The sequence below is a fragment of the Gossypium raimondii genome, chromosome 1, assembly GCF_025698545.1.
Source record: "Gossypium raimondii isolate GPD5lz chromosome 1, ASM2569854v1, whole genome shotgun sequence".
In the NCBI taxonomy this organism is placed as follows: domain Eukaryota; kingdom Viridiplantae; phylum Streptophyta; class Magnoliopsida; order Malvales; family Malvaceae; genus Gossypium; species Gossypium raimondii.
In genome coordinates, this window is record NC_068565.1 from 30,253,667 (window position 1) to 30,325,755 (window position 72,089).

Sequence of the window (72,089 nt, forward strand, 5' to 3'; positions counted from 1 at the left end):
CTAGTGACATGTCACTCGTATCTAACAACTTCTTACGGTCCAAATGGGACTCGGTAACTATTCAAATTCATCATTAAAGCATTCAATGATCAATAATTCAATTTCTCAAATCACATATATATAATCTATTCAATTAAATACATACATTTAAATACTCAATTTGCATACCTTCCCAAATCACATATATATAATCGATTTAATTAAATACATACATTTAAATACTCAATTCGCATACTTTCTCAAATCATATATATTATCAATTCAATTAAATACATACATTTAATTACTCAATTCGCATACTTTCTCAATCACATACATATAATCGATTTAATTAAATACATACATTTCAATACTCAATTCGCATACTTTCTCAAATCATATACATATAATCAATTAAATTAAATACATACATTTAATTACTCAATTCCCTACTTTCTCAAATCACATGCATATAATCAATTGAATTAAATACATACATTTAAATACTATTGCAATTTTTAATAGTTCGATTCTAGCTATATGGACTTACCTCGTATTTGCTCAGATACTTTCGTCTACCCGTCTAACTTTTGTTTCCCCCGATCAAGTTCTGATATTTGCTTATCTTGATCTAAATAATATCAATTCAATATTTTCAATAATTATTCAATTCAATTTAGCCCAATTCACAAATATTTGGAAAATTACATATTTGCCCCTATACTTTTAACTACTATGCAATTTAGTCCTTTTCACAAAAAATGGCAAATTTACAGAATTAAACCAAAACCCATTATAGCCAAATTTCACTTAACCTCATAGCAGCCCATATTTTCATTTTATTCACATTTCTAACCACCATATTTCTATCTTTTACAAATTAATCCCTTTTTTTACATTTTTGTCAAAAATCACTTTATAAAACTTGTATATCTATTAACAACCATCAATATTCTACCATTAAACACCCAAACAACCAAGAATTCAATAATGGCTTCAAAATCATCAATAATTTCAGAAATTAAAGCATGGGCTAGCTAGATTGAGCTGCAACGAGCTCAAAAACGTAGAAATCATTAAAATGGAATAAAAATCGTACCTTAATTGAGGATCTAAGCTTGGTCGAATGTAAAAGCCCTAACTTTGGCTTTCTAAGCTTCAAAATTGGTGGATTAAATATGAACACTCCAAATTTTGTTCCGTTTTTACTTTAATTCTAATATTAATAACCATTTTACCAAATTAACCTTTATTATAAACCATAAAAATAATTTCCACTAAGCCCATATTTGTCCACCCATGCAACTAATGGTATATTTACCATGCAAGGACTCAAATAATTAATTCCATAATCATTTAAGCCATTTTACTACTAATAGAACTCATCTTTTACGCGTTACTCGATTTAGTCCTTTTTACTGGATTAACCATTTAATCGGTAAAATTTCTTTACGAAATTTTCACACGATAATTCTTTCATGCTGTAAAACTTATTAAAATGATAAAGTAAATACTTTGACTCGGTTAAGTGGTCCCAAAACCACTGGTTCAATCAGACTCAAAAACGGGTTGTTACAATTTAATTAGTCAATTTCATAGTAATAACATAACCATTTTTTATCAATTTTAATCCCTATGGAGACGATACTTACTCATCACCTTATTACTTGATTTGACGTGTATACTTGCACATTCGCATTACACATTCACATGCGACAAGTTTTTGGCGCCATTGCCGGGGATCGACAATATTGGTGAAAATTTGGTGTGTTATTTTCTCTTTAATTTTGTTACCTTCACTTATTTAGTTGTTCTGATTTTCGTTTTTTAGGATTTTTTTTGGTGCATGAGTAGAGATATTTCTGCACTTGAAGAGTATTCTTTTGATCCAAAAATTGAGAAAACCTTGAGAAGGAGAAAAGAATTGCAATAAATGGAAAGAATTAGAAATGATCAGGTCAGAGAAGATTCATTACGTTAAAATGGAAGAGATGGTGATATTCCTCGAATAATAGATGATAGAGACAGACCCATTAGAGAACATGTAGTGTCGATCTTAGATAATGTGAATCCAGGAATTTTCAAGTCACATATTTAAGCTCAACACTTCGAGTTAAAGTCAATGATGTTTCAAATGTTACAAATGTAGGGCAGTTTAGTGGATTGCCTACTGAAGATCCACGATTGCACTTAATACTTTTTCTGGAAGTCTGCGATTCATTCAGGCAGGAGGGTGTTCATGAAGATGCCCTGAGACTGAATTTATTCCCCTATTCATTGTGAAATCATGCCAGAGAATGGTTAAAAGCATTACCACCAGGTACAGTGGCATCTTAGAATGAACTTTGTCAGAGGTTTCTATTAAGATATAATCCTCCAAACATGTATTCCAAATTAAGGAATAATATTACGTCCTTTCGGTAATCTAAGGATGAAACATTATATGAAGTATGGGCTCGATTCAAGGAGTTAATTAGAAAATGTCCAATGCATGGTTTTCAACTTTGGACGCAAATGGAAATATTTTGTAATGGATTTAATGTGCATACAAGGATGGTGGTTAACGAATCTGCCAATGGGAATTTGCTCGATAAATCATATAATGAGGCATATGAAATTCTAGAGAGGATAGCAAACAACGATTATTAATACCCCACTACAAGAGTAGGGACCAGTAGAAGAGTTACTGGAGCAATGGAACTTGATGTGATTCCTTCCCTAATAGCTCAGGTATCATCTTTAACGAATATAATTAAAATATTAAAAAGACCTGTAACACCCCAAACCCGGCCTAAGAGTTATGGCCGAATCTGGCGGTTTCACATTGAGGTGTTTAGCGAAAATTGAACTCGTTGGTAAAAATTCGTTTCTAGGTTTAAAAACCCCTTTATTATTATTTAACAAATCATCTAGTCAAAAATGTTTAGCTTGTTATCTGCTATTGTTATAAAAGGTTGATCTAAAATCTCGAAAGCTTTTGAAAAATCTGATGTTTAAATCTCGTGTCTTCGAAAACAGTAATTATTTTGAAAATTTGTCTTCTGCTAAACTAACAGTTTAAAATAAGTAAGCAAAAGCCCAATTAAAAATTTAAACAAACATAAATGGCCTTATTACAAAAAACAAAACCCAACATAAACTTTAAATTTATTTAAAAGTAATATAGATCAGCTGTAGTTGTGTGGCCACCTCCGAGTCCCTCGCAGCACCAAGCCGCCTATGGCTAAGGATTACTTGTACAGTACAAAGGAAAAGGTGAGTTTACGAAACTCGGAGTGTTATCCCCTACCAAACAGTCAGCATACAAAATGTAGTAACAGTCTGGGCCTAAGCCCTATTCAGTAACAGTACAGTGTGGGCCTTAGCCCAATACAGTACAATGTGGCCTTAGCCCAATACAGTAACAATGTGGGCCCAATGCAGTAATATGTGGGTCTTAGCCCAATACAGTAACAATGTGGGCCTTCGCCCAATACAATATCGGTACAGTGCAATAATGCAAACCATCTCAATCCAGCCAACACACCACTCCGTACCACCAACACACCATGTAGGGATAAAATTGACCCACCCAGCCAACACACCAATATCGCAGAAAAGCTGCCAATAATATTATCGCGGTGAAGTCGCTAATAATGATATCTCGGTAAGTCGCGATGACGATATCGCGACAAAGTCGCCATGAATAGTGTACTTCCCCCATAACAGTATCTCAACCCCATGCAGTATGTCATGTCATAAATCATACGTGTATGCAGAATGTCATACTCATTCATAGTCATACGTATCATAGAGCAAATCAGTTATACATAACATAAGGCCATATTAGTCATTTCATCTCCTAGAGGTATAACAGTCATATTACCCTATAGGGGGTATTTCGGTTATTTTACCCTATGGGAGTAATTCGGTCATTTTACCCTATGGGGGTATTGCGGTCATTTTACCTTATGGGTGTATTTCGATTATTTTACTCTACGGGGGTATTTCAGTCATTTTACCCTACGAGGGTATTTTGGTCATTTTACCCTAAACCCTACAAAGGTATTTCAGTCATTTTACCCTATAGGGGTATTTCAGTCATATTACCCTATAGGGGTATTTTGGTCATTTTACCCTATGGAGGTATTTCGGTTATTTTTTTCTACAGGGATTTTGGGGTCTCGGTGAAGATATCAACCTCTCAAAAGGTCCGCAGTCACTTCGAGCAACTCAAGTAACCTAAAAGGTCATAACAGTGAAAATGGGCCCAAAGCCCATTACTCGGCCCAAGTGGGCCCACACACTCGTGCGGCCCGTTCTACCCAATTTTCGCCACAGTTATGAGATCTACGCAACCCAGTCTAGAATTTGCCACTAATAATGGATTTCATCCGTGGGAGGCCTACAAGCCCATTGAGCCCACACAGCCCATTTTGGCCCAACGTGGCCCATTACGACCTAAGCCCATGAAAATGCTCATGCAGGCCTCTACAGTTTATCACCCGTGATTCACAGGCTTGGCTTTCCACACGAGCGATCGCACACTCGTGTGGTCTCAAAGCCGTGTTTCGGCTTTTCGGCTTTTGTCGTTCTATAGTTACAGTAAGGTGGTTACACACCTAATGCGATTTGCAAATTCCCTTTGTTCCGAACACTCTTATTAAAAAAATCAATGATCATCGCACCCTTGGTTCCCAGGCAATGTGTCAATCAACCTCGACCACCACCAGTTAGGAATGGAAGCAATGCAGGTTGGAGAAAGCGACGAAAACCTTGAAAACCTTGCCGATCTCCCATCGAGAACAAGGAACAAATGAGATGATATATAACTCTCCACAACAACAACCTCCCCAAATCCCAATATTCCCTCCTCGAATCTCTCCAAATATCTCTCCTCAATTCTCCAGTGTAAACTCCATTTAGCAGTATTTCAATCCAACTCTACCACCCACACAAATTAGGCAGCAAAATAAATACTCCCTTTTTGATGCGCCACCACTCGAACTTTAGACCCCATGTACCCTCCATACGACCCTTACCACTAGAGCAACAACTCCTTTCTATCATATTTTAACCACAATAATTTAAGAGCCTACTATCTAGATCCAAGGATTTTATTCACCTAAAATAAAAAAAAAATTCATAAGCCAAGGCTTGAACCCCTGACTTCTCAGACACTTCCAAACACTCCTAAATCACTTAACCACTGAAGTAGACATTCATTTATGTTACTTCCTTGCACAACTAAATATTTATGTCCAGTTTCCTAACTGTTCCCTTATTCAAAACCTATTTCTTCTAGGCCCAAAATTCGGGGTGTTACAAGACCAGTTGCAATGCAGGAAATGAAATGAGCTGAGTTAGCATGTGTTTATTGTGGAGATCATGTTTTTAATGAATGCCCATCGAACCCAGCCTCAATTTATTATAAGGGAAATTTTAATCGCAGCAATAACAACCCATATTCCAACACATATAATGTAACACCCATAACCCGTATCCGTTGTCAGAATAGGGTTACGGAGCATTACCAAAAAATTTTAACTTAAAACATTCAATTTCAACCATTTTATAAATCATGGCATAATTCAATCAAACTCATGCCTAACGTCCCATATTCAAGCCCTCGAGGCCCTAGAAACACTTTAGAAACGATTTGGGACAAAATCAGACACATTTAGAACTTCATGGAAATAGATAAAAATTTTCACACGGCTGTATGTCCAGGCCGTGCGGACATTCGAAGTAGGGACACACGGCCATGTCCCAGCCCGTGTCTGTGCCCGTGTAACTCTCTGACTTGGGTCACATGGCCAAGCCACACGCCCGTGTGTTAGCCCGTGTGCTAGGCCGTGTAACTGCCTAACTTGCAACCCTTTGAAACCTACAGTGGACACAGAGCCGTGTCGCATGGCCGTGTGTCACACACGGCTGAGACACACGCCCGTGTGGATAGGAAAATGCCTAAAATCAAGCCATTTCTTTCACCCTTCACAAGCACAACTTAGGCATTTTTGCATAGATGATAAAGACTTCTAAACATGCTCAAAAAAATGCATAAAAAGATCCATACAATAGGATAATAATCCATACAACCAATATGCCATATAAGCACCTCAAACACATAACATACCTAAATATGATCACACCTAACCATTCATCAACTAGTTTATCTTCATACCAAATTAACCACAAACCAAACATACCAAACTAGTCATTCAAAACATACTTTTACTTGGCCAACCAATCCACAAAGCATCAAACTGCCAAAAGCACAACAACCAATATACCATATTTATAAACCAAACATATCAACTTAATTCATCAATAAACCAAATCTATCCATAAGTGTTTACTTTCATAACATTCTATTTGTATCAAAAGATATTTGTTCACAAACTTAGACAAGTACTTAACAATCTAGTTTAGTAATTCAACATATTATATCAAAACAAACTATATAGCCATATATACATGCCATAACCCTAATGAGAACAAGAACTACCAACGTCGATAGATAGTGTGAGCCATAGATCCGATCTGTCCAAAAGTCAACGGTAATGATCTACAAAACAATACATAAAAACATATAAGCTTACAGAGCTTAGTAAGAGCGTAGTAAATATTTTAACTTATCATCAATTGAATGCAACTTTTATTTTACTCGATTGAAATTACCAAAGTATAAACTAGGGCACGTATGTGCAATCAAGAGTACCGAAGTACAAACAGGGGCACATATGTACAATCAGGGATACGAAAGTACAAACAAGGGCACATATGTGCAATCAGGGGTACCGAAGTACAAATAGAGGCACGTATGTGCAATTAAGGGTACCAAAGTACAAACAGGAGCACATATGTGCAATCAGGGGTACCGAAGTACAAACAGGGGCACGTATGTGCAATCAATATAATTAACATTAGTATTTTATTACATGGTTATAAAATGAAAATATATATGCATGGAAATTGAATTATACATTCTAAACACTATGAACTTACATTAACAACTAGCGCGTAGGAGTACGATCGAGCTAACCCGTACCTTTTGCCTTCCATCGGTTTATAATTGGCTAAGATATATCTTGATCTAAATAAATAATTATTTTCAATTAAATGTTTCAATAAAATCTCAATTATTCAATTTGATCCACAAAACATATTTTTACATAATTATAATTTTACCCCTAACATTTTAACTTCTTACAAATTACTCCTTCGTACAATGAAATTCATGCAATTTCATCACTACTCAAGATAGTTGAATTTCATATAGGTCTATATCAACTCATACAATTCATTATTTCATAATTTTCACCATATACTTTACACATTTTACAAATAAATCCCTATTTGACAATTTCAACAAAATTCACTTTACAAAAGTTGTTTATCTATCAACAAAGATTCATTTTCTTCCATCAGACATCAAAAACCACATGAATATATTCATGGAAAAACCCTAACCTATTAAAAGTTTTGCAAATTAGTCCATCGACTAGCTATATTAAGCTACAACGATTCTGAAAACATAAAAATCATTAAAAGCGGGACAAATTTCTCTTACATGCAAGCTAAAAAAGTGACCGAACCATGAAACCTTAGCTATGGCTTTTCTCCCTTCAAAATTTCGGTGGATGAACACTTAAGAAGATGATGCTTTTGTTTATTTTATTTTAAACTTAACTAATTTATTAATTTACTAACTTAACCTTCATTTAACATCAAATTTTCATTAATGCTTAGCCATATACATCCACTAACTTCATTAATGGTCTAATTACCATCTAAGGCCTTTCACATTAAAGTTTCATAGCCATTTGATACCTTTAACTACTAGAACTCTACTTTTGCACCTTTTTCAATTTAGTCTTTTTTACTTACCCAATGGCGTGACATTCTTCATTATTAGCAGCCCATTTCAAGGCATCAAATACATTGAAAGTAATTTGCTAATCATTTACCCTCATGGTCAGTTCGCCTTTCTGCACATCAATTAAAGTCCTGCCAGTAGCAAGAAAAGGTCTTCCAAGAATAATTGGCACATCCTAGTCAGCTTCACATTCTAAAATAAGGAAATCTACATGAAAAATAAATTTATCTACCCTTACTAGCACATTTTCAGTTTTACCTTCTTGATGTCCATAGGATCGATCAGCTAGCTGCAACGTAACAGTAGTAGGCCCTGCTTTTCCAATTCCTAGCTTTCTAAAAATAAACATGGCCATTAGATTTATACTTGCTCCTACATCACATAATGCCTTACCAACATAATGATTTCCAATTGAACATAGGATAGTGAAAATTTCTTGGTCCTTCAACTTTAGAGGTAATTTATTCATCAACATTGATGTGCACCCTTAAGTAAGAGCAACAGTCTCAATTTCTCCCAATATGTGCTTCTTTTACAGTATATCTTTCATAAACTTTACGTAATTGGGCATCTGCTCCAAAGCTTCTACTAGTGGTATGCTGATATCGAGTTGTTTCAAGACTTCCAAAAATATTTTGAACTGAACATCCTGTTTAGAATTATGGAATCATTGAGGTAAAGGTAGAAGTGGTCGTCCTTCAGTTTGTTGATATTGTTTTGTTGTGGCATTTTTATTGGCAACAGGATTTGATTCTGCTGCAACATTCTTCTGTTTACCCTTTTCGGGGGCAGTATGTTTTTAGTTGATTCTGAATTCTTTCCATGGTTGAGTTTGGAGTTGTCCTCTTCTACAGTGCTGCCTTGAACAACATCATCCAACTATGTCCCACTTCTGAGATTGATAGCCTTGCACCGTAACTTTCCTTGTGTTCTCAAATTCTTAGTATCACTTGGCAATTCTCCTGGTGGCCTTGATTCTCAAGAGCTTTGAGGAACGCAGCTTGACTTTGAATTACAACATCATTCTTGGTCATATGTTCCTTTAGCATGGCTTCAATAGAGGTAGAAGATGATGCTTGACCCTGTCGAACATTTTTCCTCGGCATAAGATGACTATAACTAGGTGGTGCACTATGAGCATTTTATCTCGCAACATTGTTTAAACCCCGCACCCTGATTACTCCAACTAAAGTTCGGATGTTGTTTCCACCCTGGATTGTAGGTGTTGGAATAGGGGTTATTATTTCGGTTAAAATTACCCACGTAGTCAAATGTTGGGTTTTATGGGCATTCATCAAACACATGGTCTTCACCGCAATAAACACACGATGTTCGACTGATTTCATCTCCTGGACTTCAGTGGCCTCTTCATTGTTTTGACCATATTAGCTAAAGAAGATACCTGAGCTGTCAACAAAGTGATTGCATCAAGCTCCATGGTACCAATAGCTTTCTTACCCGTCCAAACACTCGTGATAGGATATTAATAATCATTGTTGGCAATCTTTTCCAAAATCTCATACACTTCATTATACGATTTATTCAACAGAGTACCATTTGTAGAGGCATCAGCTGCCATCCTTTTTATGCGCATTCAACCCGTTATAAAATATCTATATCTGCGTCCAGTGCTGGAATCAATACATCAGACATTTCTGAAGTAATTCTTTAAATCGTTCCCAAGCTTCATATAGCGTTTCATCCTTTGCTTACCGAAAAGACATGATGTCATTTCTAAGCTTGGCATCCATATTAAGTGGATTATACCATAGCAAAAATCTCTGGCAAAGATCACTCCATGATGTCACTGTTCCCGACAGTAAAGCATTCAGTCATGCTCTTGCGTGACCTCTCAAAGAATATGGAAACAATTTAAGCCTTAAGGCATCTTCAAGAACACCCTGTTGTCTAAACGAGTCACAAACTTCTAGAAAAAGTCTTAAATGTAGTCTTGGATCTTCAGTGTTTAATCCACCAAACTGCCCTAGTGTTTGCAACATCTGAAACATTATCAGTTTCAACTCGAATTGTAGACCTTGTATGTGTGGTCTTACTATTCCTAGATTCAAGTCATCCAAAATTGGAGCTACATGCTCCCGAATTGGTCTATCTCGATCATCTATCACACAAGAAATAGGAGAATTAACAGCCTAAGCATTTGGATTATCGTTGAGACCATGATCATTCAGACCAGGATCATTCTGTTCTTTAGCCATAGTTTGCAGCTCTTTTTGCCTCCTCTACAAAGTTCTCTCAATCTCTAGGTCAAAAGGATACTCTTCGTTAGTAGGAATGCCTCTTCTTATACACTAATTGTAAACTTGTTGAAATTAAATACAACTAAGTTATCTACACTAAGAAAAGAAAAGAAAATAACAAAACCAAATTTCACCAATTGCCAATCCCTAGCAACGGTGCCAAAAACTTGTCACATGTGAAATGATATGCGAATTGTGCATGTATACACGTCAAACCATGTAATAAAGTGATAAATGAGATCGTCTCCACAAGGATTGGTTAGGTATAAAATGGTTGAGTTATTATAATAAAGTATGATTAATGATAAGAATGTAGCAGTAATTTGAAGGAATAATGATGTGTGTAAATTGATAAATAATAGAAAATGCTATAACAAAACAAGAATAAGAATGTAATGGCAAATTTGAGAATAATCACGTGAATAATATGGAAGCAAACAAGTAAACAACTAAAAATGCTATTGCAAAGATACTACGACAAAGGATAGAAGGTCTATGATGTTGACTTAGAAGGTCGAGATTACTAAGATTCTGTCCTTACTGATAGTAATGCCTCGGCAAAATCATACTCAATCTACTGCTCAGAAGAGTTCTAAGATGGTCAGTTTCTTTCGAAAACAAGACTTTAAGCTACCTTGCATTCAGCGATATATGTCTATAGACCTTTAGCACGGAACCTTGAACTATTTTGTTTTCTTTCTATATGAACGCTACTCTGTGTCTAAAGGTTGCTACATGTATTCAGTTGAACACTTACTCATATCATCCAATTTCAATCTTATTAACCTAACATTGTCAAAATTAGATTAATTTCATGAACATGTTGTACATCCATCTATGTCTAGAGTTTACAAACATGCAATTTTGTAAAGAACCATTGAATGAAACAATGTATTAAAGCAGATCTATGTTTCAACCATTAAAGAAAATAAAAGTTTCATCAAGTAATCTCAAACCTATGAGATTTAGCTCATGGGTTGGAAATTAAGATTCAAATCCAAAGTATCATTCAACATCGTTTTCATCAAATCAATTTACGATGAGTAATCAAGAAATAATGGAAGAACATTGGAAAGATAGCTTCCACTTATCCAACCTACACTCCAGCGATACAGTGTCTTGTGGTAGCTGAGAGGGATTGCCTTCGTCTTCCTCTACCCGTCTCTACTCAGTCGCTACCCTCTATTTTTTTGCCTAAGGATCTTTCCTTTTTTTCTTTTTGTTTTTTTTGTCGTCTTTAGGGTTTCCTCATTTGGCTTTCATAATTGTTTTCCCTAGGGTAAATCCAACAGTCCATGATTTTCTTCACTCTTTTACAGGTAGTTATATCTAGTACAAGTTCAATTGGGCCTAAGATCAGTTGGCTTTGAATGCTGACTGGACATCTTTCTAGCATTGCCATGGCATTCATGTTGACAAACTATCCTACCTTTTTCCCTAGCAAACCTTCACTCCTTTACTTCTTGTTCCTTATCCTGCACCTGCCAATCCATCACCACACGCAACCCTTCCACAAGCAATTAAAAATAACTAACATTTAAGTATAGTCCCAACTCCTAATGTAATATTAAAAAAAATACTAATGAAATGTCCTAAAATGCAAATAAATGTACTTAAGTATAGCCAATTAACTAAATCTAAAGGCATGAAATATAACTCTTTTCAAGAGTTATCAAATATCAAGGGGGTATCAATTTTAAAACCCAAAGATCAATACCTTTGCTCCAGGCAACAAAAACACATCATGTTAAGGCATTTAATCCATTCAAACTTGTATGAAATCAATATGCATCTATTACTTTATAAACATTCGTCAAAAAAAACTATAATGTCAGTCTAAAACATCGTAAATATGTTCGAAAAAGCTATCAATATACCAAGAACAATGTCCATAAATCCTAAGAGCAGTAAAGTCATGTAAACATCCAAAATATCATGGCAATAATCAGCTAAAAGTCTACCACATTGTCTTATTCCCATAGTTTAAAGAATAATAATAATATCACCTACACAAAAACTAAAATGTAATTTGGGTGACTTAGTATCCCCGCACCACTCACACCGTAAACGTTAAATATCTGCAATAGTTAGAAAGAGTGGGTGAGCTTAAACAAGTTTAGTGAATGCCGAAGTAACCACAAAGTATACACAACATCAAAGGTTAAATAAGAGCATACTACAACACGTTCACAAACATATTCTAACCAAGTCACAATAACATATTCACGCTTCATTAACTCATAAAACTAGCATATACTTTCACGTATAACTACATTCACTTATATACAAATAGATTGTTTTACAACAATTCATCAAGACAAGACAACTTATACATACTTTAATAACTCACAAGTTAAATAGAAACAACCCAAACCACGATTACATACATAATTTACTATGAGAACATAATAACATGTTCATGAAACTTAAATCGACTCATTTACCATATATTTACATGTTTATACATCCATCTCACATCGTATTATCACAATATATAAGATTACATTTCAACAATAATTTGGTACTTGAAGCTATGAAATATAAAAGTGGGCTCTATCACTACACATCGAATACACGAATCTCCAACACACCAAATGACTCGAAGAGTCGAACATATCCCAAAAAGCATAGCATTTAGCTAACACTCTCCAACACACTAACATATTCCAGTGAATGGAGCTTGGCTGACATTCCCTTATCTCTTCAAACTGTCTCGAGGCCTCAATGCCCAAATCACAAAACATAAGGGTGAGTACTCACAATCCTATAGTATGCCAACTATATCCAACAATTCAAGAGATTACAAGGACAAAATATCCACAATTACACAATTTTAATTCTTGATTTAATGCACACCATCACTATTCATATTCATCAATTTACATCACAAACTGTACACAATGCATGCTTATTGAATTCACACTTAATTGCATTTTAAGTGCCACAATAATACTCATTAAGCCATAACATATCGGATCACATATGTGTGCATTAAAATCAATACATCATTTATCACATACAAGTATTCTCACACATTACTTATCATAGTATTATCACATTTCATAAATCAACACATATGTACTTATCGAAATTCCACTCACTCCCGCTGCGTATTTGCATTATTAGCATATCATTATCAATGTCATTTGGCATGTATACCATGCTCACAACACAACACAGTTCACAATAGTTACCACACATGTCTCGTATCACAATATAGCATCATAATAATCAATCCACAATTATTCACATAATTGCATATTTTGCCAAAATAAAGCAAGGGAAGTAGAAAGCTTACACTCAAAACTTAGGATAGGGGTTTAGGTTATTCCTAATCTCCCAATTAGCACTATGACCCATGTCTACAAGTAGCAATTCCAAACACTCACCGATCACACTTTTGCCTAATTGTCAAAAGCTTAAACTAGCTTTTCCTTGCCTTTCGCCTTGCTCGTAGGAGTCCCCAATGGTTTCGGTGCTTCACACATGATAACCACACAATTAATTAGTAGCCAATGACTCACCTAAACCAACCAAAAATGCAAGTTTAAACTATATTCCTCATGAAACTAAAATTTTGAATAACAAACTTGAAACTCAAATATTTTAATCTTTACTCATTCCCTTTGCCTATAATTGATTCCAATCATCTAATTATACATCTAAGAACAATTCCCAACCTTCAAACTACTCAAAATTATACCTTCAAACTAAAATGTTGGAATTCTTTAATGAAACTTTAAGGAATGTTTAGAAACATTATAATCACATCAAAACTAATGGAAAAATGCTTTGAAACCTTGTTTTATTTAAAATCCCAAAACCCACCATTAACGATCCAATTTTTGGCTTTTATTCAAAACTTACAATTTAATGACTAAAACTCAGTTTTAAAGACCAGATAACATCTAAAACTAATAAGAAAATTAGATATTTACCTTAGTTGATGAAGAATCGAGCATTTGATTGAAAATCTAAAAAAATCGAAAGTTAAGAGATGATAAAATCAATGGTGTTTTAGGTGTTTTCTTAAAATTCTATGGATGTTTATTGATTGGGTGATGATAGAAATCAAAGGAATTAAGATTTATAAAATAAAATTGAATGGGAGAAGCTTGAGAGAGCAAGAGACGGAAACAAAAATATAAATAAGAAACTAAGGTGGGTTTTATAAAGATGGAGGGGAAAATAGGGTATTTTTAAAACTTTTGTAAAATTGTTTTTTAACTACTCCTAAATTGAACCCATTTACAAAATAGTCTTTATTCAAAATTAAAGCTCTTTTGAAATTGATTTTCAAAAATTTATCTAACTTCCTAAAAGCCACAAAAGAAGACATTTTCGGTTTACCATGCTACGAAATTTTGAACACATGTGAGCTAAAATTCTTATTTTACCCTCGAAACTCCTAGGCTCAATTTTAGGGTGTGACAAAACAGGTTTGAAAAGAAGATATCAATACATGTGACTATTAGATTAAATGCACAAAACCTAAAGTTGATCCAAGATGATGAGTGGCAATCCAATGCTTAAAATTCAAAATTTTTAATCTGGACACATTCATAACTTACAACCAAAACACTCCTCAGTGTTTTGATCATTTGTTGAGCTCCAAGACTACATTTTTGGTGTACTTTATATCATCGAAAAGGGAATTTTAAGATTTATTCAAGTATTGGAACAATAATACCAAAATGAAGTAGGAAGAAATCCAAAAGTAAAGAGAAATTTAAAAGTTTGACATAGATGGACAATTTTGACGTATTTTCATGTTTTCATCATATCTCCTAACATACTTGGTTTTGGAGCTGAAATTTCTATAGTGAATGTGTAATATGCAAATCTTCAATCATATTTCTTGTACTTTTCCCATTGGGAGACGTTAACTTGGACAAAAGAAGTCATCAATTAACATGTGAAAAATGACTCCACAAGATGACAAAGAAGTGGACCTAGCAATTTATTATTAGCAAGTCCTTTGCATTGTCATTTTTCTCTTTACAAACCTCTATAAATGATATTTGGTTTCAAAATAGCATCTTGAAGTTGAGATCAATATCACTTTCTTGTTAGTGTCTGTTTGTTTCTTTATTCTTGTAAAATCTTAAGTTTTTTTAATATATAATATGTCTTTTTATCTAAGTTTGAGTTGTTTAATTTTGTTATTTTATTCTAAGTTTCCAATCTTTGAGGTGAAAGGGTGAAACTCTTTGCAAATATTAAGGTAAATTTCATACTCATCATTTGAGCTAAAATTAATTATCAATCACAAGTCATAATCATACTTGTAAAGTAAGATCTTTTATTTGTTATAGATAATAGATGTCACAATCAATGCTTGGATAAATTAACATTGATTTGTTGTAGACATATAAAAATTGGCATAATAAATATTTGAAATCTTTTTATATGTATTGAAGTTATCAAGTGATTATAATATCATATATTATATTTTTGAACTGAACTTAAACATTGAACTTTCATATTGCACCATCCTTTGCTTATGGATTCATTTGCTAAACTCTTTGACTTATTAGACAATCATATTGAACACTCATTTAATGGACATACATTTGCTCATGGATTCATATGCTTTATTATTAAACTTAAATTATTAGATTATCTTCTGGGACCTCTATTTTTTGTGGATTCTAATTGAGTAATAATATTGAGTACAAAAATTTAATCTTAATATGGTACCAAGAGTGGATTCTCTAACATCGGCGTATTTCCTTCCAGGAATTAGTGTTTTTTAGTTAATTCTTTTTTGTTGAAATTTATCTTTATTTCTAGTGTTTTTGCTTCTATTTTTATTTTTGACACTCATTTCAAAGTCAAGTGTTAAATATATGTTCTAGCATAATACTTGTAATTTTATAAGTTTTAATCAACATACTTGTGGATCGACCTCAGACTCCCGAAAATTTATTACTTGAATATAATGTGCACTTGAGTTGTAAATCTAGAAAGTGTTTGTGAACAGAAAGTGTTTGTCAATGGACTTGCTTGAAAAGCTAAACTCGAAGAAGCCAAGGAAATATGAAAGTATACTACGCACAAACAACAGATTCAGTGCAAAATTTCCACTAGCGGCCAATTGTGAATGTCAAAATATTTGATTCATATGCATGGCTTAATTCTCAAACTTATTGAGCTCAAAAACAATACTTTGAATCAACAAGAAAATGGCAGCTCTGAATCGATGGCAACTCTCATCAAAACATGTATGTCATGCCCACTTGCAAGATATTCATGTGAAGTACACTCATATTTGTTGCACCAACTCGACAGTTTCTCCGCAGGAACACGTAGAAGTAGTTTATGACGAGTTTCTTGAGGAAAAGGGAGTTCTTTTTCGCCCTCACATCTCCATGTGCCAAGAAATAAGTAATCCTGAATCTATTGCTTGTCGCAGTGCTGATAGCTCATATTCCAAGCCTGGGTCTTCATCCGATGACATGACACTAGACGGTAATGATGCCGGTGCTTCTTCTAATATACAACTTCCTGCTTCTTCCGATCTTCTATCACGTATCAATGGGATTTTAAGATCCTTGTTACCAGGAACATCTCTGTTTCTGTGATCCCTTGAGCTCACAAAAACACTATTGATACCCATCTCGTGCAACCTGCTTTCCAATGCCAGATCTTGAGCTTCTTTCCGCAATAAATTTTCTAGGCTTTGAAAAAGAAGTTGTTCAAATGGATGGTGATCCTCCTTTCGGACATCTTTGTAACCATATCGAGCAATATACCTGAAAATATGGTAGTCTTTTGGGCCAACTCTACGAAAAAGAAACCTCTCGTCCTAGGGTACCACAGGAATAGGTACATATTTGATGCATACAAAAATGATAGTAGAATGGATGGCAGGTAAGCTAAGTAGAAACTACCCAAAAATTGAAGGAATGTCATGGACAAGCTCGTTCTATAACAAACCGATCCCCGGAACTCTCACTGTCCCAAGCGTGGAGCCAAGTTCAATCATGAAATCCATGGATATTTTCTCTCTGACCTCACTCTGGTACTTCAACACACTGCCATAGTGCCAAATGTACATGACAATGAAAAAGAAAGTAGCAAAAACAAGTGGAAGCCAACCTCCCTCCATGACCTTCAATAGAACAGCTGAGAAGTAGATTACCTTTATCGACCCGAGTAAGAGTGGAAAACACAAAGCCATCAGCAAATTGCTCTGCCATATCAGAAGCATTACAAGTGTCACCAAGGCAGTTGTGACTAGCATAACAACAACTTCAGCTATGCCTGAAAAAACAATTAAACGAGCATTAGAGTGAAGCATATGCTAGCAAAAGCAGCACTAGAATATTTTGAATAAACGAAAGGAAAACTGTGGTGAGAAAAGTTGCTAACCATAGGCATTGGCGATATCTGTTGTGCTGCGAAAGATGGAAACAACAATTACACACATTATCATTAAGAACCAATTTATCACAGGGATGTAAATTTGGCCCATCTGTCTCCTGGAGGTGTGAATTATCTTCAGTCGTGGGAAACATCCAAGAGCCATAGACTGCTTCACACATGAAAATGTAGCAGATATGCTGGCAATCATGGCAGCAACGGTGGCTACCATGAAAACTGGCCAGAAAAGGCTATCTGGTTGTTAAATAAGAAGCAGAATAAAAGGTGTCAAAGTATGCACCTAATGAAAATAAATTTTCTTTATTATAATATAAAGATAAGCAGCGTGCCGGAAACTGTAACCTGGCACAGAATCGTAGAAAATTCTGGCTGAAGTTTCAGGGTATTTCATTAGATACGCGACCTGGCCCATATATGCCAAGAGAAGACAAGGAAACACAACAAAAGTGAATGCAATCAGGCAATACGAATTACTCATAAAAAAGAGGCATGCGGTAAATGGAAATCCAAGGTGATTTTTCAAGGAATTAATGGAAGAGCCAACCTGGATGGATGGTACAGGGAAATGCCCTAAATCAGCAAACATTGCTTCGGCTTCTGTAACGACGTAGAAACCCGTTATGACACATAAAGGAATGTATACTTGTTTCGACAACTTCACATCAAGAAACTACTCATCTAAACATTAAATACAAGTATTAAAGCTATAATTTTCCAGGTTCTAAAATGTACAAGTATTAAAGCTGTTGGGCTATGGCATTATGAGTCTATGCTGTCAGAATCTGCTATATAAAAGCATACCATACCTGTAATGCACAAAACGCAACCTCCAAGAGAAGACCATGCATCTTTGTTGTTCTTCTTGAAGAAAAAATATATATAGGTTGGATTGAATGCCTTTGACCACCATGACATCATAATTTAAGAGATTGTAAAGGCCTATAGCACCCAAAGAAAAGAACCACAAAGCAAGTGCAGGAGCAAACATGAAGCCAACTTTACTTGTTCCGAACTGTTGTATGCTGAACAGTGCCATCAGGATTACAATTGAAACAAGAACCACAGTGGCTGTGAAAAAATAAATAGATGAAGAAAAATAATGGCAGTTCATCTCTCTAAAACATAATTAATTTATAGGTTACCTTATGGTACTTACTTGTATTAAAGCCTTTTATTTCACCCTGAAGACCGCTTACAGCAGACATAACTGCAACAGAGAATCATACAATCTCACATCAGTATTAACCCGGCTTATAACTTTGAAGTCATTCGATATGTCGGAAAGAATAACCACATCGGTACCATACGAGCAGGTGGAATTATGAGGAGTCCATTTTTAAGAAATAAAAAGCTTACACAAAGCAGTGGCAATCAATTCAATCAAGCAGAAAAAGAGAATCAGAAGGAAAAGATATTTTGCCTGTAAAGCTATTAAACCGACCAACAAAAACAGATGTAGTTTACAAACATTGCTAGGCTAGTAGTTATGAACTCAAGCATGCAACTTTAAGACTATGACATCCTTACCCATGCTTTCACTGTTAACATGTCAATTATAACAAACAGTGGCTAAAAGAATGTGACCTTACAGTGTGCAAAGAGCATGTGCAGACAATGTACAGCGAACATGTTTAACATCAAGGTCCTACTTGATAACAAAGAAATGTCTTTTGGAACTTTTATATATATATATTTTGAATAAAGATGGATAATTGGAGTTCTAGAAGTGAAATACATGTAAGCTAGGGACATTACACTTAAGAAAAAATTGTTAAGGTATTTATCAAAAAAAATCAAATTTCAGAAAATTTTAAGATTTAAAGTCTAGTCCAATAACAACAATAAGTTATTCCTATTTTTTTATTAAACTTCAATGATTTGCAGGTTGATTCTCCAATAAAGGATCCATAGTGTTCCATTAGTAAAGGATGACCCTTTGAGTAATAGGAGTGTTACGGTTGCCTATAAGAAGTCAAAGGCACGAAAGATGAGAAGAAATTACAAATAAATTTATTCTAGTAATATTAGTAATACTAGATTACCTTTCCCACATCACGTGGGTGACAGTTTTTTTTATAAATTTAGGAAAAGTTTAAAGATTCCTAAGATTTTAGGAAAAGTTTAATAAATTTATACTAGTTTGGTTGTTTTCGAGAATATTAAATATGCAAGTCTAAATTATTTATCCGTCTTTTTTAAATTAATCATATATATATATATATATATATATATTTATAGCTATCAGTTGATAATAGAAGGATTTTTCACTATGTTTATTCTAATTTCGTATTTTAGGATAAACTCTTTCTCCAAAAACAAAATAATCTTATGGTTAGGTTTGTGTACAAGACAAAAAGTCTAACATGTGAAAAATGGAAAGAAGACAAATAAATTTATTTTAGCAATATTCATAATTAGAGTAACTTTTTTAGTCAGTATCTTATTGCATTATCTATCAACCTGATATTGTTGGGGTTAGAATACCATCTCCTATGATCATGGAAGTTCCAATCAACACCAACGGCAACAGGAAGGTCTTCGAATATGGCCTCCTTTCCAAATTCTCTTTTATGTTTAAAGCCCTTCCTAACTCTGAGTTGGCAGTTTGAGTTTAAAACTTGATATCTTTTAATCCGCTGGCTGACGATTCGGCAGCATGTTTACCTTAGCATACCTGCAAATCAGCGTGTATAGTGCAAAGGTTCCCCCTATAATTGCATTCAGTTAAGTGTTAGGATGGATATGATATTCGACACAGCAACCAAGATTAAGGATAAGAGGAATCCTACTTTAAGCCCTTACCTTCTCCATTACCATTGGCAAATACATATTTTGCCAAGGGGATTAGGGCAATTGTGTACATCACTAGTGATAAAGCCTGTGAAAATAGAATATCGATAATGTCAATATATCACAAAGAAATTAGAAATAGAAAAATAAAGAACATAGAGACTTTACGTGGAAACCTTTTCGGGGAAAAAACCACGGGCAGAGGAGAAGAAAATTCACTATGTCGAATTCGAATTGATTATAAGAGAAATAGACTATGTCTATTTATAGGCTTGTAAAACCTTATTCTAATAGGAGTGAAACTCCTTATTCTAATCAATATCAAATAGATGGAGTTTAATAAGCTTTAAAAAAAACCTTATTCTAAAATAAAATAAAATAACTATAATTCTATAGGGATTTTACTTTTATTTTATTTTACCACTATATTTGATTTAAATAAAGATTCGGGCCACTTAATTCTAACAATCTCCACCTTGACACGAATTCTTAATGAACAAGTTCTTCATCTCGAACTCTCAACGAACAAGTTCTCCACCTCTTCCATAAAACCCCTTAAGGGTTTAACTTCAATAATGAACACCAACCAAGTCTAAGCAATGCTCAAACTTGGTTATAGGAAGTGACTTAGTCATCATATCTGCAGGATTTTCATGAGTACTAATTTTGCTCACAACAATATCACCACGAGCGATAATATCACGAACAAAATGAGACCGAACATCAATGTGTTTTGTTCTCTCATGAAACATTTGATCTTTTATAAGGAAGATGGCACTCTGATTATCACAAAATATTGTATTGATTTGAAGGTCTTCATTGAGTTCACCAAAGAGTCCTTTCAACCAAATAGATTCTTTACAAGCCTCAGTAATCGCCATGTACTCAGCTTCAGTGGTAGACAAAGCAACTGTAGTTTGCAAAGTGGCTTTCCAACTGATTGCACAACCTCCGATGGTAAAGACATAACCTGTGAGAGATCTTCTTCTATCAAGGTCTCCAGCAAAATCAGCACCAACATACCCAATAATTCCATCTCTAGTTCTTCCAAACTATAAGCAAACATTAGTAGTACCTCGTAAGTATCTTAAAATCCACTGAACTGCTTTCCAATGTTCTTTACCGGGATTCGCCATGTATCTGCTAACTGTACTGACTGCATATGATCAATCTGGACGTGAACAAACCATAGCATACATGAGAGATCCCACTGCACTAGAGTATGGAACATGTGACATGTACACAATCTCATTATCTGATTATGGAGACAAAGACGATGAAAGTCTGAAATGGGCTGCTAAAGGAGTACTAACAGGCTTAGCATTCTGCATATTGAATTTGCAAAGAACTTTCTCAATCTACCCCTTCTGACTTAGGTACAATTTACTTGCTTTTCTATCTCTGAGAATTTCCATACCAAGCATCTTCTTTGCTAGTCCAAAATCTTTCATCTCAAATTCTTTACTTAGTTGGGCTTTGACCTTTCTTATCTCTCCTTTATCTTTCGCTACTATCAACATGTCATTAACGTAAAGGAGTAGATACACAAAAGAACCATCATTGTTTTTCTTAAAGTAAACACAACTGTTAAAGCTACTTCTTTTAAAATCATGAGAAGTCATAAAGGAATCAAACCTTTTATATCACTGTCTTGGTGACTGTTTCAAACCGTAAAGGGACTTTTTCAACAAGCAAACATAGTCCTCTTTTTTTGAGACTGTAAAACCCTCTGGTTGTTGCATGTAAATATCCTCCTCAAGTTCTCCATGCAAAAATACAGTTTTTACATCTAACTGCTCTAGCTCCAAATTATGCATGGCCACAATACCAAGTAAAGCTCGAATCGAAGTATGCTTCACAACTGGGTAGAACACATCTGTGAAGTCCACTTCTGGAATTTGACTGTAACATTTTGCAACAAGCCTTACTTTATATATGGGTTCTTCAACTCCTGGAGTTCCCCTCTTTCTTTTTAAACACCCATTTACAACGAACAACCTTTTTACCTTTAGGAGTTTCACAAGATCCCATGTTTTATTTTTATGGAGTGATTTCATCTCCTCTTTCATAGCAAATATCCACTTTTCTGAGTCTTCACAACTAACCTCCTCAGAATAATTAGATGGCTCTTAGTTTGCATCTATATCTTCAGCCACATTTAAAGCATAAGCAACTAGATCAGGCTCAGCATACTTTTTTTGAGGTTTAATTTCTCTTCTAGTTCTATTTTTGGCGATAGAGTATTGTGGTGAAGAAGCAACTCTATTTTGAATTTTTGTACTGGCTTTAGTAATCGACTCTGTTGTAGATTCTGTATTAATCTAATGCTCCACCTATTTTTGATTTTTTTATTGAAAGTGTCTTTAAAAGATAAGTTAGGTAGCATAGCATTTTCATCAAAAACAACATCTTTACTAATCACAACTTTTTTATTTTCAGGACACCATAACTTATACCCTTTTACACCAGCTTTGTAACCAAGAAAAACACATTTAATGGATCTCGGTTCCAATTTTCCATTATCAACATGAGCATATACAGGACTACCAAAAATCTTCAAATCAGAATAGTCAGCAGGATTACCAGACCATACCTCTTGTGGAGTCTTTTTCTCAATGGCAATGAATGGAGATCGGTTGATCAAAAAACATGCAGTAAAGGCTGCTTCGGCCCAAAAAGACTTTGGTAAGTTGGCATTTGACAACATACATCGAACCTTCTCCATGATCATTCTGTTCATTCGTTCTGCAACATCGTTTTGCTCTGGAGTATGACGAACTGTCAAGTGTCTCACAATCCCTTCTGACTTGTACAGTTTATTAAACTCATCAGAACAGAACTCTAAGCCATTGTCTGTGCGGAGATATTTTATTTAATTTCCCGTCTGTTTTTCAATCATGTTTTTCCAAAACTTAAATACGAAAAACACATTACTTTTCTGCTTTAAGAAGAACGCCCACACTTTTCTGGAAAAATCATCAATAAAAGTTAGCATATAATTAACTCCACCTCTCGAAGGTACTCTAGATGGCCCCCTACAAATCAGAATGAATATACTCCAATGTTCCCTTCGTGTTATGGATTCCTCTGGTGAATTAAACTCTCTTTTGCTTCCCAAAAATGCAGTGCTCACAGAACTTCAGTTTGCAAATTCCTTACCCATCAAAAAGTCCTCTTTTGCTCAATTCTGCCATACCATTCTCACTCATATTCCCTAGGCGCATATGCCAAATTTTAGTAATATCATCATCTGACAAGGAAGAGGATGCGACAGCTACATCACCAGTAACAGTAGAACCCTGCAAAACATATAACTTGGCAGTTTTTCTCTACCCTTTCATCACAACAAGGGAACCTTTAGAAATCTTCAAAACACCACTTTCAGCTGTGTATTTGTACCCTTTTGAATCAAGAGTACTTAATGAAATTAAATTTCTCTTCAATTCTGGAACATGTCGTACGTCACTAAGTGTTCTGACAACTCCATCAAATATCTTAACTTTAATTGTTCCAACACCTGCAATTCTACATAAAGCATTATTTCCCATCAAAACAACACCTTCAGACACTATTTCGTAAGTTGTAAACAATCCCTATTGGGACTCATGTGGAAGGTGTAACCCGAATCAAGGATCCACTCCTTACTCGCTTTAGAATTGTTGACAAAAGCGACTAGAAGTTCACCATCGCTGTAGTCTTCTACAACATCAGCTTTACTAGAATTTTCTAGTTGTTTTCCATTTTGATTCGCAGCCTCCCTTTTGATCTTGTTTTGTAGCTTATAGCACTCAGATTTAATGTGTCCTTTCTTCTTGCAGAAGTTACAAGTTTTACCTCTGTTTGAAGACTTCAATCTACCTTTAGATTTACTGCAAGGATTCCGTTCATGTGTCCTTCCACGATCATCATCAGTATTTCGATCTTGTCTCCCACAAATAATAAGACTCTCTCTTTGAAAGTCAGTTTTAACCACAAGATGCTTCATCTTATCATATGAGGTTAAAGAATCATAAACCTCATCAATTGTGAGAGACTCATGGCTATATAAAATCGTATCTCTAAAGGTTGAATAAGACAAGAGCAACAAACAAAGTATAATCAACTCTAAGATCTTCCTTATCATACTGAACCTCCATGGCCTCCAAGTTTGAGAGAATTTCTTTGAACACTGTTAAGTGTTCGTGCACAGATGCACCTTCCTCCAAATGATGAGTATAAAGACGTTGCTTCATATGCAGCTTGCTAGTTAGAGTTTTCGACATACATATCTGTTCCAACCTCTTCCATAATCCAGCGGCGATCTTCTCCTTCGTCACATCCTATAAAATTTCGTTAGACAAATGCAGATGTAACTGTGTTAACGCCTTTTATCCTTGTGCTTCTTCTCTTCCTCCGTCAATGTTGAAGGCATCTTATCTACCCCTAGTAGGGCTTCCTCTAAGTCCATCTGTGCAAGAACTGGCTGCATCTTTATCTGCCACAACTTAAATCTGGTGCTGCGATCCAACAGCAAAATTTCATACTTCAAAGACGTCATTACCGTGATTGAGATGAACAACTCGGAAGCTCGGATACCAATTTGTGAAAATAGAATATCGATAATGACAATATATCGCAAAGAAATTAGAAATAGAAAAATAAATAACATAGAGATTTTACGTAGAAACCCTTTCAGGAAAAAAACCACGACCAGAGGAGAAGAAAATTCATTATGTCGAATTCAAATTGATTACAAGAGAAATAGACTATGTCTATTTATAGGCTTCTAAAACCTTATTCTCATAGGAGTGAAACTCCTTATTCTAATCATTATGAAATAGATGGAGTTTAATAAGGTTTAAAAAAAACCTTATTCTAAAATAAAATAAAATAAACTATAATTCTATAGGGATTTTACTTTTATTTTATTTTACCACTGTATTTGATTTAAATAAGGATTCGGGTCACTTAATTCTAACATTGCCCCTAAGATATCCACATCTGATTCAATATGTACCCTGCTGAAGACATCACTGAAAACATATAAAGGGCATGTACCCATGTCACCATACACCACCCCAAGTGCTTGAAAAGCCAATCTAAGAGTGCGCCAAGTCGAGAGGTCCTTTTTAGTTAAAATAATATATTTAGTAAGAGAATATAATTAAGCATACTAGAAGCTAAATTCCTTTGTAAAAGTAGCTATAAGTGTAGGTGTTGGAAACAAAATAAGGTCTTGAGGTCACTATCAATGGTGAAAGTTCATACATTCTCCTATGAAAAGAAAACCAACTTGTACAAAATCCTAGCAATCATTTGCAAGATACTAATCATTGTCTCATTGAACTAGTAAGGGTTCAGAAACTATTTACTCTCCACATACACTATTTTCTCTACAGAATTCATATATAGGCCAAGCAGTGCCAAATCAACATGAAAAAAACTTGAGGACACTTCAATCACAGCAGTTGCTCTCTAGTATTCACAGTATTAGCTACACTTGTTTGTTTATTTATTTTTATAGATGCTAAACTTTTTGATTGGATAAACACTAAAAGTGCCAATTAGAAGCTGTTCCAAGAATCATAAGTTTCCACCAATTTCCCAATATCTAAAGCAGCTGGTTAATGATAATAACGTAACACAGAAAAAAAACCCCAAGAGCATTGACTTTGAATGGATAGAAAATTGTTAAGTTTAGTTCCCATGCAAAGGTGGCCATGCACGACATGCAAAGGTGGTCATGCTCGAAGAAATAGCGACAAGCGGTGGTGCCATTTTGTGCAAAGAATCAAGTTTGAAGTCGCCAATCCACTTGTCGCTTTTGGTTCCATTTTGATTGTTTTGTAATCTAGTTCATGTTGAACTAAGTAGGTAAATGTTTTGATATTGATTGATGAAAAGTCAAGAATGCAAGTTGTACAAGCTAATCTTGTAAGTTTCAATGCAAATTAGTGGAGTTAGGTAGTTGATTAGGTGATTACTTGTTTGTTTTACTTGTTGACTGAAATATGTAATGGCTTAATGCCTTGTTTTGAGTTAATGAAAAATATCAGCTCATTTTTCATTCATTCTTCTTCTCTCTTTTCTGTTATTTGCTTGCTAGTTTCATTTTCTGTTTTTGCTTCTGAGTTTGTTTCTTCACCAAGGCTCGAGGCTTGCTATTCAAGCAAGATACAAAACAGCCTGTTATTGTCTCTTTGTTCCAACAATTGGTATCTAGAGCTTCATTCTTAGTGGACCTGTTGTATTAAACTAAGAAAGCTGAATGTCTTCCTCAAGTTTTTCACCAGCAGCCCCACCAGTCTTCAATGGAGATGGCTTCCACATATGGCTGGTCAAGATGAAGACTTACTGCGGGCCTTTGATCTGGGAAGTTGTTAACACAGATCTTGAGCCGGACCACCGAGGCTAATCCCACAAGAGCTCGAGATAAGGCAAGATGTTGATGAGAGGACCAAAGGCATAAAGCCATGTCCTGCATCCAGGCTGTATCGATGTCATCTTCACGAATTATGGCTGTGAGACTCCAAAACAGGCTGGGATAAGCAAGGAGGAGTTTCAAGGCCTTTGAGAGAACAAGGCAACAGCAGACTATTAAATTTGAGAAGGATTTGAGAATCTAAAGATGAAGGAAGAAGAAACAGTGAAGCAGTATGCAGACAGAATCATAGCAGTGGTTAACAGTATAAGGCTCCTTGGTGAGCACTTTGATGAGGCAAGAATTGTGGAAAAGGTCCTCTCCACTTTGCCTGAGAGATATGAGGCCAAGATATCCTCCTTAGAGGACTCAAGAGACCTTGCTACCATCTCTTTGACTGAGCTAATCAACACTTTCTATGCTCAGGAACAAAGGAGAGCTAGCAGAGCTGAAGATCACCAGGAAGGTGCATTCAATGCCAAGGCGGAGAAGCCTCGAGCTTCAAAGCTCTAAGAGGCAAAAGGCCTTGGAAAAACAGCCTAAGACGACATCAGAAGGAGTAATGACCAGCCTGCAGACATTGCAAGAGGCCAGTCATCCGAAGACAGATCTTGGTTTAGGCGGATGCAAGATGCCAACACCGCAAGAAGAAGGGCCATGTTGAAAGGGTCTCAGTAAAAGCAGGAGTAAGCCAAGGCGTAATCAATTTCAGCGATCAAAGGTTGAAGCTCGAGTAGGCGAGGACAGAGTGACCAAGAAGAACAGTCTTTCTTTGTTTCTCGCTTAGTGCTTGTAAGAAATGCTCAAAAGGTTTGGTTCTTTGGATGGTGGTTGCACTAACCACATGTCACCAGATGCCTCCTTGTTTAAAACCTTGGACGAAGTTATAAAACCAAGGTCAAGGTTCGAAATGGTCGATTTATAAGGATCAAGGAAGAGGAGAAGTCTTGATATGTACTCCCACAGCAACAAGATCATTCCAAATGTGTTTGGTGCGAGATTGATGAAACCTTCTCAAAGATAGCTCAACCGCCGAGAAAGGTTATTCTTGTGTTCAAGGACAAACAATGCCACATTACTGATCCAAGTGGATCAAGCCTTATGACAGTCACAATGACTGATAAATGCTTTGAGGTTCACTGGGCAAATGACTCAAACTCAGCATACACAGCCTCTGTTGATGACTCCAAGCTTTGGCATCAAAGGCTTGGACATGCCAACTTCAGATCAATGGCTCGAATGGCCAAAGAGGGTTTGGCAGAGAACTTCACCAGCTCAGTGGAGCATGATGATGTATGTGAAGTTTGCCAGATGGGGAAACAGGCAAGACTGCCATTTCCTACAAATTCAGCTTGGAGAGCTACTGAAAGACTGCAGCTGGTGCACTCTGATGTATGTGGCCCGATGAGGACTGAATCACTCAGCAAAAACAGGTATTTCATCCTCTTCATTGATGATCTTACAAGGTTTTGCTGGATTTTCTTCTTAAAACACAAGTCTGAGGTAGCTCAAGTGTTTGTGAAGTTTAAAACTGCTGTAGAGAAAGAAACAGGTTGCAAGCTGAAATCGATAAGGACAGACAATGGCACTGAGTACACTTACTTCGTTTCAAGCCATTTGCAATGATCTTGGTATCAAACATCAGCTTACAAATGTCTACACACCTCAGCAGAATGGGGTAGCTGAAAGAAAGAATAGAAGCCTGATGGATATGGCCAGATGTCTCCTGTTTGAAAAGAAACTGCCCAAAACCATGTGGGCTGAGGCAGTAAACACTGCAGTTTACCTTCAGAACAGGCTTCCTACCAAAGCTCTTGCATCCGAGACACCTTTCGAGGCTTGGTTCAGTTTCAAGCCTTCTTTGGCACATCTGAAGGTGTTTGGTTGCCTGTGTTATGCACAAATACCAGCAGCAAAGAGAGACAAGCTCTCTAAAAGGGCTCAACCAGGTGTTCTAGTAGGCTACAGCTCAGTCAAGAAGGGCTACAGGGTTCTGGATCCCTTGACAAACAAAGTCCAGGTGAGCAGAGATGTCATCTTTGATGAAAAAGCCTGCTGGAATTGGGAGAAAAATGAGCCAGAAGCAGTTTCAGAAGACCTAGTGCCTAATCAAGCTGAACTTGAGCAGCTAGGACCTGAAATGGATGTTGATGATGTGCCTGTGAGAGGTACAAGGCCCCTAGATGATATTTATGAAAGGGCACAGGTTGCAATAGCAGAACCTAGCAGTTTTGAAGAGGCTGAGGCAGATGAAGGCTGGAAACTAGCTATGGTCAATGAAATCAACATGATTGAGAAGAACCAGACATGGGAGCTAGTTGATAAACCTGCTGGAAAGAAGACCATTGGAGTAAAATGGGTCTATCGAGTAAAACAGAATGCAGATGGCAGTCTGAACAAGCTAAAAGCCAGGCTTGTTGTCAAAGGATTTAGCCAAAGGTATGGTCTGGACTACCTGGAGACATTTGCACCAGTAGCCAGGCTTGACACAGTTAGAATGATAGTTGCCTTGGCTACTCAACATCAGTGGACCATTCATCAGCTTGATGTTAAGTCTGCATTTCTTAATGGTTTCCTGGAAGAAGAGATCTACATCGAAAACGACCTCAAGGATTTGTGATCACGGCAAAGAACACATGGTGTCTGACCAAAAAGGCTTTATATGGCTCGAACAGCTCCTCGAGCCCGGTATGCTCGAATTGACTCTTACTTGCTCGGTTTGGAATTTGAGAGAAGTCCCATGAACCAACACCGTATGTGAAGAAGAACCAAGTGAAACTCGACTTATCCTGTCACTCTATGTTGATGATTTACCGTAACTGGAGGAGATAGAAGAATGCTCAAGATTTCAAAAGAAAATGATGGAAATGTTTGAAATGTCCGATTTAGGCGTAATGAACTACTTCCTTGGAATGGAAGTGAAGCAAATGAAAAAGGAATCTTTCTTAGTCGAGTTCTTTTACTATGAAGATCCCGGATAAGTTCTCTATGAAGAACGCAAGCCAACAAGCACAAAGAATGGTCGTTGGAGTGAAGCTTCGAGGCAAGGGAGTGGTGAACCAATTTGCGAAACTATGTACAAGAGTCTCATTGGTAGTCTGTTGTATTTGATCGCAACAAGACCCGATATCATGTTTGTTGTTAGTGTGCTATCGAGATACATGAATTGTCGCAATGATCGGCACTTTCAAGCGACTAAAAGAGTGCTAAGATACATCAAAGGCACCATTGATCATGGTGTATTGTTCAAAAGGGTTGAAAACATGAAGTCGATAGGCTATGTTGATAGTGATCTGGCCGGATCGAGTGATGACATGAGGAGCACATCCGGATATGCATTTAGTCTTGGCTCGGGCATGTTTTGTTTGGAGCTCTAAGAAACAAAGTCGTGGCACAATCAACGCAGAAGTGAATATGTTGTTCTTTGCATCTGCGTGAATCAAGCCATATGGCTTAGAAAAATCTTGGTGATTTAAACCATAACCAAAAGAGGCAACAGAGATTTATTGTGACAACAAATCTGCTGTTGCAATTGCAAAAATCCCATTTTCATGGTAGAACCAAGCACTTCAATATTAAGTTGCATGTTATAAGGAGATGGAACAAGCTCATGAAATCGAAATGATTCATTGCGATTCGAAGTGCAAATTGTCGATATCTTAACAAAGGCACTCAATGTGTCTAAATTTGTTAAATTCAAAAGGAATTAGGTGTTACTAGCATGGAAACTAAGGAGGAGTGTTAAGTTTAGTTCCCATGCAAAGGTGGCCATGCACGACATGCAAAGGTGGTCATGCTCGAAGAAATAGCGACAGCGGTGGTGCCATTGTGTGCAAAGAATCAAGTTTGAAGTCGCCAATCCACTTGTTTGTTTTGGTTCCATTTTGATTGTTTTGTAATCTAGTTCATGTTGAACTAAGTAGGTAAATGTTTTGATATTGATTGATGAAAAGTCAAGAATGCAAGTTGTACAAGCTAATCTTGTAAGTTTCAATGCAAATTAGTGGAGTTAGGTAGTTGATTAGGTGATTACTTGTTTGTTTTACTTGTTGACTGAAATATGTAATGGCTTAATGCCTTGTTTTGAGTTAATGAAAAATATCAGCTCATTTTTCATTCATTCTTCTTCTCTCTTTTCTGTTATTTGCTTGCTAGTTTCATTTTCTGTTTTTGCTTCTGAGTTTGTTTCTTCACCAAGGCTCGAGGCTTGCTATTCAAGCAAGATACAAAACAGCCTGTTATTGTCTCTTTGTTCCAACAAAAATAGAAAAGGCTTTATATTTATACTTGGAATATCCTGAAGGAAATGGAGACAGTGCAATTGATTACCTCAAATTGGTGAGTATGAGCAGCAGCAATCTCCATGGCTTCAACATCAAAAGAATCGACTCTCTTGGGCTTCTTGACCAGTATCCTGTAAGATCCATTTCCTTCTCCACCAACATTTTGATTAAGCAATGGCGTCTGAGGAGACTTGGGGTCCACTTCACTACCATCCATCCACCTTGACTCACCCACACACCGCCATTGTGTGCTCTACCAGTGAGTCTCACACTTGCGCTCTCCTCAATTCGATCTTCTTCTTCTATATTTCAAAAAGAAAATCTGAGAAAGCGATATATTTCAACCAAATCAAGAGAGAAATAAGGTTATAATTAGAGAATTAAAAAAATAGAGAGAGAAAATAGTCCTCGATATCTGAACTGGTATTTGCCAAAAAGAACGGTTGAATATTCAATATTCCATCCCACAGTTCACACTTCTAATCAGCTACCACTAACTGTAAAAGAACACTTATGGCTGAGGCCTCTCATGGGCTGACGACTAACACAAATAGATTTAAAAAATAAAAAAGAAAGGAGACTCGGGCCCTCCCAACTGAACCCTGGCACTTAATGCATAACGGTTAAGTGGTGCAGCAGGTTGCTGTTATATTTCGGCAGAGTTTTTTTTGTGAACTTAATGCCCTGATCAGACCGGACTGTACTAAATCAGACCCTAGCATTGATAATTAACATACAACTGACAGATAGAGTTAAAGGTTTTTTTTTTCAGAAAACGGAGCATTCATGAATAAAGAAGCTGAAGACAGGGTACGATGCACGATCCCCCCACTAGCCTTATCAAATATGATAGGTTTTAAATAGTTTGGGAGAGACACACGTATAAAATTTTTGCAATCAACTTATTGCGCAAACCAGAACAATAATTTTAAGATTTTCACTACTATGTGTGTTGGGGATCGACCTAACTAAGCAACGAATAAGTAAAAATAACAAAAGAAATTGAGAAATTAAATATACAAATTTAACGTGAAAAAATTCCTCTAAAGAGGATAAAAAATAACGGGTAAAGATAATTTTACTATAATGACAAAATAACGAAGACTACAAAATATGGAGATAGAAACTAAACCCCGAAAGCTCGAAAACAAAAAACCCTCAAAACGTAAGCACAAAATTCTCTAAATGTGTTATGAGTTCTAATATCTAATAGGCGTATTTTTTAAGATTGCAAAAGAGCTTATTTATAGGCTAAATTTATAGGTCAAATAATAAAAAATTAATCTAGACTAATTAGAGTTTGATTGAAACAAATAAACAGAGTTTAACAAAAAGATTATTTCTCAAATTTGACTAAAATAGGAGTCATACTTAACAAATCTCCATCTTAACTCATATTTCCATAACGTCATCTTTGCCAAAGTCTGCCACAGGTCTATCTTGAACTAGGCAGGGAATTAACTGAGTCGAATCTGTACTTAGAAATTGGAAGACTTCTAGCCTTCGACTTGTACAATGTCAAATCAAAACTATCTCGGGTCTAATTTTCACGAACACAGTGCCCTAACTTTTCAAAACCTGCATCCAAAAGAGAACCTTTCTTCAACGAAACGGTCATACATTTTTCCCTCTTATGGCCAAGTTGCCTCCGCTCCAAAAGAGTTGACTTCGACTTCATAACAAAAAAGGGACGTCTGATTTCACCAGTCACTGTAGAACCTTCCAGAATATAAAGACTGTCAGATCTTTTAACCTTTAACAAAATGAGAGCTCCACGAGATGCTTTAATGCCGCTCGACTCAATATTTATTTTGCATCCTTTCAAGTCTAAAATACTCAAGGAGTTGAGATTCTTTCGTAAATCAGGTACATACCTGACATATAAGAGTGTCCTAATCATCCCATCGTGCATCCTAATTTTAACAGTACATATACCAATTACCTTACTGGATGAATCGCTTCCCATGCGTATAACTCCACATTCAACCGAACTATATGTGGAGAACCATTCTTTATTGGGACACATATGGAAAGAACATCCCGAATCTAGGATCCACTCAGACGTAAGCTTGGAGCTTTCGCTCGTTGACACTAACAAGAAATTATCACTGCTTTCGTCGGCCAAATTAGCACCAACTACATCTTCCTCGTTACTCTTAGCAATCCTTTTATTTCATAATTTATAACAATCCGCTTTAACGTGACTTAACTTCTTACAATAGCAACACCTTTCGCCTCGCTTCTTTGATGCTACCAAAACGAAAACTTGCCTATCTGCCTTGATATCCGAACCAAACTCATTTTTGAGTTTGTCTTTACTCAACAAATGACCATTCATATCTTCAAACGAAAGTTTCTCTTTGCCATAAATTAGGGTTTCCTTGAAATACTTGTATGAATGGGGTAAAGAGCACAATAATAGCATAGCTTGATCATCATCGTCAATCTAAACCTCAACATTCTTTAAATCATTTAAAAGAGTAATGAATTGAATGATGTGATCTCTAAGAAGCTCGCCTTCGTTCATGCGAAATGTAAGTGACATTGTTTCAACACTAAACAGTTTGCTAGAGACTTGGTTGCATAAAGAGTTTTTAACCTTTTCCACAAGGCAGATGAGGTCTTCTCCATCAATACCTCTTGCAATACCGTATTTTCGAGGCAAAACTGAATTGTAGACAAGGCCTTTTCATTAAGCTCTTCCCATTCTGTTTGATTTAGATTCTCAAGCTTTTTCTCGGTAACAACCTTTTTCAAGCCAATTTGAACTAGAATTGCCATCATCCGAACTTGCCACAAATTGAAATTTGTGACACCATCGAACTTTTTAATTTCAAACCTTGTTGCTGTCATCTCTAAACAGGCTGATCTACGAAAATTGAACTAGCTCTGATACCACTTGTCGGGCATTGACCCGATTAATCAACAAACAAGTAAAAATAGTGGAAGAAATTGAGAAATTGAACACACAAATTTAACGTGGAAAACCCCTCCAAAGAGGATAAAAATGTTGGAACGTCGGCACCCCTACGGCGCAACGAAAAATTAAAACATTCGGCGATCCTAACCATGGATCCATGTGTGAGGAACGAATCGGGGTGAAATAAAGGTTTCGAAATTACCGAATCTTTATTCTGAGTAGACAGCAACACCTCAGCAACGAGTAATCTGATCTACCATCGAACCAAGCCACAATTTATCGTGACTCTGGCCTCTACGTAATCCACCCAGTTGACAATCAACAGAAGGAATCCCCAAAACTATTTTGGAAAAAAACTTTGCTTTGACGGCTGCTAGACCCCAAGTAAAGAAAAAATAGGATTTTTTTATATCTATTTTTAGGGTTTCTAAAAATTAAACAAATATAACTATGTTTTAAACTGAAAATTATAATTATATTAATTATAAAAATGATTTCGGTAAACTATATATTTATTTGAATTTATATACTAACCAAATTAATGTTCTCAATATGCGTATAACAACCTTGTACATAACGTGTTCGATATTTGATTATCCAATTAAATTAATTCTATAGTTAATTTAATTCAAGCGACAACCAAACACAATACCAACTATGTTTTATTTCGTTCATTTCAACTATAGGGTGTGACCCTGTAGGTTCTTGTAACGTTAGCATTAATACTAGAATGATTCCAATGTTACAAACAATGAGTGGCACCTAGCAATGCATCATTGCTACCTAAGTCACAAGAAATAATGATTCAACATAACATTTTTATGATTAACCTTTCATGCAATAATCCTTAAGTCCTTTACCTCTAGATTGGACACAAGTCATGGAATAGTCACACTTGCATAGTCCATTCCATGTTTCTTGATATCTTAAGTAGACTATGATATACAAATAAGTATGACATCTCATATAAACTTATTTGAGCATGGCCATGCATTTCTAGTCTCACTCAATCAAGTGGCCTAAGATATTACTCCCATTATGTAGGAGGGACTTATCCTATATCGATCAACCATATCCCTCTACATAGATCATGGTATATCCAACATCAGCCTTTATAGAACAACCAGTTACGGTGTACGTTGGACTGTATCAAAATATACAACTCACGATGTTGGGATTATGATGATCTCAAGTTTGAGGATCATATACATATTAATCACTATCAGTAACGTTGTGAAAATTACATAATAATCCAAGAAACATACTCATAACGGGTCAGTCCAATATGTTGTTCTCTAACACACATATCCATGCATCGATTTTTACATTCCATATCAATGACAACTCTTTATCATCAATCAACTACATGTTAGTCTTAATGCATTATTGTTGTCCTATCCAAAAATAATACTTGACTAAGGACCTTTTAAAAATAATCATATTACTCTCAGGACATTATTATAAAACAGTTTATTTATACACACAGAAAAGAAACTGAAATAATAATGGTAACGCCTTATATTAATAAACATGATAAATCAAGTATTTTCTTACAACCATCTCATGATTGATCTTTGGGCATACTCTAACAAAAAGACCACAGGAAAAGATAATTTTACTATAATGGCAAAAGAACAAAGAGTACAAAATATGGAGATAGAAACTAAACCCCCAAAAACCCGAAACAAAGAACCCTCAAAATGTAAACACAAAATTCTCTAAATGTGTTATGAGTTCTAATCTCTAATGGGTGTATTTTCCAAGGTTGTAAAAGAGTTTATTTATAGGCTAAATTTATAGGTCAAATAATAATAAAATAATCTAGACTAATTAGATTTTGATTAAAAAAATAAACAGAGTTTAACAAGAAGATTATTTCTCAAATTTGACTGAAATAGGAGTAATACTTAATAATATCATTTTCACCGATACTTAAAATAATATGATTTCTACACATATATTAAAATATTTGATACTTGAATTGAAGTTGGTCATTGGATTTGGGGTTCAAGAATATTTCGATAATTTGATTCTTCGCCTTGACCTTTCCTCTTATGTTACATAATCCTTAACAAATGAAGGTTATAAATTTTTTAAGTGTTGTTTTGTTGTGTAACCCTAATAAGTAGAGACACGATCAATGTATAATAATCAACATTTAATTCAATACATCAATCCAAAGAATCGAATAAATAGATAGAATTTAACTTCCAATAAAATAAAATACGTAAACCCTTTAAATTGGGCTACTTAATTTTAGACTTAATTGAGGCAACAAATAAAGGCTAAAATCTTAGGGTGTCCCACATAGCCTAATGCGACAAAACATGAACTTCAATAGAGTAAATGTTTAGCACACTATATTTATCATTATTACCATATTATGTGAATTAAAATGTGAGTTGTGTTAATTGTATATACTTAAAAGCCTTATATTGCCTTTCATGTTATCAAAACCATTTTTATGACTAAAAATAACTTGATGATATTTGAGAAAACGTGAAAATGAGAATTTTAAAAACATTGGTTTAATTAAGAGTACAGGAGTTGCCATCGATTTTTTTGATGAGGTGCAATCGACCACCTAATAAAATATATTTTTAAACAAATAATTTTTAGATTCGTGTTACATAACCACAGTAAAAGCAATTTTGATTTGAAAGTCGATTACTTACAAGAAAAATTATAGTACCCTCGTAACATCAAAAATGATATCTCATTAAAATACATGTTATCTTAAATTTCAAAAATTACAAATTCAAATTTCAATATTTATCTATTACAGTGGTATATTTTGAAATGAGAATAAACTAATTTATTGAGTGAACCAAAATTGAAAACTCAAAAGATAAATTTTATTTTATTATCAAGAAACAAAAATTAATATATTCATTTGGTTTGAAAACGGCATTTCATCATTGAAAACAATTAATAAGATCATACCCCAGTACTTTTAGCAACCATCTCGTTAATTTTCCTAATGATAAAATGTTTCCTTGTTATTATTTTTAATACAAAAGAGTAACAATGCTAACTGTCAATCATGGTGATATGAACAATAACATAGACTTATTAAAGCATTCATAATTTAGGAACTTAGAAATGGTTTTATACTGCCATAAATATATATAAATTTGAAAATCATGCAAAAATACGAATATATATTAACATTTTATTAATAGTATATTATATATATTAGACTATATGCACATGTAAGTATTCACGTAACACAGCAAAATATGAACAAAATATCTTTTTGTATATATATATTTTAAAATGACTTCTAAAGATAATGATTATAATATCGATGATAAAGTAACAATATCATGGTGATAATGAAAATAACAAAACAAATAATAAACAATAACCAACAATATACTCAAATAATGAACAAAGAAAGAAATTTGAAAATTAGAATTATAATAATAGACAAAAGTAAAATGAATCTGAAACAACAGGAACTATACAATTATTTTACCAAAAGTAGAAAATTTTCAATTCCTCATACTTGGCCGGCCGCTTTCTTTGTTCTTTCCCTGCTTCGCAACAAAGCTAATTTCTCTTTTCGTTAGGATCCCATCCAAAGAACGTCCGAGTAGTCACCGTGGCTGGTTTTTGATAAGTGTCAAAAGTGACATGTTTTAGCCTCATTTTTAGTGTATTTTGGGTGATTATGCGATATTTATTGTGAATTATATACTCCTAATTTTTTATATTCATGTTTTGATGCTTACTAGGGTGTTTGGGAGCAATAGGAGTGAAAAACACGATGGAAATTAGAACTTTAGAGCATTCCGGAAGCTATGTGCATGCAGCAAATTTTCACATAGGTAATCCACATGGCCATGTGGATTCACACAGTTGTGTGTCTAGGGTGTGTCAATTTCGAGATATGTGTAGACTGAAGGCTTCATGTTATGATTTTTACTTTTTTTAGCACTTTAAGAGAATATAAATAGAAAAAAAAAAAGAGAAGTGGGAGACCACAAAGGGAGAACACAAAATTACCTTGACAACACCATTGAAGCAAATTTCCAAGCAAAATTTCACCAAGATTCAATAGTCTAAGTTCATTTTCAATGGAGTTATCATGGATTTCTTTTATTGTAGTGGTTATATTGTTTGTGTGTGTGTGTGTGTTTACTCTTGTCATTATAAACTAATTCTCTTAATACCTAGGGGAGATGAACTGTAGGATAGATTCTCTTTGTTTTCAATTATGAATGCTTTATTAATGTTTTGGTTAATAATTCTAGAGTATTAATTAATGTTTGATATGAATAAGTTTGATATGAATAAGTTTGACATTAAATAGACCCCCATTGTGATTAAATTTTGCATAATTGAATGAAGTTGCATGCAATTATAGAAATATGACGACATCAGGTCCTACTAGGCTTCCTTATGCCAGCTTACATTGGAAAAGGGCCTTAGAGGTATCGGACCTCTCTTGCCGTGCTTGTCCCTAATAAACTTCTTTCAGGTGCTTGATCATATCATAAGCAATCATGTCCTCGTGGTGCTTGCTTCTGAAGCTCAAGATTTATAGTGGCAAGCATAATACATCCAATGTCTACCATGTCATCAAGATGCTTCTTGTAAACATCTCTATCAGTCCTCGAGGCATTACTAGGTGGTTCATAAGGAAGGGATTGTTTAATGACATATAATTTTTGTTCTTGTTTGACGACAATCCTCAAGTTATGGAACCAGTCAAGGAAATTCAAACCATTCAATTTTTCCTTCTCAAGGACCGATCGCAATGAAAGTGAATTTATGTTTGCAACCAAAATGTATCTACAATAATGAAATATGCAAGTGAGTAAACTTACCAAGTTTATATTAATCATTAAAAGGACTTTATTAAATGATGTTCCTATTATTTTATTCAAAATTAATAACCTTCATATTTTAATTTCGGAAAGATTTTCTTAAAAGTTTTTCTAGTGGGTAAGGATCCATATTTTACCTCCTCTTAAGTCAACTTTGGTTTTACTCTCAAGATTATGGTTATTTAGGTAAGAAAAACTTGATAATTACATCACATGCAACTCCTAAATATTTGGTGAACAACTCTTGTTCTACTCATCTTATGATTTACCCAAATTACTTATCTCTAGGTTTCTATTCCTATTAGAGTAACCTAGTTAAGTCATTAATCAATGTTTTAACCAACCAATATCACTTACTTATTCTTCGCGTTTAACCAAGATAGATACTAGTACTTTGCTTTAGCAAAAACCTACATAGTATCGATTGAGGCCATAATGAGGGCAATGATTGGAATGCAATGCCAGCTTAATATTTTGATTGAGGGAATTTTATTAAGGTTGCATCTCACCAATTATGGTCTACTTTAGTCCAGTTAGTCCTTTAATTGCTCTAATCAATTAATGTTGTTTTTGTTATCAAATTTTAATATACTTAAAATTTGGCATGTTTTAGACATCCATAGCATCTCATACATGAATAAGTAAAGCAGTAAATAAATGTAATAGTTATAGCCCACAAAGTAAAGTGGTTCCTCCCAAGCGAATGGGAGAACCAAAAGAAAACCTAAAGGTGTAAGCTGTTGGATCGCCGGCACCCCTATGGAGCAGCGAAAAATAAAAATCCGGCGATCCTAACCAGGGATCCATGTGTGAGGAACGAATCGGGGTGAAAGAGGTTACGAAATTACCTAATGTTTATTCAGAGTAGACAGCAACACCTCAACAACGAGTAGGCTGATCTGCTGTCGAACCAAACCGCAATCTATCGTGATTCCGGCCTCTACGTAATCCACCCAGTTGACTACGAACGGAAGGAATCCCCAAAATAGTTTTGAGAGTTATTTTTCTTTGAAGGCTGCTAGACTCAAACAAAGAAAAACGGGATTATATATATCATTTTGTTTTAGGGTTTTTGTTTTTTTAAGAATTAAATAAATATAATAATATTTTAATCCGAAAATTATAATTACATTAATTATAATATAAGTTCGGTAAACCATATATTTATTTGAATTCTTATGCTAACCAAATTCATGTCCTCACTATACGTACAACAACCTTGTACATAATGTGTTGGAAATTTGATTACCGAATTAAATTAATTCTATAATTAATTTAATTCAAGCGACCCAAAAACAATACCAACTATGGTTTATTCCGTTCATTTCAACTATAGAGTGTGACCACAGAGGTTCTTGTAACGTTAGCAGTAACACTAGAACGATTCTAATGCTACGAACAATGAGTGGCATCTAGCAATGCATCATTGCTACCTAAGTCACAAGAGATCATGATTCGACATAACATTTTTATGATTAACCTTTTATGCAATAATCCTTAAGTCCTTTATCTCGAATTGGACACAAGTCATGGAATAGTCACACTTGCATTGTCCATTCCATGTTCCTTGATATCTTAAGCAGATTACGATATACAAATAAGTATGACATCTAATATCAACTTATTTGAGCATGGCCATGCATTTCTAGTCTCACTTAATCAAGTGGCCTAAGATATTACTCCCATTATGTAGGAGGACTTATCCTATATCGACCAACCATATCCCTCTACATAGATTGTGGTATATCCAACATCGGTCTTTATAGAACAACCGATTCTGTTACGCGTTGATCGTATCAAAATATACAACTCACGATGTTGGGATTATGATGATCTCAAGTCTGAGGATCATATAAATATTAATCATTATGAGTAATGTCGTGACAATTACATAATAATCCAAGAAACATACTCATAACGGGTCAGTCCAATATGTTGTTCTCTAACACACATATTCATGTAATGATTCTGACATTTCATATCAATGACAACTCTTTATCATCAATCAACTACACGTTAGTCTTAATGCATTATCGTTGTCCTATCCAACAATAATACTTGACTAAGGAACTTTTAAGAATAATCATATTATTCTCAGGACATTATTATAAAACAGTTTATTTATATATACACAGAAAAGAAACTGAAATAATAATGGTAACGCCTTATATTAATAAACATGATAAATCAAGTATGTTATTACAACCATCTCATGATTGATCTTTGGGCATACTCTAACATAAGCCACTTCACAAGCTTCTTGTCCACTTTAGTTGGACCATCTTTCTTCTCGTCTGGTCCATAGTAACTCAAGCAATTTACAATTTGTAGAAACTACTTTTACATACGAGGGAGTAAGATGAGAGGAGAAATACAAGAGAAAAGTAGTAAGGCACGACATGAAGGTCGTATTTATAAATTTTACAACCTTTTCAAATGAGTTATTGGGCTATAACTATGCATTTCAAACACCATGCATGTCAAACATAGCAAACAATATACGTGTTTTATCCAATGTTTTATTATTATTTTAAAGTAAATCATTAAAAATCCCTTCTACTTTTTTCAACTACACCCCGGTCCTCATTTTGATCCGGCTCGAAAAGCTCGCGGTGCAACCCACTTGGTGGAAGAAATAAATTGAGAAAAAAATAGGATTAATGTTCAACCGAATATGCTTGAAACCTCACGATTTGATAACTTTTATCAACAGTATCATGTTTTCAGGATTTTTATCCTTGAGATTTCTTACTGGAACAACCCTTGTTCCAAGTTCGAACGAAAACAACCAGTTAACTCTTAATTGGAAATCACAACTTCATCATTGTCATTGAGATAATAGATTGTTAAAACAAAACTGAAAATGAATAGGCCGTAAATTATGATTTACATTTAATCGATAATCGAAAGGAACAGATTATGCATTTTACGACTTAAAGCAGTAATAATGAATATCACGTATTCAAGATTAAATGGAAAACGTAAGAAAAATAAAGTATGCATCTCATACAATTTCATCACCCAAGTATATAAACTTAAGTTCGTATCACATAAGTGGCTCTGATACCACTATTGGATCACCGGTACACCCCATGGCACAGTGGAAAAATGAATCCGACGTTCACATCCAAGGATCCATGTGTGAGGAACGAATCGGGGTGAGAAGGGTATGAACGATTACCTTTAATCGTTTGGAAAATCAAACATAACTACTGTGAAACATAATACGCAATTGTATGTCGATTTCAAGCTGCTACGAAAAGTTTCGATCTCTATGTAATCCACCTGGTGTGACAACGAATGGAAAGAACTCTTTCAAACTTTTTCAGAGAGAAAAAATCATTGATGGCTACTAGACCTCAGACACTATATTTCGGGTATATATGGTTTTTCTTAAAAATCCTATATTTCCTAATTGGGGAATAGTTGATATGTTAATATGAATCAAGATTCATTATAATAATTAACTGAATATAATAATTATAATTACCATAATTATAATAATTTTTACCAAAAATTACAATTACAATAATTATAATAATATTCAATCGTAAATTATAATTATAATAATTATAACAAGGATTTCGATAAATTATGTTTAGTTAAATTTTATACGAATCAAATTCATATATATTAATTTAACCATGTTCTCATTATGTGTACAACTTACTTGTACATATAATTTGTTCGATATTTAACTGCCCAATTATATTAATTCTATAATCAATTTAATTCATGTGACAACCAAAAAATAACACCAACTATGTTTGGATTCCGTTCGTTTCAACTATAAGGTGTGACCCTGTAGGTTCTTATAACGTAAGCAGTAATACTAGAACGATTCTAATATTACAAAAAATAAGTGGCATCTAGCAATGCATCATTGTTACCTAAGTTACAATAAGTCATGATTCGACATATGATTAACCCTTCATGTAGTAAATCCTTTTGTCTTTTATATCTAGAATGGACACAAGTCATGGAATAGTCACACTTGTATAGTTCATCTAATGTTTCTTGATATCCTGAGTAGACTATGATAAACAAATAAGTATGATACCACGCATTTCTAGTCTCATTCAATCAAGTGGCCTAAGATATTGCTCCCACTAGATAGATTGTGGTATATCCAACATCAACCTTTATAGAACAACCAGTTACGGTGGACGTTTAACTGTATCAAAATATATGACTCACGATGTTGGGATAATGATGATCTCAAGTCTGAGGATCGTATACATAGTAATCACTATGAGTAATGTTGTGACTATTACATAATAATCCAAGAAACATACTCATAGCGGGTCAGTCCAATATGTTGTTCTCTAACACATATACTCAAGTATTGATTTTGACACCTCATGTCAATGACAACACTTTGTCATCAATAAACTACAAGTCAGTCTTAATGTATTATTCTTGTCCAAGCCCACAATGATACTCGACTAAGGATCTTTTAAGAATAATCATATTATTCTCTGGACATTATTATAAAACAATTTATTTATATATACAGAAAACAAAAGAAAATAATAATGGCAATGCCTTATATTAATAAATAAGGTAAAATAAGTATGTTATTACAATCATCTCATGATTGGTCTTTGGGCATACTCTAACACAGGATGCTACACCACCGTCTCACATTGCATACAACATAAGTCAACACATTATTAAACATACATTTGTTTTTTGTTTCCTTTATTACCATGGCGTTCATACGAATTGTAGTCATAATTACTCTAGGGTGTATAAAACATGCTAACATACATTGTACAATCATAAAATAAGCACTAAACAATCACTAGGACCACTTAGCTAAATATCCCAAAACTATTATGTAGGTATCGATATTGGTTGAGTGGTATCGATAATTCTCTCAAGTGGTACCGATACCTCTTGGGAAATTGATACCAAATTAGCTTACTGTTTCTCGTCTAAAAGCCCTAACTTTCAAAAAATATCGTTACCACTGAAAAAATATTGATAATTTTTCCCCGAGTATCGATACTTGTGGAAAAATATCAATACCAACTAGCAAAACTGGCTTCCTAAACTTTGAAAATTCCAGAGGTATCGTTTTTAAAACATGAATATCTAGACCTCTGTTCCAGACCATAAAAACACAACATATATCATCACATAGACCATTCCAAACTATTTCAAAACATCATGCATCAAATACCACATAAATTTAGCTCCAAAATGTCCCAAATGTCAGTCCCAACATCCTATTTCAAGTCCACATTTTCCAAGTATAATAGGCATGCAAACAATTAAAAATCATAGCAAAACCAACATAACATCTACCACATTACCTTTTAATCCCAAAAAAAAATCAAATAACACCTACTAAGAGCAACTAAAGTTTCTAGCTTGGATCACCCCTTGAGACCACACCACTCACACTGGCACTACTTATCTGCAGTGGTTAAAAATGAGTGGGTGAGCTTGACAAGCTCAATGAATGCTCAAAAGAACCATTACGTAAACAAGCCATTATGTAATAGCGAGACAGGCATATATCATATCTATAACATCTCTAACTATAATATTATATTTCACACATTTAAAAATCTTTCATGAATTCTTTTACACATTAATCACATTAATATTTAAACATATATCACAGCACATATAAATCACATTTAATCACATTCAGTCACATTGTATGGTAGTTTGGCTCTTGAGGTTATGAAACATAATATGGACTTTATCACCACACATCAGGTACATGGATCTCTAACACACCAAGATGACTCATAGAGTCGAACATGTCCCATAAGTGAAGCATATAGATAACACTATCCAACACACTAAACACACATATCCTTGTGAATGGAGTTTAGCTTACATTCCTTTATCTTTTTGAAATTTGTCCCTAGGCCTCAATGCCCCAAAATCACATCACAAAGGTGAGTACTCACAATCCTATGGCATGCCAACTATATCCTACGGTCTCATAAGATTACAAGGCCAAAATATCCACATTATTATCACAAATTTACTTACCGATTTTTGCACATAATCACTATATATTCACATCGTTAGCATATTATAATCACTGTCACACGGTATGGAAACAAACCCACATATTTACTATCACATGGCATAAATAACATACCCACATATTCTCTTTCAAAACAGTCATCACAAGCTTCTGACACATGTCATAGCATCTCATATATGTTCATATTTTCACAATTGCACAAGTACACATATAGCACATTTAATCATAGGTGTGAGAACATTTACACTCGAAATTTAGAGTAAGGGTTTAGGCTACCACTAAATTCCTAATTACACAATGAATCATTTACGAGCAATGATTTCAAAACACTCACCAAAATATAATTTTGCTGAAAAGTTGAAAGCTCAGAAAAACTTTCCTTTGCCCTTGTCTCTTTTTGTTGAAGGTCCTATTGAATCCGACACTTCAACAAGACAAACCACATAAACATACAATCAAAAATTAGTCATTAACTCACCTTAAATTGTAAAAAAAACAATAGCCTAAGCTACATTTTCTTTTAACTGAAACTTTTGATATAGAAATATTTATATTCGTATATCTCATCCTACATTTAATCTTTTTGCATGGAACAAATTCCGTTCATCTACATATTCATCTATGACTAATTCTCATCCTTTAAACTATACAAAACTACTCAGTTCATGGTATCGACATTTTTTGACAAGTTTTGGCCATTATGATAAAAATTCATTAAAACTCGAGAAGTTCTTAACAAAACTTCAAAGTAACTTTGGAAACCTTCTAATCCTGTTAAAAAAAATTGAAAAATACTTTGAAACCATGTTTTATTTCACAATCTCGAAATCCAGCATTAATGATCCAATTTTTGACTTTAATTTAAAATATGTGTTTTAATGGCTAATAATTCGATTTAAGGAACTAAATAACATTTAAAATTGTTTAGAAGTTGAATCGTTACCTTCAATAGGAAAATAAATAAGTTTTTGACACAAATCTGAGAATCCCACAAGTAAAGAAGATGAAATTAGTGAGGTTTTTGGGTATTTTTCTTGATTTCAATGAAGGTTTATTGATTGGGAGATGGTAGGAATCAAAGGAATATGGTTTAGGATTTGAAATTGAATGGAAAGACCTTTGGAAATAAAAGTGACGGCAACACAAAAACAAAGGGGAAAAACTTTCATGAGTTTTGCTGTAGGTGGGAGATTTACGGTTCATTTTCAAAAATTGGCTAAACTGCAACATAAATGCTCATAGTTTTAACCCTACTACAAGTCAGTCCTTTTTCTAAAATTATGGGTTTCTAAAACTCTTTTTCAAAAAGTGATTTGATTTTCCAAAAACCATTATCAAAACCATTACTAAGATACCATACCCCTAAAACTCCTAGGCCCTATTTTGGGGTGTTACATAATACATCTTTTCATGTAGTGGTAGATTCATGTCCTTATACATATATGTTTCTTCAGAAAAATAGTATATAACAAAATCACTCGAAAAGTATTAACGTTAGAGACATTCAATGCAAGAGCAATTCGAGTGCACAAAGATTGTATCCACATTTTAGCGAAAGGAAACATAATTGTTTGATTAAAAGAAGTAGGAATATCAGTACCTGAGTGATTCTTCCATTCACTCTTAACTTATGTTAGATAGTTTATAATGTTATCCATATTAGTATCCTTAAAATATTTCAAACCACTTTCTTCGACAAAATTGGATTCATAATACAGAGCATTATAAAATTCACAAATCTCTCTAGGGTTGACAGCACAGTTATGCCCCGTACTGACACTTTTTCCAAACTGCCCTGTCCCTAAATGATGCATAAAATTCTTGTACTACTAGGGCTATAGTAGGATCTTTAGGGGTTACGTAAAATCATTCACACCTATAGTATTGGACCAATGACCAAATTTTTTTCATAAAATCATCAATGGTTCAAAACCCCTTTCTTGTATAAACGTCTTTCCTTGAAGTTCCAAAAAGAATGTTTTGACGTTCGGGTTTGGAAAATCTAAGGGATTTGCAACCATTGATGTTTCTTTTTCGCTAGTTATTCTAGTTTTTCTAGGAGGCATTTTTAATAGTATTCTAACTAAAAGATCTAACCGAGATCAAGCAGTATATTTAAAAGTAAACAAGAACTGATGCAATAGAATAGTACAATTCTAGTTGGAACCCTTAACCTTATTAGAAAGCTCATGATTCCATATGAAGATTCATTGTAATTCCTTGTTGATGCAGAGTATTTTTCTGCACCAAGTGAAAATACAAGAGAGAAAAGAAAAAAAAGGTGAAAAAATAGCGTTTTAAGGATTTAAGAGGTTTTAGAAAGAGTTTAAGGTTAAAGAGTGTTTAAAAACAAGTTAAAAGTGTTTTGGGTTTCAAATTTTGGTATTTTAGGTTAAAAATCGGGTTAAATAAGGCTAAAAATTGATGGATTGTACGATGTGTCAAGCTTACAAAAAATTGCAATGATGCCGCAATATAAGGGTTCCATATTGTGAGACCCCTAGTAGGCTACCAATGTCGCGACACACCTTGAAATTTTTTGGTTTAGGGGTAAACTAATCACTTTGTCGCGACACAGAGGTGTTATGTCACGGCATTGAGCTAAGTTAGTCGATTCCTTGAATCTGTCATTGGTGTTACGACACAAAGATTCCGTGTTGTGACACTGACTCTATTTTGACCCTTCCTCTCGAATTTCAAGGTGTTCGGTACATACATCTCCTACTTTTAAACAATTTAAATAAAACTAAATCCTACTATTAATTAGCCCTGACGTATTGCCCCCGACACTTTAAAGCATATATTGCCCTTATTGTAAAATTATTACAGCTTCAACAAGAAAACTTCCCTGAGAAGGTCGAATCCTTGTTGTTGTCTTTGTGTTAGGATTGGTTTGCTCCTAGCGGATAGAAAGTACCTACAAGAAAATACTTTTATAATAAAATTTAAATATGCAATATAATATGAAGGGAAATAAATTAATAAATAAAATAAAATTAAAGTAAAGTAATAAAAAATATGAAACAAAATTTAGAACAAGAAATAGAAGTTCGTCAAAAGCTGGGACGATTCGTGTTGCCATCCTAGAATAACTTCCAACTGGTTCTCGACACCTTAATCTATTGTTTATTTTTCTGTCGATGTATATGAACCAACCACTTTGGCCGATTCCAATGATTTTGTTTTATTTTTGACTTACTTGACATCCAAATTGTAAGCCATTTAGTACCAAATTTGAGCCAACCCTAAATTGTTTTTCGGGGTATTATTACCTCAAACTTCCTCATCTCCCTGTTGCGTGAGGCTTTGGTTACTCAACCCTTGCTATTGTTGTCGAATGAGAATGAATCAAACGCCTCAACCTCATCAGCTGGCACCTTCTCTCCTATGGCCAGTAAGCGTATTGGCTCTTTTACACTTTCATTCAATATTAGTTTAGACTCCATGTTAATGGTTAGTTCATCTTTCAATTTTACATTTACGGTTACTTCCGTTGCCATGTCGATTGGATCAAAGACCGTTTCAACTATGTTCAACTTATCCACATGATCAAAAACCATTTCAAAGACCGTTTCAACTATGTTCAACTTATTCACATGATCTTCAGTTACAAGCTTCGATTGAATCTCACCATAAATCTCATCATGGTCATCGATAGTACAAGGGTTTTCATGATCCGAGTTGTGAACGTCATACATGTCCTTTTTCCTTGGAGGCAGCACTTCGGATATGTCTTGAATCATTTTTATCATTTGAGGCATCATGTCTGACATGCTTGATAATACCTCAGAGTTGCCCATCCTGGTGGTTTTACATGAAGGCATATTATACGAATCACATGATCTTCTTCAAGTGCCTCATACAAATTACCAGTGAACTCATGTGGATGTTCAACTATATCAGTACCTTGATTATTAGTCCACTTGTGTGTTGAGAGTTTGTTTTCGCGTTAGCTCAACTCTATCATGAATAATTTTTATTTTCTATAATCTCCCATTCTTCATATACTCCATCCTCATATACTTCATCGTCAATGATTGCCTCATCACTAAACCACGTGTGATCAGTTTCATCCATATTTGAATCATTTTGCTAGATTAGTCTGTATGGATCAAGGACTAACTAAACAGGTGTTCCTCTCCTCTGAGGCATATACTGAAATTGAAAAAGGAAAAGAAAGAAGTTCGTAAACCAAATTATTAAAAAAATACAAATTATGTCTATAATTCAAAAATTTCCTAATTATTCTATTAAACGTAAAAATCAAAACTAATTCAGGAATGTTGCCTCCTCGGCAACGGTGCCAATAATTTAACTGCCTCTGGATGTACTAACGTCCAGAATGTGAATATTGCAACTAAAGATATAGATTTTAGGTGGTGTTCACAAGTATACGAGTCAGGTTGTAATATAGTTTTACAACGAAGTAGGTAAGTACTCCGAGGATCATATCCAAGGGAGGTAAGTACTAAATTAAAGTTAACCTAAACAAAAATAGAATTAATTAGTTGTTTAAATAAATTATATTACGATAAAATATAAAGGAAAATTTTTGGGGTTTTATATATAAAGAATTAAAAACTGTATAAATAAGAGGGACTTCGGATTGGATTTGTGAAATTCGGCCCAAATTTGCTGGTTGAAGGGTTCCTTGAATTCCTTAATTCCATCCCACATATCAAGCCTAAATGATATGGAAAATGTCAGCTCAGGCTTCGACCTACTTATCGAAGTCGAGATCACATCAGACTTAAGGCCTAATTCAAGAAGACTTGAACACCAAAATGTAGCATATAAAGGAGCATAAGCCCAACTGATTAGCCCAACCATTTCTTCAAGCTACCAACATCTAGGTAGACTTGGTCTCACTCCATTCTAACATTCCACCTTGAAAGAACGAGTCAACCAACCACCCAATGAGGAATACAAAGGGACAGCAACTCCTCCCCTCCAAAAATAACAAGTTGACTCCCCCTTTCCTATTTATAAGGGTCGATCAGTCAAGGGAGAAAAAGGGGGATTTTGAATTCTAGTTTTAACCATGATGGTTGGGAACTCTAAGTATATATATAGAGCACTCATTTCATATAAAATGGGCATCCAACTCTTGAGAAGAAGTCATCCTCTGAACCCAAAAAAATTTCCATCATTCTTTTCATCTTTTTCTTACCTCATTCATGCCACACACACAAACCTTCCATCATTTATCTTCTTCATTCAAGATAAAAGACATAGATTTGAGAGAGCAAGAACAAGAAGATTAGAGAACTGCCAAATTGACATTTGAAGGATATTTTGCATCAGGAGCATAAGAAAAGGATCAAGGAAGAGCAACACGATAGTGTCAATAGATCTACACGATTGGCTCTAACTTCTCTCTTTTTTTTTTTGTCAAGTTGATAAACATGATTACTTTTTATTGTTTGGTTTTCAATTCAAAGATTATGGCTTAAATTTGTTTGATGCTAGATTGATTGCAATTCATTATTTAATACTATTTCTACTTTGTCGATATGTTCTGTGCACCATTTGTTTACTCGTTCAAGTAAAATCATGTATGTTCTTTTTGCATTATAAAGTGTTAAAAAGCATTTGAATTAATTATTTCATCCAAACAAGATGGTAATTAGTGGACACAATATTTGAATGGTGCATGTTTAGTTGTTTAAGGATTCATAATCAGATTTGTAATGGTATGTAGCAATATCTATTACCTTGCATGGCCACTTTTGGGAGAAATGTAACTTAGGTTAGTAAATAATTGATTTGCCAATGCATATACCGTAACATTATCAACACTGTTGTAAATATGATTAATTCAAATAAAAGTAATGAAGTTAGCTCTTTCATGTCATTGTTGTAAATATTGTGATTGTTGTTTTTAATTCTATAATTATATTTTGTTTTCCTTAATAATATTTTATATTTAATTTTGTGCCAGTAGATTCAAAGCACCTCTTATTATTTTCCCTTCATCAAATTATGAATATTAATTTCATAATATTCTTCTTTTCATATACAGTCCCTGTGGAGGTGGTACTCAATTCTTATCACTTTATTACTTATTAACGATTGTGTATACTTGCACATTTCTGCAAACCACCGAGTAAATCATAATTTATCCTAGTGGGAAAAGTGAGGTCAAGAGATAAGCGAGTATCTGCCAATTAATTAGTTAGTAGAGGTCGAGAGGTAATACTAGTTAGTTAATAGTTAATTCCACCTAAAACCTAATTTTGAAGTTAATTACAACCACTGAAACAAGTTAATATTCCGTCTGTTATTTTGATTTTGGTGTTTGATTATTTTCTGTTTGTTGTATTTAGTTAATTTATTTTATGCATGATTCTCTATTTAATAGTTCACCGTAATATAATTTTTAATTATTACTACTTAGACTTATTACTGTAGAAATATATTTTTGGTTCAATTAATCCTCCATTGGGTACTATCTCGAAACATTTACCAGTGTTTTGTTGTAACACATCTATATTATAATTTGACTGTATACTTGCAGGCACCACTGATATTTTTGGTGTGGTATTTATACTCTAAATGATAACACGTTTAGAGGAGATCAAAAGTCTGAAAAGTACTCATAATTGGACCTGATGTGAGAGAGACCCAAAATCGCATTCTAAGTAGGAAGTTATTTTTATAGTTGAAATAAATTTCTACAATTCAATAAGGGTTCTACTTTCTCTTCCTATAAATAGATGGCACTGGTAGAGCTATTAACACAACTTTGAGAGATTGTTACTCTGTCGAAAAATAAAGAGAATTTATTCTCAACTATTAAATATATTTTTTCATAATAACAATTCTACCGGTTTCTATTAAAGAATAAAGAACTTTTGTTTTCACCTTAAAAAGAGAAGAAAACATTTTCTACTTCTGTGTTTTGATTCAATTGGTTCGGGCCCACACTCGAAGTAGTTCGTGGTGCGAGAATAGTAGAGAAGATCGTTTGGTTGAAAGCCGAAAAACATCAAGGATCTGCTTATCTGAAAACATCAAGGATCTACTTATCCGAAAGCACAAGTACGATTTCAGTCTAAGGTTTATTGCTATAAATATTATAAACCGAGTCAGTTTTCAAAATTTTAATTTTTCGCAATGCAAGATAATCGTTTTCAAACCAGATTTTTTCCAATAGCATGAAGAGTTTGTTTTTGTGAAAATGATAGCAAGAAACCCTTCCTTCATTCTAAATTTTGAAAATGGAAAATTTTCCTAAACGCCCTTGGTATAATAACCACATAAGGACCTCTCTTACTCAATATCTTACTTTTTAAAAATCTCACATTGACCTCTCTATTATTACTAGTTCTATAAATTTGTCCTTCAATCTTAAATACTAAATTCTCTAATTTACTCTCTCCCTAATTCTAATTAAGTCTAATTACCATCTGACATTGTTCCCACTCTCGGAAACCTTTCGGTCAAACTTTCCGAAAAGGCTTGGTTTAAGAATTTTGATCCAAAATCAAATTTTCTGACCTATGTGAGAACGATTATTGTTCGATGAATTGTTAGTCTAGACAATCATATCTATGTTTATATCTTTTAAGAGTAATTCGCTCTGATACCTATGACAAAATATCTCTCTTTTGGACTATATAGAAGATATAATAGCCTTTTAATCAACTTTCTCAATTTCGATAAGACTATGAACCATTTAGATTAACTACTAATATAAGTTGTTTTCTTGTATTATCATTCAACCACATAACGCAACTTAATATTAGTTAAACATTAGATAATCAATGAGCTAATATTTTTTATATTTTGCTTTGCATGCAAAAACCATTTAAGGCGTTATACAAAAGATATTAATGAGAATGATAGAATTTTGTTAAACCAATCTATTTAAAAAATTACAAGTACATTTGACGATATCACTACACTAAGGGCACTAGATCCTAACATCAACCCCTAAGCCGACTACTTAGTAAGTTGAAGGATGAAAAACAACCAACACAAAACTTTAAGAAAGATTAAGTTGAAAGCAATTTCTAAAAATTCATAAGAGAAGAACCTTGCAATGAAATAACTAAAAGAGTATTCAAATCATAAAAATCCAAGCTCTTTTTGACAATGAGGTTGGCAACATCTATTGGATCGCCGGTACACCCCGTGGAAAAGTGGAAAAAATATTTTGGTGATCATCAGTCATGGATCCGTGTACGAGGAACGAATCAGGTTGAAACAAGGGTCGAAAGAATACCTTTCAAAATAAAAAAAAATGACGAATAACATTGTTAATAGGATCCATTTTGGAGATGTCGATTCCAAGCCGCAACAATAACGAATCGGCCTCTATGTAATCCACATAATCAAAGAACGAACAAAAAAAATCTCTTGAACTTTTAGAGAGAAAAATAAAAAATGGCTACTAGAGCTTTTGATTTTTTTTGGTAACCCTAACACGCTAAGGGATTATATTCCTATTATTTTCTTTGATATCCCATATAACAAAAAAATGAGATTATTCTCTTATTATTAGAGAAACAAATGGAATCGAGAAAAGAAATTATATTCTTTCCTAAAGAATATCAATTTCCATGTCTTCTATTTTTAACCAAAATTAATTATTATAATTATTTATATATAATTTCGATAAAATATATACAATTAATATTTTGTATGAATCAAATTTATATATTAATTTTATCTACGTTATCTATTTGTGTGCAACAAGTTTGAACATATAATGTGTTCAATATTTAACTATCAAATTAAATTAATTCATGTGAGAACTAAATACAATACCAAATGTATTTGAATTCTACTCACTTCAACTATAGGTGTGACCCTATAAGCTCTTATAACATTAGTAGTAATAGTAGAACGTTTCTAGCCAAGTTACAAGAAGTCGTTATTTGATATAACCTTTCTGTGATAAATTTTCATGTATTATATCATTTTATCCTTAATATCTTGATTGGACACAAGTCATGGAATAGTCACACTTGTATAGTCCAATATCTTATTTCTTGATATTCTAAGTAGACAACAATAAACAAATAAATGTGATACCTCATATCAACTTATTCGAGCATGACCATGCATTTCTAGTCTCACTCCATCAAGAGGCCTAAGATATTGCTCCCATTATGTAGGAGAGACAAATCCTATCATGATCAATCATATCCCACTACTTAGATTGCGGCATACCCAACATCAATATTTAAAGTATAACCTATTATGGTAGACATTTGACTGTGTCAAAATATACAACTCACGATGTTGGGACAATGATGATCTCAAATCTGAGGATCATATGCATAGTTATCACTATGAGTAATGTTATGACTGTTACATAATAATCCAAGAAACATAATCATAGTGAGTTAGTCCAGTATGTTGTTCTCTAACACATACTCATGCATCAATTTTGACATCCCTGTGTCAATGAAAACACTTTGCCATCAATCAACTACACATTAGCCTCAATGCATTATCATTGTTCAAGCCCACAATAATACTTAACTAAGGAATCATAGTGAGTTAGTCCAGTATGTTGTTCTCTAATACATACTCATGAATCGATCTTGACATCCCTATGCAATGAAAACACTTTGTTATCAATCAACTACACATTAGCCTCAATGCATTATCATTGTTCAAACCCACAATAATACTTGACTAAGGACATTTTAAGAAAAATTATATTACTTTTAGGACATTATTATTAACCAATTTATCTATACACGCAGAAAAAGAAACTGAAATAATAATGGCAATATCATATATTAACAAACAAGGTAAAATGAGTATATGATTACAATCATCTCAAGATTGGTCTTTAAACATACTCTAACAGCATCCTAGTTGAGTCCTAAATTAAAAGTCCTAGTTAAGCTAGGACTTCTAAAAGTTAATGGGCGGCAATAACAAAAAGTCATAGATGGATTTTATTTGCTTAGCCCCTGCGTAATTACATATTGAATGAAAACCAAGTGTAACACCCACCTAATAAGGTGAATTTGGCTAACCTATGTAATGTGGGCATGGATCCAATTTTACAAAGCAAAATAAAATACTTGAGTCCTAAAAATAATTCTCTAAATGGGCCAATAACATATTAGGCTTGAAAGAAAGTTTAAATAAAATAACTTTGTCATAAATTTCGTAATAAATAAAGCCTTAAAAATATATACTTAAAAAATATATTGTGGGGTGATATATAATCGAAATTAGATATTTAAATTGAAATTAATATGATTTAAAATTTTACTCAAAGCTTAAAACTTGTAAATCCCGTCCAGAAAATTTTGCTTGCACAATCTTTTTAAATATGAACATAATTTGAGTTCTCAAACTCAAAATCTAATAATTCAAAGTACGTTTTAAAGCTAAGTGATAGCTCTTAATCGACATGAAGACATCTAAACCTATAAATACATGGATACCATCTAAAAACTCATTGGAAATTAAATGATCTTTTGAGTTTAAGGCTCCGTTTGTTTGCTAATAAAATAATTTCTGGAAAATAATTTACTTTTCGAAAATGATTTACTTTTCTAGTGTTTGGATGAATCATGTAAAATGTTTTCTATTGTTTGATAGATTTCTGAAAATATTTTTGAAAAAGTTATTTTTACATATATTAATAAATATGTATTTTAATTTTTTACATATATTGCAATGATTTATTTATAAATAAATAAATCAAATTAAATATATAATAATACTCAATTATTAAGCTAGAATAATAACCGTCTATTTTGAATTTATTTTAACAAGGAAAAGAGTCCATCAATTTCATCAAATCCTTAATTCTCCTCTGATAAAGGACTGGACAGCCTACATTTGACTATTCAAAAGAAGGAAGGAAAAATGATAACTAGAGGGGAGGCAGAAACAAAGACAGATCAACTGTTCATAAATCTTGGTTCAAAGATCAAGATGTTTTATTCTCTGAAAGAATGTAGAATTTGCTTTTGATCTCCTTCAATATATAAAAAATTTGGCCGACTTAGTGTCTTGATTAAAAAAATAGGATTAACCATTCACAATGATAGTTAGTCATCAATTAGGAGAACACAGAATATCAAAAGCTTGAATGGCTCACAACTGAAACTTTCATTTCTTTAAGATCATCAAACAAAAATTTTGTCCTCTATAGTTCTGACATTCCCACCATCAGTCTTATGTTTCTAGCTCCAATGAGAACCTCTTGATCAATTATCATCTGACTTCATACCGTTTGCCAGCTGAACAATATAGAAAATGAAACACATTCAACCGTAAAGAAGAGCCATAAACACACCTGTAAATAAGCCTCTCAATAAAATCTTCTTCCTTCATTCTTAAAAGAGATTCCCGAGTTTCTTCTCCAAGAGCTGACCAAAAATCCACCAAGGTGTCACAAGAAAGCCTGGCAGTGTGCAGTGCACATGTTTCTCTTGTTCCATGTCCTGTTCCATAACTAGCAATTCCTTGGCTTATCCAACCCCAACCTCCCCCACCACAAGCACCAGGATAAAGCAATTCACGCTCCCTCTCCCTTGCACGTGCACTATAAAACACCTGATTCAATTAAAACATCAAAAACTAGAAGAAAGGGGAAAAAATAGTCAGAGAAAACAATCTGAACAATACAAACGTTTTGTAGACCCTTAAATGACTTTGGGCACAAATAGCAGTCAAGAAGTGTCAGTGAATCATCGCGAGTCGTTGTCAAACCTCTCCAAGGATGGACAGATGGATCTTGAATTTCATCTTGTGTCCCATTTGTCAAATTCAATCCGCCACCAGTTCCCTTTTTTGAGGCTCCTGACCTGTTGTAATGAAGGTTACCAGCTACTCCCTCCTGCTGCAAGGATTTTCCATACATGACAATTTGCAAAAAAACCTTCAAGCAACAGCCCATTACATCTGGAGTAGTAAATGTTCTTGAGACCTCGCTCAAAGAGTTTTTGTTTATCAATTCTAAGGAGCTTCTGCTGAGCTTGCATTGACAGCTCACTCCAGAACTACAAAACAAAATCAAAGCTCTTAGTAATATATCAGAAAATAAAATCAATAAATCACATATTTATAAATCATATCCATTATTAAATTGCATAATCAATACTACCCCTCTTTTTTCTGTAAAATATGGACCATGGAGAGCATAGTGCAGAGAAGGCTAGGTCTTGGGTTACACAAAGAGGTAGCTCTAACTTATGCCATAGACCATGCCTTCACCAGGCACAAGAACTCAACCTGTGATTCAGAATTGAAGTTTCACATTCTAACCATTTGGGTGCTCCATCTTAATTTGCTAATAGGAAAAAAAAAGTACCGTTTCTGGAATTCCCAATTCTTCAATCACTTTCGTTTTACAGCCAAAAAGATAAAATCGAACATTGACAGCAGCCGGAAGCCACATTGAGCTCAACAAAGTGTAAAAAGAAAATACACAGTGAAGAAGTTAATAATCTAACTTCTAGATTCTATTTCTTCCATTACTCAATTCAAAACCAGGAACAACACTAAAATTTAAGTGTCTCGGCTCTAAACAAAATTAGGTAACTAATGGATAGCGTTTCTAAGCAAAAGACAGATTTCATGAAACAACAAATAGATTACTAGAGTGAAAATTGACACATAAACAAAATTAAATTAATTCCATAAACTGGATCTAGTAAACAATAAAAAAGGATTAAAAATCCAATCAATTAAGATCCAATCAATACTTAAACTACCCGTCAACATAAACAAAAACCCAATCCAAAAAATTGATACAATCCAATCCCAATTCAATAAAAAAAAATACAACCCGAAAAAAAGATAATAAAGCGAAGAAAATTAAAATCGGATACCTTTTGGAGATTATTGTAGCTAACAACGTCATTTTGCTTAGACCAAAACCCAAATGAGGCATTACTATATTGCTCATTCCTTTGCGCTAATCCTGGCATCCTTTGATTTCTCAAACTCTCTTTGCTTTGCAATCGTTTACCAATCTTTCCATTCCCGCACTTGAAATCCGTTTTCCGTTACCGATCCTAAAAGGAACAACCGGTTCAATAAAACTGAATCGGAATTAACGAAATAAAATTCAAAAAAGAATGAATCGGAGATAAGGAGATAATGATCCAAAACGAATATGGAGGCGACAAAGATGCAAAATCCAAACAGATTATTCAACAAAAAAAAAAGGAAGAAGAAGATTTGAGTGAGAGAGGCGACAAAGATGAAGAACGGAAGAAGTAGGAGGAAACTTACCTGGACGAAGAAGGAATATGGTGAGAGGGGAGGGAGATTTTCCGGAAAATGTCTTACAGAAATAAAATCGGTAAGACATTTTCCCTAAAACGAAAGTGATTTTACCCGTGTCTTGGAAAACATTTTCCAAATGGAAAATGTTTTCAAGCTTCCAAACACCGTAAAACCAGGAAAACATTTTCGGGAAAATATTTTCCTGGTAAATAAACGACCCTAAGATTTACCCAACTATGCACGTATCATTTCCTTTCAACTAAAAACTAATATATTCCAAAACAATCTCTTTGACACACACACACAAATGGCTAGTCTCGTTGAAACCTATACATGTGCCCCTTTCACTAAACATGGTCATGGAACTGTAATCTCCATAGTCTTGAGTAGAGGTGCTCATGAGTCGGGCCTAAAAAAAAATTTCAACCAGTTTCCTAGGCCCGGGCCCTATCTGGCCCAAAATATGAGTCTAAGATTTTATCCAGGCCCGACCCGAAGAAAAAATACGAAACCTGAGCCCGGCCCGACCCAGCCCTTTTTTTATGCTTAAAACTGATTGTTATTAAAATTAATTGTTATTAAAATTATATCAAATTATATATATTTTTTTATATAATGAAAAAAAATAAAATAAGATTATTTATTTTTTTCCATTTCTTGCCCAATGAATTGGATAAAAATAAATATTATATTTATATTTGCTTAAAATTGGTCCCTGTACTAGTGTACTTTTACATCTTATTTCATTAACTCTGTTAAAAATTTAAGTATAATCACAAATTTAGCCCTTCAAGTTTTACAACTTTTGTTGATTTAACCCTACTCTTTTATTTTTACTTTCATTATTAAAAATTATAGGAAATTAAAAAAACTAAAATTTAATATTAATCACCATTAGATTAGAATTCATTAACTATTTAATTAATTATGAGTTTATTCTTACAGGATTAAAACACTAATTTTCTCGATAATAAACTTTAGAAAAACCCCTCTCTTCCAACTCTTCCTACTTCTTTCATTTCATATTCCCTCAACTCTCATGGAAAGAAGAAAGGAAAGAAAGTCTTCATGTCCTGCAAATTACACGCTCTATAAAACATAAATCAATTCTCATCCAATAATAATTCAATAACACAAATTTGCTCTTAATTGTGCTCAGCTACTTTTAAACCTATAGCCTCGTCTTGAAATACAAAACTCGCATTAAGGCAATTTTACAGTAATGATATATATACATACATATATATATATATAAGTTGCTTTCTAAAAATGAAAAAACAAGTCTCTAGATGTCAGGATTCAGGAACCATATGCTAAAAAAATAATGAGTGTTAGGTAATTAAAGATCTTAATTGCACTCAATTTCGAAGAAAAATATAGCATCTAAACCGACATTTGTGTTCATGTGAAATTATTTTATTTTTAAGAAAAAAATTAATAGTGTAACATAACACTTTACTACATTATTTAAAATCAGTAACACTTCACTCAAACACTTTCAAAGAAGCAAGGGATGAAGGGGAAGAGTTGCAAACTGAAATCGATTCAGTAAGCTAGCTTAACTCTTAAACTACCTGAACTAGAGAAGCGGTACGAGCTACTAATAGCCCACAATGGATGATATTAGAAATTAAATAAAATTTAAATTTAAATTTGGTCACTAAATAACAAAAGAATGAATATGAAGACAGAAGAAATTTGGTTAGCAAATAACAGAACAAACAAAATTTGAGCGCGAAGATGAAAATCAACAGGTAGCAGAAAAGACTATCAGGTTCAGAAATTTGAGTTTTTAACACAACATGGTCTCTACAAAACTATGTTTCCTTATTTACATTGATATGGGAAAAATCACAAGCGAAACAAATCCACATTAGGTGTAAAAATCACACAACATTACAACAAGTTCAGTTCTAGAAATCATTAACAGCACTGTATTTTTATTTAAACAAAAATGAATTCCATTTTGGTCGAAATGTTTGAGGTTATTACTGGTAATTTAATATAATGTTACTAGAAAACTTTAAAAAGAACAAATAATAATAATTTTGTTAAACTAAGCAGAATACAGATTGAACATACAACCCAAAATACAAATTGAACATACAATCCAGAAAACAGATTCCAAAATTCCAGATTTAATTCCTTCCCCCCCCCCCCGAATATTCAAGACACTGAATCAAAATCAGAAAACCACCATTTATCATCTTATCAAAATACCAATCCTTCCCCAGCAATTACCAAAACATTCGAAACCCTAATCCTAACCACCCAAAAAGATTCCTCCTTTATCAGGATAAAGGATCCAAACAACATCAGTTTATGAATTACAGGCAGAAAATCAAAGGTAGAAGCACCATAAAAGAGAGGAAAAAAAGACATTGTTAATATACCTTTGAAATTCAAAGGTAGAAGACCGGAGGTAGATCGGTGGAGGTGGATTGGTGCCGGAGGTGAAGGTTGATTTTTGAATTAAGGAAAAAAGGGAAGAGGGCAGTCGGGCACGGGATTAGGGATTCTGATTTGGGGAAGAGGGTAAACGGGAAATGGGGGAAATGGGAAATGGCTGTTAAAGTGTTAATACTTTAAAAAAATAAAAATAAATGGGAAATGGGAAGATTCAAGATTGGGAAGTGTATTTTAAAAAATAAAAAATTATATATATTTATTGTATTCCGACCGGGCCGGACCGGGTTCGTGCCAAAAAAATTTACCTGAGGCCTGACCTGTTTTCTAAACGGGCTTCATTCTTTATCCAAATCCATATTTCGGACCTATATTTTTACTCAAACATTTTCATATTTCGAACGGGTCATCGGGTCGAACTGCTCAACCATGAGCACCTCGAGTCTTGAGTACAACTCCATCCTTTATTGCAATGCAAGACTTGTCAAGGATTCATATTGTTCAAAAATGGGAGAACCAAAACTTTTTTGTCTTTTACTTGTTTGGGTACTTTTAAAATTTGTCCTAATTTAAGAATTGTACAGAATTAATTCAAAATTTATCCAAAATGAAGTGGAGAATCACAAACCAAGAATGTGAAAAAAGTAATATAAAGTGAAAAAATTCAGATACGAGAGAGAATAGTTGTGAAAATAATAGAAAATTTTAACCAATAACTAATTAATTAAAACCATTTTAATAATATATTATTTTAACAAAAAGATTTTAATAAAATTATCTTATGAAATAAAATTAAGACATGTGCCATGATTTTATTGGGTGGAGATTTTTTAACGTTTGAAAATTTTCGGACTAAAATTATAAAGAATGAATATTTTAGGTATCAAAATTTAAATAAAATAATTTAATTATCAAAATAAAAATAAAAATATTTCAAAAACTAAATCATGAATTAAGGCTTTTACGATACAACAAACATTCTATAACTAAATCATGATTTGTGTTTTAACTTAGTTTTTGCTTTTTCGGTTTCAAAACCACTTTATCCAATTAGGGTTTAATTGTTTTTTAATTCATTGTTTCTACTTTGTTTTTTTTAAACATTTAATGTAAAGATAAAAACAAAATGTAACACCCCCTAACCCCAAACCGTCACCGGAACAGGATTACGAGGCATTACCGGACATATCAAACAATTTATAAATAAATCGAAATAAATAACCAACATATTAAAATAATTCATAAATTGTTATAAATTTGTACTAATTGATTTCATTCATTTTTTTATTTTTTTATTTATAAAAATTTCGGCAGCATTTCGACTTATTTTTACATTAAACCCCCTGCAAAATTTCAAACATAACCAACCCAATTTCAGTATTTCAACCAATGCATTTATATACTTAATCCTACTTGACATATAGACATAACAACTTAAGTAAATAAAATCCAATTATCATTTCTAATTAACACATAAAACTAACTAAGCCATTTCAACTTGATACCAATGCTATAAAATAACTTATACCATTTTTCTAATATACTCATCAAAACACATAATATCTTACTTTACAACAAAACTATATAACATGCCAAAATAACTATTATAAATCCTATGTACATGCCACTTTCTCTTAAAGGAAGAAAACATCACCAAAATCTTTATGTCGGAGTCGGGATTGTCACGGATCTTTGAACCGAGACTCTAACCCATTTTCAACTCGCAACGGAAACAACCGTCATTTGAGTATTTTATACTCAATGGTATTACTATAAATTAAACTATTTAATAATAATAAAATTTCAAATATTGACCATAGTCTTTAAAAATCACTTTAAACTAAATATAAATATTCATATATCATTCCATAAATCTTAAATTTATATATTTAAATATTTACATACTAAATCAATTCATAATTTATATCATACATTCTTTCTCATATTTTTCAATAATGTCAAATCAACTAATCTCATTTTCAAATTTCCATCTCAATTATTTACCCTATTAACAAGGTTCGGACTCTGACAGATACGCGGATTCCACCCAAACACACCAAAATATCCAACCTAAACACACCCGGAATAATTTAAATCCTCCATAACACACCAGTATATCATATCCTCCCAAACACACCAATAAGGCATTTAATGCCTCTTCGGATAAACCAAGCATATAATAACATAGTCATCTTCTCGGCGAACTACAAATCTCCTCATCACATCACAAATCCTATGGCATGCCATTTGTATCCAATCTAGTCCGATAAGTTAATAGGGTATTATTTTACTTTTCCAATTTCAATTCATTTCCACAACAATTTCAAATATTCAATCAATACAAAACATCTCATTATTTCAATTCACATATAATTCAATATTCACACATATTCTTACTTAATTTCAAATGTTAATACTTACCTTCCTTTAAATGTCTCATGAATACAATTTCAATATAGCATTTATTAAATAGATTAAGTTATAGTAATACAAACCCGGAATACGCGTTTACTCCTCAACGATCTTTTCTTTTCCTTTAGATGCCGATGCCTCGTTTTCCTTGTTAGCTACGAAAGTAATAATTATTTTCACTATTAATTACAATCATTAAAAATAATAATAATAATTATATTAACAATAATAATAATAATAAAATTCTTATTCAATTCCTACTTATTCCCAATTTAATTCTAACTAAGCTTACTTATTTTTCTAACTTAATTCACACTCTATTTCTATTCAAATTTCTTCTAAACTCAAATTTATCTACTAATTTTTCAGCATTTTTCACTAATTTCGAATTTTCCTCTAATTTCGAATTTTCCTCAATTTAATCCCTAAAATTCAAAACTTATAGTCTAGTTCACAATTTAATCCTTTTATCAACTCTAACTAGAAACTCTATCAAATAAACCCTCAATTTAACAACTTGTTCAAAATGAATCATGTTCAAAAACCTATGAACTTCCATAACCTCCACTTAACTTCAACAAAATTTTGTTTTAAAGCTTTTAAAATATCAAAATGAAGAGGAAAGGGCTAAATTTAGCTTACCAATTAACTTGAAGCTTTAAATCCTTAGTTTTCCCTTTTATTTTTCTTTCCCCTTATCTTCCCCTGTTTTCGTCTCTTTCCCTGCTTCTTTTCTAGTTATTCTGTTTCTTTTCTTCTTTGTTTCTTTCTTTGTTTTACTTTATATCTTTTATTTTAACTAATAATATTAATAATAATATATTAAAAAATCTTTTACTTATTAATTAAGCACATATTTATTTTTATTACAAGTGTACCATGTAATTATTACTATTACACATGTCTTTAATATTTACCATACATTTGTCATCTTTTTTATATTTTATTTTACTTTATTTTTATTTTTACTTATATAATATAATACAATACAATATAATGTAATATAATATAATATAATATAATATAAAACATAAAAATCTAAGATTTTATCATTTTACCGTCCCATTTCTTATTAATGGCTTAATTGCCATTTTAATCCTTTTATTTTTTATTAATCTATAATTCAACTTTTACCCTAGATCAATTTAGTCCTTTTTCTTAATTTCTCTTAATTAAACTAAATTCACCCAATTAATACCTAATTAAACACACAACTAGTCTAATAAATATTTCTAATAATTATTTTCGAACTCAATTTACTAAGACGGAGGCTCGATAATGTACTTTTTCGGTGCTTGTGAATTTTGGGTCATTACATTTCTCCCCCCTTAATAAATTTCGTCCTCGAAATTTACCTGAGAAGAGATGAGGATATTGTGCTCTCATCGTCTCTTCAGTTCCCAAGTCGCTTCTTCCACACTATGGCTTCTCCATAAGACTTTTACTAAAGGAACCCGTTTATTTCTTAATTCTTTCACTTCTCGTGCTAATATCTGAACCTCTTCTTCATAAGTTAAATCGGATCAATTTCAATGTCTTCGATGGGAATAACATGAGAAGGATCGATCTATATCTCCAAGCATCGAAACATGAAAACATCATGAATCCTTTGTAATTAGGAGGTAAAGCCAATCGATAGGCAACCGGTCCGATTCTTTCCACAATTTCATACGGCCCAATAAAACGTGGACTCAATTTTCCCTTCCGACCAAATCTCAAAATTTTCTTCCATGGCGATACTTTGAGGAATACTTTATCACCAACGGAATATTCAATATCTCGTCGTTTCAGATTTGCGTAAGATTTCTGTCTGTCGAATGCGGCTTTCAGTCTATATTTAATCTTTTTAATTGTTTCCTCTGTCTCTTGAATCAATTCCGGCCCAATCACTTTTCTTTCATTCAATTTTGTCTAACATATCGGTGATCGAGACCTTCGACCATATAGTGCTTCATACGGAGCCATCTGAATACTAGATTGGAAACTATTATTATAAACAAATTCTGCTAATGGCAAATATCGTTCCCAACCAGACGCAAAGTCGATAATACAAGCTCTCAACATATCTTCCAAAATTTGAATTACTCGCTCGGACTGTCCGTCAGTTTGCGGATGAAATGCAGTGCTAAAATTAAGCCGTGTACCCAACGACTCATGTAATTGCCTCCAAAATCTCGATGTAAAACGAGGATCTCGGTCTGAAATTATTGATACTGGAATACCATGTAATCTAACAATTTCCCGGATATAAACTTCGGCAAGCTTCTGTAGTGACCAATCGATTCGATCGCTATAAAGTGAGCGAGACTTTGTGAGTCGATCAACAATTACCCATATGGCATTCTTTTACTTGCGACAACGGTAATCCCGTAACAAAGTCTATAGTAATACAATCCCATTTCCACTCGGGATACTAATAGGTCAAGTAAACACATCGATTTTGATGTTCTGCTTTTACCCGGTGACAAGTCAGGCATTTACCAACATACTCGACTACATCTTTCTTCATCCACGCCACCAATACAGCTTCTCGAGGTCACGATACATCTTCGTTCCACACAGGTGCAAAGCAAAATACTATTATGTGCTTCTCGAAGAATCAACTCTTTAATCTCAGAAGTAGCTGGAACACAAATTCAATTCTGAAATCTCAAACAATCATGCTCGTCAATACTAAAATTTTCCACCGTACCAAGCTGTACCATTTCTCTTCTCTTCATCAACTTTTCATCCTCTAGTTGTGCTTGCTCGATTTGATCAAACATTACCGCTTGACTCTTAACTCAACTAACAAACTTCCATCATCATTAATACTAAGCCGAGCAAATATTGCCCGTAATTCAACCGCTTTTTCCTACTCAATGCATCTGCTACCACATTTGCCTTTCTTGGATGATAATCTATAACACAATCATAATCTTTTAGAAGTTCTATCCATCGTCTCATCTTAGATTCAACTCCTTTTGCGTGTAAGGTATTTGAGACTTTTATGATCGGTATATATGTAACATTTTCACCATAAAGATAATGCCTCCAAATCTTCAATGCGAAAATTACAATGACTAACTCCAAATCGTGTGTCGGTAGTTACGTTCATGTGGCTTCAATCGCCGAGATGCATAAGCTATTACTTTTCCATTTTGCATCAATACACAACCCAAACCATTCAGAGAAGCATCATCAGTACACTATGAAATCTTTCCCGATTCTCGTAAAGTTAAAACCGGTGCCTCTGTTAACATTTGTTTCAATGTCTCAAAACTTCTCGACATCGATCATCCCGGATAAAAGGAACATTCTTCGTAGTAACTTGGTCATCGGCAAAGCTATCTTGAAAATCCATTTACAAATCTTCACAAATACCCAGCCAAACCAAGAAAACTACGTACCTCAGATACATTCTTTGGTGCCTTCCATTCAACAATAGCTTCAATCTTCTTCGGATCAACTCTGATTCCATCTGCCGATACTACATGTCCCAAAAATACCACATTTGATAACCATAATTCACATTTGCTGAGCTTTCCATACAACTATTTTTCACGCAGAATCTGTAACACGGTTTTGAGATGCTGATCATGTTCTACTTCAGTCTTCGAATAAACCAATATGTCATCAATGAAAACCACCACGAACTGATCTAAATACGGCTGAAAAATACGGTTCATCAAATCCATGAAAGCAGCTGGAGCATTAGTCAACCCGAACGGCATCACCAAAAATTCATAATGACCATATCGAGTACGAAATGCAGTCTTCGGAACATCACTTTCTTTTACTTTCAGCTGATAATACCCAGATCTCAAGTCAATCTTTGAAAATACCGAAGCTCCTTTTAGCTGATCGAATAAATCGTCTATACGAGGCAACGGGTACCGGTTCTTGATTGTCACTTTGTTCAATCAGCGATAATCAATACAAAGCCGCATTGATCCATCTTTCTTTTAACAAATAACACCGGAGCTCCCAAGGTGAAATGCTCGGTCTAATAAATCCACGATCTAGTAAGTCCTGAATCGCACCTTCAACTCTTTTAATTCAATGGGCGACATTCGGTATGGAGGTATAGAGATTGGTCTTGTGCACAGGTACACTTCTATAGCAAATTCAACCTCTCTCGTCGTGGTACGCCCGTAGTTCTTCGTGGAATACATCCGAAACTCACATACGCTTCTAATCGACTACACCGACTACCAATCGAATCGAATTAATAACATAAGCTAGATATGTTTGTACAACCTGTCGCAGACAATTTACTAGCCTTGATTCTTTGAAATAATACGTGTCGTGCCACTGTATGCGAATGCCATTCACTTCAAGTCTGTCTCCATCCTCCGTCTCAATACTAAACCTCTTTTGTAGCAATCCAAAATCACCCGTATTCGGATAACCAATCCATACCCAATATTATATCAAAATCACCGAAAGGCATAATCAACAAGTCAACGAAAACGTTTTACCATGTATCATCAACGGGCATCTCCGCATACTCTATCTACGACACGCTTTGTCCCAAAGGGCTAGACACTTCTATTAAAACTCTAGACATTTCAGATTTTAACTTTCCCAATTCAACCAGTTTTGAATTTATATAAGAGTGTGAAGATCCGGGATCAATTAAAGTATAAACAGGTTCAGAATATAGTAAGAATATACCTGTTACTACATCATGGGTGTCGCCTTCTTCCCGTGTTCTGACAACATAAGCTCTGGCGGGTACTTTCGCTTCAGACTGTTGAGTAGCTATATCACTGCTCCTCCTAATACTTCCTCCCCTTGAAAGTGAACTACCTATACCTGACCCTCTGCCTCTAGCAGTAGATACTGATCTTTGAGATGCTGCAGGTAAAGTACCTTCATTTTTTTGACAATCCCAGATGAAATGATCTGTAGACCCGCATCGAAAACATCATCGAGTTATCCTCCAACATTCACCCAAATGCTTCTTTCCATAGTGTTCACAGTCGGGGATATCAATATTTCGTGAAGGTCCTTTTACACTACCGGTAGAAATAGCAGTCTGTTTGCCTTGATTTTTATCTCCTCGATCTGATCTGAAACTTGACTTCCAACTGTCTCTGAATTCTCGGGATCTTTTCGGTAGAGGACTTGAAATAGTAATGCCAGCTCGTTTCCCAGTCGATCTAGCTATCTCAAGCTTTTTATCCAAACCCAACACCTGCTCAACCATCTTCGCTCTCTCTACTAAATCTACAAATTCTGTAATTCGATGTGACACCAGCTGTACCCTGATCTCATCTCTCAAACCTCGAAGAAACCTTTTACAACTATTAGCCTCTGTCGGTATAAACTCAGAAGCATATCGGCTGAGTCTGAAAAATTCACGTTCATAATCTACAACAGACAGGTTACCTTGTTTCAACATCAAAACTCCGCCTCTTATCTTCAATATCTGACTCCCAACATATTTCTTCGAAATTCTTTTGAAATAAATCCCATGTCACCTGCTCAGAGGTAGATGTCGATACAAATTCCCACCACAAATAGGCTTCTCCTTGCGAGAGAAAGCAAAGACAGATCAAGCTCTCTGGGGTACATTCTAATTGTTGCAGAACTCGTTTAGTTGATTCCATCCAATTTTCTGCAGTGGATGGATCAATTCCCTTCAAACCCAAAAATTCAGAAGCACCGTATTTTCGTAATTCTTTGATTGGGGCCCGTCTAGTAGTAAGAGTAGATGTCGTAGCAGGTACAGTTCCCGCTACTCGTTGCAAAGCATCGGCTATAATTCTCAGTAAATGGGAGTCATCTCTGTCTCTAACATTTTCCCGTTCTATATTAGGTTGGTTACCTAATGGATTTACACTCGGTGTAGCTGATTCTGTTTCATCCAATTCTCTATCTCTGATATACATTTCTTGATCTACATCTTCCACGTGTTCATTCGACATTTTAACTATAAAACAAAACAAATAATTATATCAGCATCCAAAAATCCCGACTCAGTTTGACTCGATTGTGGCATGTACATCTAAACTCAATTCTGAGCCCGATTTAGTCCGAGAATCGACTAAACCCGATAGCTCGATACCACAAAATGTAACACCCCTAACCCCAAACCGTCATTTAACAGGTTACGAGGCATTACGGACATATCAAACAATTTATAAATAAATCAAATAAATAACCAACATATTAAAATAATTCATAAATTGTTATAAATTTGTACTAATTGATTTCATTCATTTTTTATTTTTTATTTATAAAAATTTATGAACATTTCGACTTATTTTTACATTAAACCCATGCAAAATTTCAAACATAACCAACCCAATTTCAAGATTTCAACCAATGCATTTATATACTTAATCCTACTTGACATATAGACATAACAACTTAAGTAAATAAAATCCAATTATCATTTCTAATTAACACATAAAACTAACTAAGCCATTTCAACTTGATACCAATGCTATAAAAATAACTTATACCATTTTTCTAATATACTCATCAAAACACATAATATCTTACTTTACAACAAAACTATATAACATGCCAAAATAACTATTATAAATCCTATGTACATGCCACTTTCTCTTAAAGGAAGAAAACATCACCAAAATCTTTATGTCGGAGTCGGGATTGTCCGGATCTTGAACCGAGACTCTAACCCTTTTCAACTGCAAGCACGGAAACAACTGTCTGTTGAGTATTTTATACTCAATGGTATTACTATAAATTAAACTATTTAATAATAATAAAATTTCAAATATTGACCATAGTCTTTAAAATCACTTTAAACTAAATATAAATATTCATATATCATTCCATAAATCTTAAATTTATATATTTAAATATTTACATACTAAATCAATTCATAATTTATATCATACATTCTTTCTCATATTTTTCAATAATGTCAAATCAACTAATCTCATTTTCAAATTTCCATCTCAATTATTTACCCTATTAACAAAGCTCGGACTCACAGAGACGCTGGATTCCACCCAAACACACCAAAATATCCAACCTAAACACACCGGAATAATTTAAATCCTCCATAACACACCAATATATCATATCCTCCCAAACACACCAATAAGGCATTTAATGCCTCTTCGGATAAACCAAGCATATAATAACATAGTCATCTTCTCGGCGAACTACAAATCTCCTCATCACATCACAAATCCTATGGCATGCCATTTGTATCCAATCTAGTCCGATAAGTTAATAGGGTATTATTTTACTTTTCCAATTTCGAATTCATTTCCACAACAATTTCAAATATTCAATCAATACAAAACATTTGTTATTTCAATTCACATATAATTCAATATTCACACATATTCTTACTTAATTTCAAATGTTAATACTTACCTCCCTTTAAATGTCTCATGAATACAATTTCAATATAGCATTTATTAAATAGATTAAATTATAGTAATACAAACCCGGAATACGCGTTTACTCCTCAACGATCTTTTCTTTTCCTTTAGATGCCGATGCCTCGTTTTCCTTGTTAGCTACGAAAGTAATAATTATTTTCACTATTAATTACAATCATTAAAAATAATAATAATAATTATATTAACAATAATAATAATAATAATAAAATTCTTATTCAATTCCTACTTATTCCCAATTTAATTCTAACTAAGCTTACTTATTTTTCTAACTTAATTCACACTCTATTTCTATTCAAATTTCTTCTAAACTCAAATTTATCTACTAATTTTTCAGCATTTTCACTAATTTCGAATTTTCCTCTAATTTCAATTTTCCTCAATTTAATCCCTAAAATTCAAAACTTATAGTCTAGTTCACAATTTAATCCTTTTATCAACTCTAACTAGAAACTCTATCAAATAAACCCTCAATTTAACAACTTGTTCAAAATGAATCATGTTCAAAAACCTATGAACTTCCATAACCTCCACTTAACTTCAACAAAATTTTGTTTTAAAGCTTTTAAAATATCAAAATGAAGAGGAAAGGGCTAAATTTAGCTTACCAATTAACTTGAAGCTTTAAATCCTTAGTTTTCCTTTTATTTTCTTTCCCTTATCTTCCCCTGTTTTCGTCTCTTTCCTGCTTCTTTTCTAGCTATTCTGTTTCTTTTCTTCTTTGTTTCTTTCTTTCTTTTACTTTATATCTTTTATTTTAACTAATAATATTAATAATAATATATTAAAAAAATCTTTTACTTATTAATTAAGCACATATTTATTTTTATTACAAGTGTACCCATGTAATTATTACTACTACACATGTCTTCAATATTTACCATACATTTGTCATCTTTTTTTATATTTTATTTTACTTTATTTTTATTTTTACTTATATAATATAATACAATACAATATAATATAATATAATATAATATAATATAAAACATAAAAATCTAAGATTTTATCACTTTTACTGTCCCATTTCTTATTAATGGCTTAATTGCCATTTTAATCCTTTTATTTTTTATTAATCTATAATTCAACTTTTACCCTAGATCAATTTAGTCCTTTTTCTTAATTTCTCTTAATTAAACTAAATTCACCCAATTAATACCTAATTAAACACACAACTAGTCTAATAAATATTTCTAATAATTATTTTCGAACTCAATTTACTAAGACGAAGGCCGATAATGTACTTTTTCGGTGCTTGTAAATTTTGGGTCATTACAAAAACGTTTAATTAAAGAGAGTTTGCAAGTAAGATTTTTATAATTTAAATATTTTAATTATTTTCCATGTCTGCACTAATACACATAATTTCATGTGTCAATTTTAAGAATTTATATCTACCGTATTACCTTCCATTATTGATCACATAGGTTAACAACTATTTCCTTTAATAGAAAGTCATAATTAATTGTATTTTAACACGAAAGACTCCATCTGGTGTAATTTTTCTTTAGAAACTTAATTAATTTTTTAAATTTTTTATTAAGAACTTTTTATCTTCTTTTATTAATTTTTTTAAAATTTTTTATTAAAAACATATTGAGCGAATAAGGTATTAATAAATTGTTGACTTTTAGAGGCCAACGGCCCAACAGAACTTTTCTCAGCCCACTTAAAAAGGGCTATATATTTGTTTTGGAATTAGGGAGGGTTCAATTGTTGGGGTGATCGGTTTTACTAATTAATGAAACAAGAATAGAGTGATCCAGAAATTAGAAATGTCAATACTATGGGAAAAAAGCGAGACATGGCGGTGGCTAGTGAGGAGAACAAGGGACTCGAAGCCGTTCTTCTTGGCCTTTGCCACCCTCTGCGGCGTTGTTCCGGGTGTCATTGGCTACGGCGTCATGCAACTTACCAACTCCCGCAACCCTCACTTGGAGGCCCGGCTGCGCGAAAACGCTCGCCCCGAATCCCTC

General features: G+C 33.8%; 2 protein-coding genes, 1 non-coding gene and 1 pseudogene across 4 annotated transcripts in view; 1 reads left to right on the plus strand and 3 right to left on the minus strand.

The window, feature by feature from the left end:
- Nucleotides 1-2,370: 2,370 nt before the first annotated feature.
- LOC128032792 (small nucleolar RNA R71) lies at nucleotides 2,371-2,477 on the minus strand. The gene has a single exon (XR_008189117.1). It is a non-coding gene; the product is annotated as a small nucleolar RNA R71 (small nucleolar RNA).
- Nucleotides 2,478-16,160: 13,683 nt separating this feature from the next.
- LOC105785560 (putative potassium transporter 12) lies at nucleotides 16,161-48,516 on the minus strand (annotated as a pseudogene).
- A 7,162-nt stretch (nucleotides 48,517-55,678) lies between these two features.
- On the minus strand, nucleotides 55,679-60,523 carry LOC105785561 (uncharacterized). Of its 2 annotated transcripts, XM_012611665.2 has the most exons (4): nucleotides 60,322-60,522; nucleotides 57,529-57,714; nucleotides 56,328-56,697; nucleotides 55,679-56,251 (listed from the first exon to the last, which is right to left on the minus strand). In XM_012611665.2, the coding sequence occupies exons 2-4, from the start codon at nucleotides 57,603-57,605 to the stop codon at nucleotides 55,910-55,912; spliced, it is 789 nt and encodes a 262-aa protein (XP_012467119.1). In that variant the 5' UTR covers nucleotides 57,606-57,714; nucleotides 60,322-60,522; the 3' UTR covers nucleotides 55,679-55,909. The 2 variants fall into 2 exon arrangements, with proteins under 2 accessions (XP_012467119.1, XP_052489126.1); XM_052633166.1 differs by lacking the exon at nucleotides 57,529-57,714 and having other exon boundaries at nucleotides 60,322-60,523.
- An 11,286-nt stretch (nucleotides 60,524-71,809) lies between these two features.
- LOC105785563 (uncharacterized) overlaps nucleotides 71,810-72,089 on the plus strand; it is an 810-nt gene continuing 530 nt past the window's right edge. The window contains exon 1 of the mRNA XM_012611668.2: nucleotides 71,810-72,089. Coding sequence (XP_012467122.1) covers nucleotides 71,889-72,089 — 201 coding nt within the window. The 5' untranslated portion in view covers nucleotides 71,810-71,888.

Bases quoted from the DNA above. Each gene is read 5' to 3' on its own strand.
- LOC105785561 (XM_012611665.2), bottom strand. From the start codon at position 57,605: ATGAGCAATATAGTAATGCCTCATTTGGGTTTTGGTCTAAGCAAAATG. The intron at 56,698-57,528 runs GTATCCGATTTT...TTTGTTTTGTAG, and splicing joins GCTACAATAATCTCCAAAAG to TTCTGGAGTGAGCTGTCAAT. The intron at 56,252-56,327 runs GTTTGTATTGTT...TAATTGAATCAG, and splicing joins CATTTAAGGGTCTACAAAAC to GTGTTTTATAGTGCACGTGC.